The sequence below is a fragment of the Coregonus lavaretus genome, assembly GCF_964263955.1.
Source record: "Coregonus lavaretus genome assembly, chromosome: 29".
Taxonomy (NCBI): Eukaryota; Metazoa; Chordata; class Actinopteri; order Salmoniformes; family Salmonidae; genus Coregonus; species Coregonus lavaretus.
The window spans coordinates 10,072,404-10,143,955 of NC_140016.1; the positions used below are offsets into that span (position 1 = coordinate 10,072,404).

Consider the following 71,552-nt stretch of genomic DNA (forward strand, 5'->3'; position numbering starts at 1 on the left):
GACGGAAGCCACTCCTCAGTAAAAGGCACATAACAGCCCGCTTGGAGTTTGCCAAAAGGCACCTAAAGAACTCTGACCATGAGAAACAAGATTCTCTGGTCTGATGAAACCAAGATTGAACTCTTTGGCCTGAATGCCAAGCATCACATCTGGAGGAAACCTGGCGCCATCCCTACGGTGAAGCATGGTGGTGGCAGAATCATGCTGTGGAGATGTTGTTCAGCGGCAGGGACTGGGAGACTAGTCAGGATCGAGGGAAAGATGAACGGAGCAAAGTACAGAGAGATCCTTGATGTAAACCTGCTCCAGAGCACTCAGGACCTCAGACTGGGGCGAGGATTCACCTTCCAACAGGACAACAACCCTAAGCACACAGCCAAGACAACGCAGGAGTGGCTTCAGGACAAGTCTCTGAATGTCCTTGAGTGGCCCAGCCAGAGCCCGGACTTGAACCTGATCTAACATCTCTGGAGAGACCTGAAAATAGCTGTGCAGCGACTCTCCCCATCTAACCTGACAGAGCTTGAGAGGATCTGTAGAGAAGAATGGGAGAAACTCCCCAAATACAGGTGTGCCAAGCTTGTAGCGTCATACCCAAGAAGAATCGAGGCTGTAATCACTGCCAAAGGTGCTTCAACAAAGTATTGAGTAAAGAGTCTGAATACTTATGTAAATGTCATATTTAAGTTTTTTATTTTTAATACATTTGCAAAAATGTCTAAAATCAAGATAGCAGCTGTACAGACTTCTCAAACATGGCAGAAAGCTAACACAACATGATGCCCGTCTCCTTATTAATTCAGCCACTTACTGAGATAATGCAACCCTTAACTTTAACTTGCTAGTTAATGCAGAATGCTGCGTTTTTCACACAGAAACAATATAAAACGCATAAGAAATATCTTTCTGCATTTTGTAAACGCAGATCTAAAATGCTTCTTATTGTAATTTCTGCTCGGTATCAGACTAATGTTGTGCTTCAGTTGCACTTCTCCACTCGGATGACAGAGCTCTGACTGATGTGTAGCTACTTTTCTCTGGTACTTTTCCGTTTAGACTGCTTTTCTCCGGTATAATACAAGATTAAGTTTAAGCAAAACATTAGGAAATGTAGCTGGCTATATTCTTTCTATGATAAACATTAGAAATATGATGGCCATGCATCGTTTTTCCAAAAAAGACCTTGCTTTTTCAGTGTAAGCTCATTTACTTGTGCGGCTGCCAGACAAATAGCGTTACACTTCTGTTGTCATCTGATAAAAATTAAGCTATTTTCTGCCGAATGTGTTGCACTAATGTATACTGAACTAAAATATAAATGCAACTTGCAACAATTTCAACTACTTTACTGAGTTACAGTTCATATAAGAAAATCAGTCAATTGAAATACATTCATTAGGCCCTAATCTATGGATTTCACATGACTGGGCAGGGGCGTAGCCATGGGTGGGCCTGGGAGGGCATAGGGCCACCCACTTGGGAGCCAGGCTCAGCTAATCAGTATGAGTTTTTCCCCACAAAAAGGCTTTATTACAGACAGAAATACTCCTCCGTTTTATAAGCTGTCCGGGTGGCTGGTCTCAGATGATCCCACAGGTGTAGAAGCTGGATGTGGAGGTCATGGGCTGGCGTGGTTACACGTGGTCTGCGGTTGTGAGGCCGGTTGGACGTACTGCCAAATTCTCTAAAACGACGTTGGACACAACTTATGCTAGATAAATTAACATTAAATTCTCTGGCAACAGCTCTGGTGGACATTCCTGCAGTCAGTATGCCAATTGTGCGCTCCCTCAAAATGTAGACATCTGTGGCATTGTGTTGTGACAAAACTGCACATTTTAGTGGCCTTTTATTGTCCCCAGCACAAGGTGCACCTGTGTAATGATCATGCTGTTTAATCAGCTTCTTGATATGCCAAACCTGTCAGGTGGATGGATTATCTTGGCAAAGGAGAAATGCTCACTAACAGGGATGTAAACAAATATGTGCACAAAATTTGAGAGAAATAAGCTTTTTGTGTGTCTAGAAAATTTCAGGGATCTTTTATTTCATCTCATGAAACATGCTATAGTGCTATAAAGAACACTTTCCTAAGGTTCTATAAAGAACGTGAGTCATAAATAACCGTCACTGGCCATAGTCATATTTAACATGTAATGGCATAACACAACTGATAGACTGGAATGACACTCTCAATCACGGTTGAAACGGAGCTGTGAGCAAACCAAGCTCCAAAATATTCGAATGAGCCGACGCCCCTACATTTTAATTGTCACTAAAAGAGGAAAGAACCCTTTTCTGAACTGCAAAGAACTACTGAATGGCTCAAACAATTCTTTGAGTCATTATGGTCCCACATAGAACCATCACGCTTCCCAAAGAACACTCATTTCTTAGTGTGTAGCAACTGCATTGTAACTACATTGTATGTGTGTATTACATGTGTGTGTAATTGTGTTGTGATCTGTCTCCCCAGCGATCCGAGGCTTCTCTCCTCAACATAAGATCAATAGCTTTGCGGAGGCCAAGGGTCTGGACCGGATCAACGAGCGCATGCCCCCCCGCCGTGACGCCGTCAACAGTGTGGGTCTGTCCATGGGCCGTATGAACATGGGGGAACCCAACGGCACTGACAACAACAGCAATATACAGGGATGAGGCACACACACACACATTTAAACACTAATTCATACACACTCTGAAACACACACATAGATATGAAGTACATACACAAACATACACACATTTACATTTACATTTTAGTCATTTAGCAGATGCTCTTATCCAGAGCGACTTACAGTTAGTGAGTGCATACATTTTTTTCTTCATACATTTGACTTACACATACTCACAAATACACACTTACGCTTAAATACACTTGATTTAAACATAAAGTACACACACATACAGTTGAAGTCGGAAGTTTACATACACTTAGGTTGGAGTCATTAAAACTTGTTTTTCAACCACTCCACACATTTCTTGTTAACAAACTATAGTTTTGGCAAGTCGGTTAGGATATCTACTTTATGCATGACACAAGTAATTTTTCCAACAATTGTTTACAGATAGGTTATTTCACTTATAATTCACTGTATCACAATTCCAGTGGGTCAGAAGTTTATGTACAATACGTTGACTGTGCCTTTAAACAGCTTGGAAAATTCAAGAAAATGATGTCAAGGCTTTAGAAGCTTCTGATTGGCTAATTGACATAATTTGAGTCAATTGGAGGTGTACCTGTGGATGTATTTCAAGGCCTACCTCAAACTCAGTGCCTCTTTGCTTGACATTATGGGAAAATCAAAAGAAATCAGCCAAGACCTCAGAAAAAGAATGGTAGACCTCCACAAGTCTTGTTCATCCTTGGGAGCAATTTCCAAACGCCTGAAGGTACCACGTTCATCTGTACAAACAATAGTACGCAAGTATAAACACCATGGGACCACGCAGCCGTCATACCGCTCAGGAAGGAGACGCAGTCTGTCTCCTAGAGATGAACGTACTTTGGTGCGAAAAGTGCAAATCAATCCCAGAACAACAGCAAAGGACCTTGTGAAGATGCTGGAGGAAACAGGTACAAAAGTATCTATATCCACAGTAAAACGAGTCCTATATCGACATAACCTGAAAGGCCGCTCAGCAAGGAAGAAGCCACTGCTCCAAAACCGCCATAAAAAAGCCAGACTACGGTTTGCGACTGCACATGGGGACAAAGATCGTACTTTTTGGAGAAATGTCCTCTGGTCTGATGAAACAAAAATAGAACTGTTTGGCCATAATGACCATTGTTATGTTTGGAGGAAAAAGGGGGTGGCTTGCAAGCCGAAGAACACCATCCCAACCGTGAAGCACGGGGGTGGCAGCATCATGCTGTGGGGGTGCTTTGCTGCAGGAGGGACTGGTGCACTTCACAAAATAGATGGCATCATGAGGAAGGAAAATTATGTGGATATATTGAAGCAACATCTCAAGACATCAGTCAGGAAGTTAAAGCTTGATCGCAAATGGGTCTTCCAAATGGACAATGACCCCAAGCATACTTCCAAAGTTGTGGCAAAATGGCTTAAGGACAACAAAGTCAAGGTATTGGAGTGGCCATCACAAAGCCCTGACCTCAATCCTATAGAAAATGTGTGGGAAGAACTGAAAAAGTGTGTGCGAGCAAGGAGGCCTACAAACCTGACTCAGTTACATCAGCTCTGTCAGGAGGAATGGGCCAAAATTCACCCAACTTATTGTGGGAAGCTTGTGGTAGGCTACCCGAAACGTTTCACCCAAGTTAAACAATTTAAAGGCAATGCTACCAAATACTAATTGAGTGTATGTAAACTTCTGACCCACTGGGAATGTGATGAAAGAAATAAAAGCTGACATTTCACATTCTTAAAATAAAGTGGTGATCCTAACTGACCTAAAACAGGGAATTTTTACTAGGATTAAATGTCAGGAATTGTGAAAAACTGAGTTTAAATGTATTTGGCTATGGTGTATCTAAACTTCCGACTTCAACTGTACTTATACATACACTTAAACACAAAACATACAGGACACACAAGTCAACATATACCCTTATACAGTGATGGTACACACATCATCCTCCTCCTCCCCCTACCCCGTCCTGTTGCTGCCCAGCCCATCTCTCCACCAGTGTGGCAAGACTGTGCCATGGATGGTTGATGCGTCCTACTGGACAAACTGTACTGCAGGTTCCATCACTACCTGACCTGGTCACACACACTACTGCAGGCCCCTGACCTGACCACCTGACCGCACCACACTACTGCAGGCCCCTGACCTGACCACCTGACCGCACCACACTACTGCAGGCCCCTGACCTGACCACCTGACCGCACCACACTACTGCAGGCCCCTGACCTGACCACCTGACCGCACCACACTACTGCAGGCCCCTGACCTGACCACCTGACCGCACCACACTACTGCAGGCCCCTGACCTGACCACCTGACCGCACCACACTACGGAACACTCTACTGGAAGTTCTGGAACACTCCAATGCAAAACAAAGAGCTACTGTTCTGTTCTCATTGTGTAGTGGGGGTGACTGGGTGACAGATGTTACCTTTCTGTTGTGTTGGGGGCAGAGGGAGGGGGGTGGGGGGGATTGGGGAGGGGAGGCATGGGGTGAGAGGTCAACGGGGGCTGAGGTGGCATGCGGGAGAGGGACTTTTTCAGTTTCCTCTTCTCATTTTAAAACAGGAAGTTGTGTTGTCAGCCCGGTTGGTGGTTTACTTCATTAACTTTATTTTATAAGATAGCTAGATAGATAGAGAGATGGACTGGATGGTTGTCATGACGTCCATGGGAGTTTATTTGTGTGTGCTTGTGTCTGCGTTTGCGATTGTGTGAGTGAATGTGTTGTCTGTACGGGTGAAATTTTAATGGCATTTTCATATGCAAACATACAAGGTTGTGCTATCAAACATATTTTGCTACTAGTACTATATGACAATAACAGGACATTGAAATGAAGCATATTATTTATTAACTTCAAGGAAAAGACAATGTTGTCAGAAGGTTAAAATTGCAGTCTTATTACTTGAGTGTTTTCTCTCGATCTTATTTTATAAGCCAATATGCTCCACTGGTCAGTTAGTCAGAACTGAGGTGTGTGACCCACCGTTAATTCACACAGAGTTCACAGTACACTCAATACACCCCAGGCAAACGCTGCCTCTAAAGTCAGATAAGTAAAACTGACCTTACATCAGTTTTAGGGGCGACGTCTGTCTATTCCAATCTTATGTTCTATTGCTGCCAAAACTGATCTTATTTCACATTTAAGGGCAACTTTTTACCACTTTTACCTATTCCACTTGCTGGGACTAGCTACACTTTTTATGTTATATTGCTGCCAAGTCAATAATAGAAATAGAAAGCATAGAATGGACACCTGTAACAGAGATTGACATTTTGAAATAATTTTGAAATGTTTTGCTGGCATGCAATCAGAATCAGCAATGAGTGAAGTCCATTCTATGCGTTCCATTTCTATGGTGTCCTCTTAATTTGCTGTCCAGTAGCCTATAACCTGAGCTGGCTGCACTGGAGGAAGTCCCTATACTGTATATGATGTTGTGTTCTACCTTGAAATGAAGTGTTTTTGGCTGAGTGTGAGCAGTGGCTAACAGAAGTCAACAGAAGGTTATTTATTTGTAAAGCATTTATAAACGCATCAGTGCATGCAGTTAAGTTATTTGATAATAATAATAATAATAATGTGAAATTTGATTTGTGCCGTGTTTCAGTATGGTAAATTCATTTTTTCTTGCTTCGAATTAACTAAAGGATAATATTTATTTAGTAAAACGTTTATTTTGTAATTTTTGTTATTTTTTGTGTGATTTTGTTATTGTTATTATTATGTTTTTCATGACTGTATTATGAGTTCATTTATTGTTTTATTTTGATGCTGTACAGAATGGAAGCTTGTATGAGGTGAAATGCATTGTGACTCTATCTCTCCTCTCTTCTCTGTTGATGTACAGGAGTTGCTTTTAAACCTACAATAGCGTGAATGAATGACCATGCTATAAAGAGACAGACTTCCATTCAGGCAGCCAAAGCATGATTGCATGCTAAACTCATCTGTAAAAGCAGACACAGTTACAGAATTTTTGTCTCTCACATTTCAAAGGAAAAATGTACTCTCTAAATTATATTCTTGTTATTTAATATTATTATTATTCTATTTATAATTAACATTATTCTTAAGCTCTCTGCTGGTTGCTCTCACGTTTTGCTGATCCTTGTTTGGTCTCATTGTGCTTTATTTTGAGAGGTGAACTTACTGGAGACCTCGTGCCATGTAGTTTGTGCCATGGCTCTCTCTCTCTCTCGGACTCCCTTATCACACACACTGTAAGCATGCCCCATGGGACAAACCACTTTTTTTACTCTTGAATAAAATATGCATGAACCTTTGGCTTTGACTACCTTTATTTCCTCCGTCGGTCACAGACACACACGCACACACACCACATATACACTGAGTATACCAAACATTAGGAACACCTTCCTAACATTGAGTTGACTCCAATGCTTCCCACAGTTGTGTCAAGTTGGCTGGATGTCCTTTGGGTGGTGGACCATTCTTGATACACACAGGAAACTGTTGAGCCTGAAAAACTCAGCAGCGTTGCAGTTCTTGACACAAACATTTTACATTTTTACATTTTAGTCATTTAGCAGACGCTCTTATCCAGAGCGACTTACAGTTAGTGAGTGCATACATTATATATTTTTATTTTTTCATACTGGCCCCCCGTGGGAATCGAACCCACAACCCTGGCGTTGCAAACGCCATGCTCTACCAACTGAGCTACAAACCGGTGCGCCTGGCACCTACTACTATACCCAGTTCAAAGGCACTTAAATATTTTGTCTTGCCCATTCACCCTCTGAATGGCACACACATCCACGTCTCAATTGTCTCTAGGCTTAAAAATCCTTCTTTAACCTGTCTCCTCCCCTTCATTTACGCTAATTGAAGTGGATTTAACAAGGGATATCAATAAGGGATCATAGCTTTCACCTGGTCAGTCTATGTCATGGAAAGAGCAGGTGTTCTTAATGTTTTGTACACTCAGTGTATGTTCTCTAATTGCCGTCTGATGGAGAACGCTCCCTCAGTAGATCACACACAATAACTGCAACTGTTATCTATTACAGTACATGCCTCTTCCACCACTCCCTGTTCCACTACTGTTATATATTACAGTACATGCCTCTTCCACCACTCCCTGTTCCACTACTGTTATATATTACAGTACGTGCCTCTTCCACCACTCCCTGTTCCACTACTGTTATATATTACAGTACATGCCTCTTCCACCACTCCCTGTTCCATTACTGTTATCTATTACAGTACATGCCTCTTCCACCACTCCCTGTTCCATTACTGTTATATATTACAGTACATGCCTCTTCCACCACTCCCTGTTCCATTACTGTTATCTATTACAGTACATGCCTCTTCCACCACTCCCTGTTCCACTACTGTTATATATTACAGTACATGCCTCTTCCACCACTCCCTGTTCCACTACTGTTATCTATTACAGTACATGCCTCTTCCACCCCTCCCTGTTCCACTACTGTTACCTATTACAGTACATGCCTCTTCCACCACTCCCTGTTCCACTACTGTTACCTATTACAGTACATGCCTCTTCCACCACTCCCTGTTCCACTACTGTTATCTATTACAGTACTGGACTAAGCAACTGGACTAAGGAGACTGTAGCTCTATTGAAAATCACTCTTCCTGGCTCTTCCACAAATGTTTCCAGGCATGATGTGGATGGGGTCCACTCCATCCAGGGAATACATTTTAATTTGATTCATGAATTGAAAAGTGCCTGTTATTTTCTGTAATATCTTTAGGCTACCTAGGCCAGGATTCCACACCTGGATAGGGACCGTGACTTGCAGTGCTGTGCAGTGATGTGCTGTGCTGTGTAATAACACTGTAATAAGGTTTGAGTGGACTTGAGAGAGGTGGGTTAACTGAAACTCGTTACATCACCTCCCCAACAGGTTATCACAAGAACACATACTGTATGGTTCATCAGACATGTGGCAGTTGTACAGTGTTTTTAAACAGGGAAAAGTCTGGTTATAAAAACTTCCTCCTACGCTTACACCCATGCCTCTTCCACCACTCCCTGTTCCACTATTGTTATCTATTACAGTACATGCCTCTTCCACCACTCCTTGTTCCACTACTGTTACCTATTACAGTACATGCCTCTTCCACCACTCCCTGTTCCACTACTGTTATATATTACAGTACATGCCTCTTCCACCACTCCCTGTTCCATTACTGTTATCAATTACAGTACATGCCTCTTCCACCACTCCCTGTTCCACTACTGTTACCTATTACAGTACATGCCTCTTCCACCCCTCCTTGTTCCACTACTGTTACCTATTACAGTACATGCCTCTTCCACCACTCCCTGTTCCACTACTGTTATCTATTACAGTACATGCCTCTTCCACCACTCCCTGTTCCATTACTGTTATCTATTACAGTACATGCCTCTTCCACCACTCCCTGTTCCATTACTGTTATATATTACAGTACATGCCTCTTCCACCACTCCCTGTTCCACTACTGTTACCTATTACAGTACATGCCTCTTCCACCACTCCCTGTTCCACTACTGTTATATATTACAGTACATGCCTCTTCCACCACTCCCTGTTCCACTACTGTTACCTATTACAGTACATGCCTCTTCCACCACTCCCTGTTCCACTACTGTTACATATTACAGTACATGCCTCTTCCACCACTCCCTGTTCCACTACTGTTATATATTACAGTATGTGCATCTTCCACCCCTCCCTGTTCCACTACTGTTACATATTACAGTACATGCCTCTTCCACCACTCCCTGTTCCATTACTGTTATCTATTACAGTACATGCCTCTTCCACCACTCCCTGTTCCACTACTGTTATCTATTACAGTATGTGCATCTTCCACCCCTCCCTGTTCCACTACTGTTACATATTACAGTACATGCCTCTTCCACCACTCCTTGTTCCACTACTGTTACCTATTATAGTTCAGCAACGCCTCTGTGTGGAATGTATTATGTTTGTTTGCACATGCTTTAAATCTCCCTTCCTATTGTGGTGTCTCAAAATATGTTGCTAATTATGCTGTGATGATAAGAAGTCCGCTTACACTGTACTTTGATTATAAAGGTTTATTGTATCAAAGATCACAGTATCAATTTACAGACATCTGCAGATATCTGGAGAACAACGGCCCAATCTGTTAATATGTTGTTTTTCTCCTTCTTTGTTTAAGACATGGTATTTATATCCTATGTGACATAGTATGGCGTGATTTTAATAAACCAATCCCCGGCTTTCACATATCTCCAAATGTGCTCTATTCCAAGAAACCTATGTAGCAATGCTTTTCCAAATGCTTCAGCAAAGCAGAGTAAAGTTCATCTATTACACCATTTGCAAACATCAGCAAAATCAATAGACCTTCAGACACTACATATTTCCCCCCTTCGAGACTAATTAAGTCTCGAAAACAAAAAGAATAGGATTATGACAAATAACTATTTTTGTTCTTGAGTAACTTCAGCAATAAACCATAATTTATGGAGAGTAAACACATGTTTATATAGACACATTTTTGTATGGGGTGTAAATAAATTGTTATGGAGTGTAAGAGCGAAAAACCTGTCTGGCAGCTTTCATTCCAAATATCCATCAGTCAATCAAGACAGGAAAATTCTCTCACGGCCCCTCTGCCCTAGGCGACCACCTAAGTACTCCAGATCAATTCATAAATCTTTATCAATGCATTTTAAGCTATGATGCAATTGAATACACATGAAAACCTCAGCAAACAAAATACAATCAAAAATGTCCACATTCAGGCTGGTCGACCCATCGGACCCTCCTGTGGATTCTCTCTGTCCCTGCCTAGACCCAATATCCCTAAGCTTCAACGAAATAAACAAAAACATCTGAGGTCCCCACATGTACCCAACAACAGAAAACATAATTATTAAAAAATTAATACAGAAAGAATATAACACTGGAATGTAGTCCACTACACTGCAGCTCCTCCACAGTGTCGACTTTCAATGCGACGTCGATGATGGAATCTGAACATTTCCACACCTTCCTTGTTCCACTTCCTCCAGTCCATTCATATTGTCCATGTTTGAGTATTTGAATCCCTCTACATATTCCCCCATAAGCTTCTGGAAGAAAAGAAAAGACCAAACAGTATCTTTTGCAAAACAACACATTCAAATTAAAACATCAATATCAGCAATAATATAAGAATGATATATAAGATTATATATAAAATGAATCACATTCCATTTCCCCCCTTTGATTCATAAGAAAATACTAAATATCACAATAATATAATTATCCCACAATCAGATATTCCAAATTTCCTAGAGTTATTTCAACCCTAGTTTTCATAACATTTTAATCTGACTTTTTTCCAAATTTTTATTTTATTTTTATTTTTTCAAAAACCATTTCACTGATTTATTCACAAAACTCTTTCCCATTTTCTGAGGACATTAAATCGGGAAATTCCCACCTGCTTATGACTTCTTTACACAAGAACTTTGCAACCGACTGAGCATCTTTTAGCTTAGTTGGACATCTTATGCACCTCTTGGTATATGAATGTAACCAAGAATATCAGTCACACATTTTTCAGACAGATTGTGCACCTACCTATGACATAGTCAACCTATTCAAGAAAATATGGTTCCCAAAATCATACTCCTTTGAGATTATTCTAATCTCCCCTCTTGCAACATTAGCTAACCCATAACTTCCTAAATCATCATGGTTTCTCCAAAACAATAATTGATTGCTACTCTAAGGATTTTTTTTTTCATTGTCTTCAAAACCCTTCCTTTCGAAAGTCCTTCAATTTATGGTTCAATCCCTTGGATTGCTTCATCTTTCAATGGATACTGATTCTTCCAAGGAGGTCTGGCTCCTCGTCGAAGTTCAACTTTCACCTCAATTGAGCTGATTTCACAAATCCAATATCAGTACTACTTTGATATCACAAACATTCTTGAACTTTTTGCAACATCTTCTCTTTCATAGGGTCTGAATCCATCTTCACACTGCAAATAGATTAATCTGTCATCCATACAGCTTGTGGCTCTCCTTGTCCTTGAGCCGAAATCATGATTTTGAAAAATCGATGATCTTCACTCCTCCAAATCCCTGTCCTAATTAGTTGATTTCACATAGTGAGATGTGTAACCTCTTCAGGCTGAACACAGATAAAAGCAGTTCCGCTATCCATCATCACTTCCCATAGTCCATTGTTTATTTTCACTTCAATTGTTGGGTCTTTTTCCCTAACTGGTGCTACAAGCTGAAACCCCACTTTCGGATCTTCTAGGCACCCCTAGAATCCTTGCTCATATAAGGGTTCACCTGTCCTCCAGATGATCTTCACTTGCTCCTGTATCTTCCTCTGAAATTCTTTCTTTCCAGAAACTATCTATGGATATGAAACAACTTGTACCACTAGTTGTGGCTGGTACAATTGCAGTTGACCTGGTTCGGTTGAAGCTGTGGCAGTGATTGTTGATTTGGTTTACACTGATTCTGCATAACCAGAGCTTGTTTCTTCTCCTTCTTATTCTCCACCAGTTGTATTTGATTGAGTTTTCTGAGAGTTTCTTGGTCCTGTTCTTTCTGGTTGTGTTCCTTTTTCTGGTACAGATCCACTTGATGGGCTATATGATCTGTATAGACACCTTTTGTCATGCTCCCAAGTCCAACCACCTCTGCCAGTTTGCTCCTTACTGGTGAGGGCAGTCCCATCTGTAGTTTAGCTCTCAATATTGACTGCTCAATTTGACTCACATCTGGATCATTTCCGGTAATATTTCTCCACACTTGATGAACTCTTGACACATAGGCTCTCTGATTTTCTTGTTGTCCTAGTGGGTCAATCAGAATGTTGTCAGGATGCACATTTATTGGAAACGTATCTTTCAGTGCTCTCCACAGCCGATTTCTACTTGCAGCCAACAATTCAGGGTCGTTCACTGCAGTCCCCACATATCTATGAAGTCCAGCTCTCTGAAAAATGTATTCCATGCCTGGAATCCCAAGGAGATTAGCCAAAAGTCTCTTAATGTCTCCTATGGCAGACTGTGTTCCCACCGTAATTTCTTCCAACTTTGAAATCCAAGGATATGCTCCATCTTGAAGAGTAGGCAGCTTCTCAAGTATATCTGACATATCGGTATTCTGCAAAGGCTTATATTCTAGGTTTTGTCCTCGAATGATCACTGGCATCATCTTCTTACTTGTGCTCCCTTGTCTTGGCCTCAATGTATACTTCTTCTCCAATTCTTGGGATCCTTTTCAGCATTTTTTTCTTCTGTATCTTCAGCTTCTTGAGTTGTTCTTCCAGCTCTCTTACTTCTTCTAAATTATTGGCCAGGTATGATACGCATCGGTCTATATCTCTTTCTATTTCTTCTGTGCTAATCATTGTAGGATAAAATCCTCTTGAATATGAAGCACCTTTAATCTCCAAATCTTTATCGCTTTCTCCATCTTCACTTTCATCAGAGATCGAATCTCTAGTATCCTTCTTCTTCCTTCAACTTCCATCACCCCTTCTTTCCTCTCTTGCCAACTTCCTTCTGATCACAGAGTCATATCCACCCTTGATCTCTTCTCAGTCACTCTGATCATCATCATCATCATCTTCTTCAAGTTCCATCCTCCTGAACCTCACTCCACCCTTAGTTTCCAGACATCTCGTTTTCTTCCTACTTTTGGAGTTTGGATTCATCTTTATGGTCGTTTCTGCTTGTCCTCTCTCTTTTATTCGTTCATCTTCATCTCTGATGCAATAATCACCCTCCTGAATGATCACTGGAAGCTGAGGATAGACGTCCTTAAACTTGACTTCTTTCTCATAAGGTGGGGGTGTTTTTGCTGAATCCATATGTGAGAAAGGTGTATTGACTTCTGCCATTAGTTTTTCTGTCACCTTCACCTCTTTTGCCATTTTCTCTGTACCTCTGTCTCTCTTATCTTTTGTATCTTTTATCAGTTTTTGTTCTTCATTTTCAAACAGCTTAAGAACACCCAGCTCTCTTTGTCTCTTTTCTTTACGTTGTTGTCCTTTTTTTTCCTTCTTTTGATCTGCCTTATATGTGGATACAAGCACTTGCATTATCTTGATGACGTCTGGGTTAAGAGTCCCTTCCACTGGCCATGGTTGTTCAATGTCAGGCCAACGTTTATTCAATTTTTCAGATAATCTTGCAATACCATTAACTAGAGGATTACTATTCTGTACTACATCAAGAGGAGTAATTGCTTTTGTAGTTTTGATGTCCTTTTTCCCCATTGTAACGACTCTGTTATATGTTTCCCCTTTATTTTTATTTTTTTTAAAGTAAAAATAGTTAATTAATCAATTAATCAATTAATTAATCAATATATCAATTTATTTTATGAATTTATTTTACCAAATTATTGATTAGTGGCAATCTTACCACATCTGATCAGGAAAAGTAAAGGAAAGTAGTCAACTTCAGAGCAATCCAAAAAGAAAAGACCTGTAATCCAGCAACACTACAGCACTCATAACCCAATTGCTTAATAAGCACCCAATTACCTTAATTTTACAGAATAATGTCAATGCTGGATTTCCAACACAACTCTAATCAAAACAAGTCATTCACAAAAACTCTAATGTGCAATTATCAATTACATCAATTCATCAGTCTGTTGCCAAGTTCCTGCAAAATGGTCACAACATGAAATATCCTATGTATACACAATGTATGTATTATATCCTGTAAGGGAAAGTAGGTTTTGTGGATAAGAACAGTACTGGCCTTGATTGGACTGGATTGTTGTCGCTTGATGTACTGGTCAGCACCTCCTCTCTCTCTCTCTATCTCCTCCTTCTCATCGTCTCTCACATGACAGAAGAACAAAGAAACAGACAATAATTTAGTATTTTATGCATACTTATGTTCACATTCACGCTAAGAAATAAGCAAACAGCTTAACTCAGGAATATTATAATAGCGCAATAACGTTTTATTTTATTAATTTATTTTATTATTATTATTTTTTAATCCATCAACATATCTCTCATTTATCAATTCAATCAAATAGTTTCATAGTTAAACACCAGCCACTTATCAAACAGAATACCTTAAGTCTCTCTCTCCCTCTCTACTCTGTCTACATGTCACAGCAGCTCAGTGAAGCAGGGGAGTGGCATATTTGCTCTACGTAACTCTAAACACATAAAATCCCACGCGTGCGTAGTTCATTCACCAGTGCGATTTCAGAGTGAACAGAACTCTCCTAAAAAGCTCTCTCCCAGCTAAGCAACAGAGTAGACAGACCAGCTATCGCTCCGTTCTCTCCCCCTTTGACAAACAATAACACTTAACAGAGCTCACAAACGAACACGAAAACATAGAACATAGAACACAAATCCTACTTCCAAGTTTGTTATCTGCACTTATCCTAATCTGCAGATTTAAAGTTATGTTGTTATCAATTACAAAACATCTCTATACACTCTTAAAAAAGTCCTCCCTATAGGCTCATGATTAGTTAGTAAACGTTCTCTTTTTATAGAGACTCATAAGATTTTTAAACTTAATGTCCTTCCAGGGGGCTCATATATAGTTAACAATTATTAACGTTCTCACAAACGGAGACTCATAAGATTTTTTAACCTTAACTTCCTTCTAGGGGGCTTATATTTCCTTATGAAAACAAAAATCCCTGTTCTCAACCAAAACATATATATATATCTCTAACATAGATCTTATCCTAACATGAGTCGACACACAGCTGGCACACATCAGATGTACAGACATGCAGCGGCTCTCTCTCTGTCTCACACACACACGCAGGCTCCGTTCCTCTCATACACACACGCATACACAGTTTAAACAAGAATGCATCCGTTCATACAATAAAATAAGCATGCTACCGCCGTTCCTATTTTCCTTTATATTCCTTCCTAAATTTCTGCTACCTCAGGTTGTAGACATTCAATGAGAGGATTACTTCAGACAAATACTTTGTCAAATAGATTCTGAGAGGTAACATACAATTGAATATATCTTCTACAATCTGCAGTTCCCAGAACTGACTTGAGAGTTAATCTAATAACTATCAAGATTCATGGCCCATCATATTGATCGCCTTGTTTCAAGGGCTTCCTGTCATGATTTAACTGGATTAGAACCCAAATGCAGACAAGTACACCAAGCCAGAGAAGGTTTAACAGGTTTATTTACAATGTTCCAAAAGTCCAGGTTTCCAATAATAGGGGAAGAGCAAGTCCAGGTTACAGGGAGGGTAACAGATCCAGGTCAGGGCAGGTGTGGTACCGTAATGTCCTAGTGTCCGTGGTGAGTCCAAAAGGAAGGTCCGGTAGTGGGGAGCAGAATGGTGGTGGCAGGAGTGAAGCGGAGGCAGAAGTCAGGTTCCCATAATCTGTGGCACAGGAGAAAAGTAAATAGAACAGGCCAAAAACACAAAGAGCGAAAACAAACAGGTTGAGTCGGCAGCGAGACTAACATGGTCGTCTTGACTATGATCTGACGATGAGTGGAAAGTTTGACCGGGTCTTAAAGGCTGAGGTGATTATGGTGAATGAGCTGCAGCTGGAACCCTGACTCCCGCACACCAGACTTCACACCTGCAATCAAGGACAGAAAGAGGGGAGGGGGAGAGCAGAGAGAGAGCTACCTAGCAGCAGTAGGCCTAACAGTACCCCCCCCTCTACGGACGCCACCTGGCGACCGACAGGGTTTATCAGGATGCAACCTATGAAACTCACGGACCAGAGCAGGATCCACAATGAAGCTCCTGGGCACCCAGGAACGTTCCTCAGGACCATAACCCTCCCAATCCACCAGGTATTGGAAACCACGACCCCGGCGGCGAACATCCAGAAGTCGCCGGACAGTGTAGACCAGACCCCCACCCACGATCCTGGGCGGAGGAGGGGGACGAGAGGGCGGGCACAGAGGGCTAACCGACACAGGCTTAATCTGGGAAACATGAAAGGTTGAATGAACCCGTAGGGAGGCAGGAAGCTGTAGCTTAACCGCGCAGGGGTTAACAATAGACAGTATCTTGAACGGTCCTATAAAACGAGGCGCCATCTTCTTAGACTCCACTTTCAACGGAAGGTCACGTGACTTAAGCCATACCTCTTGACCAGGAGAGTAACCGGGAGCCTGGGACCGGTGACGGTTGGCTTGCCTCTGCATGTACGCCGAAGCTCGGGACAGAGCTACCCTGGCCTTCCTCCAGACCTTGAAGCAGCGGCGCATGTGGGACTGCACCGAGGGTACCGCCAGTTCCCTCTCTTGAGAAGGGAACAGGGGAGGTTGATAACCCAGAGCACACAGAAAGGGAGACAAACCAGAGGAAGCGTTAGTCAAGGTGTTATGAGCATATTCCACCCAGGGGAGCATGGAGCTCCACGACCCAGGGTTAGATCCTGTGACACAGCGGAGAGCGGTCTCCATCTCCTGGTTCGCTCTCTCGGCTTGCCCGTTGGTCTGGGGGTGATATCCAGAGGACAGGCTGGATGTAATGCCCAAAGCTTTACAGAAAGCCTTCCAAACCTGGGAGACAAACTGGGGACCCCTGTCAGAGACAATATCCGTGGGTAGACCATGAGAGCGGAACACATGTTCAACCAAAATATCAGCCGTTTCTCTGGCAGTGGGCAGTTTAGGTAGGGCCAAAAAATTAGCAAACTTAGAAAAACGATCAATAACAGTAAGAATGACAGTCTTTCCAGACGAGGGGGGAAGTCCAGTGACAAAATCCAAGGCAATGTGGGACCAGGGCCGGCTGGGTGTTGACAGAGGTCTTAGATGACCAGCGCTGGCCTGGGTGGAGTTCTTACTACGTGCACATACCGTACAAGCAGCAATGAAGGCTCGAGTGTCCGCCTCCATCCTGGGCCACCAGAACTTCCGTCGCACAAAGTCAAGGGTCCGAGTAACTCCAGGGTGACAGGTAAGGGGAGACGAGTGAGCCCACTGAAGTACCTGGGAGCGAACAGACTCAGGGACAAACAACCGGTTAGGGGGGCCGCTCCCAGGGTCAGCTTGATGATGTTGAGCCTGTCTAACAATCCCTTCTATGTCACATGTAATGGCCGCAATACTGCAGGTAGGAGGCAAGATGGGTTCAGGGTTACTACCAGTATCAACAGCAGAAAAAACACGAGACAGGGCGCCAGGTTTGACGTTGCGTGACCCAGGACGGTAAGACAGAGAAAAATTGAATCTACCAAAAAATAGTGCCCACCTGGCTTGACGGGGGTTGAGCTGCTTCGCTGACTGGATGTATGCCAGATTCTTATGACCCGTCCAAACGATGAAGGGTTGTTCCGCCCCCTCCAGCCAATGCCGCCACTCTTCGAGAGCCAGCTTCACGGCGAGCAGTTCACGATTGCCAACATCATAATTCCTCTCTGCCTGAGAAAGTTTCCGTGAAAGGAAAGCACAGGGATGCAGTTTGTTATCTTCCGGTGAACGTTGTGACAACACCGCACCTACCCCAGTGTCGGATGCATCCACCTCCACGACAAACTGGCGGTCGGGGTCCGGCTGCATCAGAATGGGAGCCGAGGCGAAGCGATGCTTCAGTTCTTCAAACGCTGCTTCGGCCCCTTCATTCCAAGCGAACGGTCGTGCGATGGAGGTGAGAGCGGTGAGTGGTGCCGCAATGCGGCTGTAGTCCTTGATGAACCTCCTGTAGAAGTTTGCAAACCCCAGGAATCGTTGAAGTTGTTTGCGGGTGGAGGGGGCTGGCCAGTCCGTGACAGCAGAGATCTTAGCTGGGTCCATCCGCAACTCCCCCTGAGCTATTATGTAACCCAAAAAAGAGGTCTCAGACACATGAAATTCACATTTCTCCATCTTCACAAACAGTTTGTTCTCCAACAACCTTTGCAACACCTGGCGCACATGCAGTTCGTGTTCCTGGGAGGACTCTGAAAAAAATCAGGATATCATCCAGATAGACAAAAACAAACCGATTCAACATGTCCCGAAGGACATCATTGACTAGTGCCTGAAAAACGGCAGGGGCATTGGACAACCCAAAAGGCATAACCAGGTACTCAAAATGTCCCAAAGGTGTGTTGAAGGCAGTCTTCCATTCATCACCTTTATGAATGCGCACCAGGTGATACGCATTTCGTAGATCCAGTTTAGTGAAGATAGTTGCACCATGAAGGAGGGGAAAAGCAGAGTTAATTAAAGGCAGAGAATATTTGTTCTTAATGGTGATGTTGTTAAGTCCACGGAAATCAATACAGGGTCTGAGGGTCTTATCCTTCTTAGCAACAAAAAAGAATCCCGCTCCTACAGGTGACGAGGAAGGACGAATAATACCTGACGCCAAGGAGTCCCGAATGTAGTTCTCCATAGCCTCCGTCTCCGGGCGGGAGAGATTGTACAGGCGACTGCTGGGGAGAGGGGCTCCTGGCTGGAGGTCAATGGCGCAGTCGTAAGGCCGGTGAGGAGGAAGAGAAGTAGCTCTGTGTTTGCAGAAAACGGATGCCAGGTCATGATACACGTCAGGGACAGCAGAAAGATCCATGGACTCCAGTGGAGGTTGAGGCACAGTGCTGGCAGGGGTCTGAGCAGAACACAAACAATTCACATGACAAAATGTGCTCCATGAAACAATTCTACCGGTCACCCAATCAATGTGTGGATTGTGTCTTATGAGCCAGGGGATACCAAGGACCAGGGGGGTCTGTGGGCAGTCAATTATATGGAATTGAATGTTCTCCTGATGATTACCCGACACTCTGAGACAAACAGGAACAGTCTGATGAGTAATACGGGTCAACAATTGTCCATTTAGCCTCTTAGCCTGCAGCGGACAGTCCATAGGAACAGTCTCTAACTCCATTTGTTGAGCCAACTCTCGATCCAAAAAGCTTTCATCGGCACCAGAGTCAACCAGCGCACTAACCGAGAAATTCTGGGACTGCCACTGGAGGGATGCCTGGAGCAGAATGCGGGGAGAAGAGGAAGAATCTGCTGCTCGGCTCACCAAAACTTCTCCCAATAATGATGAGCCGGCCCTTTTCCCGGACGAACTGGGCAGGAAGGAACGAAATGACCAGCTTCTCCACAATACAGGCAGACCCGAGCCTGAATACGACGTGCACGCTCCTCAGAGGAACACCGTGCACGACCCACCTCCATGGCTTCGGGTTCAGTGCTCCTCGTATCGACTCGGGAAGACTCGGCCTTCTCCGTAGGGAAGATGCGGGAAGGAGTTTGTTGACGACAGACCAGTTGCTTGGAACTAACACTCCTCTCCCGGCGGCGCTCCCGAATCCGATTATCCAACCTGATTGTGAGTGAAATAAGATTATCCAGCGTAGGCGATACATCATATGACACCAACTCATCTTTTAAAGTCTCAGACAAAGCCTTGATGAACACTCCTTGTAATGCCTCGTCATTCCAACCGCTCACTGCCGCTAACGTTCGAAACTCCACTGCCATCTCCGCCACACTGCGAACCCCCTGCCGAAGAGACAACAACCGTTTCGCAGCCTCCTTGCCCCGTACGGGGTGGTCAAAAACCTTCCTCATCTCAGTGGAGAAGGCCACGTAAGCGTTGCAAATGTCCGACTGACTCTCCCAGACCGCGGATCCCCAGGCACGAGCGGAACCGCTAGTAGAGTTGATAAGGTAGGCAATACGGGCTCTTTCTGAGGCGTAGGTGAGGGGCTGTTGTTCAAACACTAACGAGCATTGAGTCAAAAATTCACCACAGGTTCCCATGTTCCCATCATAGCGCTCTGGAGCAGGAACAAAAGGCTCTCTGATCTGGGCTGGAGGGCCAGGAAAAACAGGTGGAGCAGGAGAAGGGGCAGTTTGTATGCCATGCCCGAGGGTTGCATTATTAACTTGGGTAGTAAGGACAGACACCTGATTGGTGAGTAATTGAACCTGATTAAACAGCACCTGACTGTTCTCAGCAATAGTCTTAAACAGGGTATCATGTTGGCCAAGTAAAATGTCCTGATTGGCTATAGCAGTCCGAATTTGAGTGCACTCTGGGGTGGTATCCGAGCTACTGTCTGCTGGGTTCATGTTGGTCAGATCATACTGTCATGATTTAACTGGATTAGAACCCAAATGCAGACAAGTACACCAAGCCAGAGAAGGTTTAACAGGTTTATTTACAATGTTCCAAAAGTCCAGGTTTCCAATAATAGGGGAAGAGCAAGTCCAGGTTACAGGGAGGGTAACAGATCCAGGTCAGGGCAGGTGTGGTACCGTAATGTCCTAGTGTCCGTGGTGAGTCCAAAAGGAAGGTCCGGTAGTGGGGAGCAGAATGGTGGTGGCAGGAGTGAAGCGGAGGCAGAAGTCAGGTTCCCATAATCTGTGGCACAGGAGAAAAGTAAATAGAACAGGCCAAAAACACAAAGAGCGAAAACAAACAGGTTGAGTCGGCAGCGAGACTAACATGGTCGTCTTGACTATGATCTGACGATGAGTGGAAAGTTTGACCGGGTCTTAAAGGCTGAGGTGATTATGGTGAATGAGCTGCAGCTGGAACCCTGACTCCCGCACACCAGACTTCACTCCTGCAATCAAGGACAGACAGAGGGGAGGGGGAGAGCAGAGAGAGAGCTACCTAGCAGCAGTAGGCCTAACACTTCCTTAAATCAACGGCGTCCTAAAAGTATACTTTTTCCTTATTCCTGGCCTTATTCCTTCATGCTTTTCCTGGACACTCTCTCACACTTTTTTCAAGCCAAAATATGTGTGCCCAGTGTCAATAATTTCTATAGACTCTCCCCCCTGTTTGCGTTGTTCCCAACGCAAACAAAGTTAGACATTTAGAACGGACTCTCATCCCACAGCAAATAACAGCAAAGCGCACACACAAGTCCTTTGACGGTACATCTGAACAAACACAGACACAAGCACACGAACCGACCAGCGCCCAAAGAACTGTGAGTAATCTCACCTTATCTGCCGGCGTCTTGAGCGGGAGTCACTTCGTAGCCCATGAATGGAATGCTGAGAAAAGACGTAGCACGTCCCAAATCCTTGTCGCCATTTATGTGGTGTCTCAAAATATGTTGCTAATTATGCTGTGATGATAAGAAGTCCGCTTACACTGTACTTTGATTATAAAGGTTTATTGTATCAAAGATCACAGTATCAATTTACAGACATCTGCAGATATCTGGAGAACAACGGCCCAATCTGTTAATATGTTGTTTTTCTCCTTCTTTGTTTAAGACATGGTATTTGTATCCTATGTGACATAGTATGGCGTGATTTTAATAAACCAATCCCCGGCTTTCACATATCTCTAAATGTCCTCTATTCCAAGAAACCTATGTAGCAATGCTTTTCCAAATGCTTCAGCAAAGCAGAGTAAAGTTAATCTATTACACCATTTGCAAACATCAGCAAAATCAATAGACCTTCAGACACTACACTATCTCTATCTCTTTCTCTTTCTCTATGACTCTCTCTCTCTTTATCTTTCTTGATCACTCTCTCTCTCTCTTTATCTTTCTCTATCACTCTCTCTCTCTCTTTATCTTTCTCTATCACTCTCTATCCCTTTATCTTTCTCTATCACACTCTATCGCTCTCTATTGGTCTTTATCGCTAATTGTGTGGGAAGTATTGCCTCACTTCCGCCTCTGTCAAACTGAAACTGAAACTATTACCCACGTTTGTATAACAGAAAGGGATGGATGGAGAGAGAGAACAGTGAGAAAGAACGTGGAAGAGGAAGAGATCTCTTATTTATCATTTCTATTAATCTCTGTCATTCTTGGATTGTCTCTGTTGTTCTGTTTTCTAGAACTGGGACCACTCCAAACAGAAGAAAGGTAAACCTCAGCAGATTATCAATGTCAGGTGCAAACTTTTGAAAACGTTTGTTTGCATTTGAACTGAACCTTCAAATGAAGATCTGGGTATAGGATAACAATTCCCTCATGGAAAAAAAGTATTTATTGTGTATGAGATTATGTATGTTGTGTGGTATGAGAATGTAGTCATGGAGATGATGGTATGTTTCCATTACTCTGAAGTGCATGGGTAACATCAGGGCACCATTTAATAGCTGATGTATTATACTGGACTAAAATTATTATTTCTAAACTAAATGTGATCCTCTCCCATTCTACCATATATTATATTTGTTTTAAATCAGGCTGAGGGGTTCTCTTAAGGAGATTGGCCATATTATTGTATTCATGATAATCAGATTCCCAATTGTAGGATTATCTCACGTAATTGTTCCCCAGTAATTGAGTTCAGGACTAAAAGATAATCAGGCTTTGCACAATACTGCACAATACTGGACTAGCCAGTTTAGATTTCTGGTAAACCGGCATTATCTTTGAAACAGTGCAAGCAGGTGTGTGTATATAGGAAGTGTAACTACTCCTATATACCACACACACACACACAGACACACACACACACACACATTTGGGTTCTTAGTTGTTCTCAGATGGCTGTTCTTAGTTCGCCGATGTTCCGTACCAGGATGTTTTAATGTGACGTATTCTGAAATCTCATACACAAGATGCCACTGATGAAGAGGATGAAATCTAACCCAAACCCTGGGAATAGTTCCTCATTGAAAGTTATTCCAGAAAAGTTGTGAAAATGACAAAAGGAACAGGAGTTTACTGATGATTACTGTAGTGTTATATCATACTAAGTCATGGTCTCGTTACGTCTGTTCCTCAGATGCAGCAGTTGGGAGGGGAGGAGTGTCTGGTCCCTCAGCCTCGTGGGAGTCTACCCAAAGCCTGTGCGATAGGATTGGCTACCGTGGTGACGGTGGCTATCTTGGTTTTGGAGCCTGAGTGCTTCTTCAGACACGTTGCTGCAGCGATACTCATCCTGACTGTGGGGCCCTCACTGCACGGAGTGTTTCTTCTCTCAGAGGAATGTCTGCATCATGCAAATACCAGGTGAGGGAACTTATTAACTTCCATACTCACAAAACATGGTAGCCGAATAAATTGATTTACATGTTATTTACATGGATATTTACATGTTACCTGCCTCCCTCTCGCTCTACCTCCCTCTCTCTCACTTCCTCTCCCTCTCTCCTCTCTCTCTTTCTCTCTGCCCAGATACCGTGGTGGGAGGCTGGGTCAGATGGTGACAGCCTGTGTGGGTGTGTGTACCCTCCTGGGTGTGGGGTTGGCAGTGCTGCTGTTTGTCTTGACCGAGCCCCAGCCCTGGAGGGACCAGTGGAGCATGGTTATCCTGGCCTGTGTCCTCTACCCTCTACTCAAAACCCTGGGAGTACTGGTGAGATAACAAGCGCCTAATCTGGAACTCTCACACACAGTATGAACCAACACAGGACCCTATGTGTCTCCAGGTTGAGTTTTAATCATTTTATTTTTTGGTCATTTAGCAGACGCTCTTAACCAGAGCGACTTACAGGAGCAATTAGGGTTAAGTGCCTTGCTCAAGGGCACATCGACAGATTTTTCACCTAGTCGGCTCGGGGATTAGAACCAGCGACCTTTCGGTTACTGGCACAACGCTCTTAACCACTAAGCTACCTGCCGCCCCATCATCAGTCTAGTGCTCCAAACTCTTTCCTTTATGCCAATAATAACACTGTTTACCTTCGTAAAGCCAATGAAGGTGAATGATACTGTACGAGACGCATATTTCTGTCCCCTGAAACCCAAAAGAGTAACCCCTATTAGTCAGCTATTAGTCAACCCCTATTAGTCAGCTAATCAGCAGAAGTGGCATGGACTTGTTTTGAAATACACCAAGCAGCTTTCATTTTGTTGTGGTTAATTTCTTCTGAAAATCGTGTTTCCCAAATATTTCTAAGGAAACTAGTATTCTTCCCTAAATCACCACAGAGTAAACATGGAAAGAGCTATGTATCCAGTGAGGTGCAACACACTGTTCATGCAGTCTAGTCCCTGGGACCATTGAGGAACCCTGAGGTTTTCTGACTAGGGCTGTTGTGTTACCATATTACCGCCATGAGTCATGACCGCAGTAAACTTCTACATGACTGTTGAGTCATGGTAATCTCCTCTTATGCAGTCTGGCATTAGTAGTACCCAACTAGCTAACGACCGTCAGGTTGCTAATGGCCTGGTGCTCAGGGCTCTATTGTCCCTCTAACCACTCTGACATCAATTCAAATGCAAACGAAAATCACATCAAATATTTATCATCAAAACAGTTTAGTGCTTTTAAAACTCACCTCAGTGTGATGATCAATTTGAAGAACAACAGGTTGAAACTGAGTGTAAAACATGGTCTTGTGGATGTTGTTTCAAAGCCTAACACAACGAAATGGACAGCGCTTTATAAGGTGATGATTAATTCAAAACATCCATATGCATATTAGATAACAAGGCCGAAAAAAAGAACTTCATTAAAATTATGATTGTGCCGTTATACAATACAAAGCCTATCGCATATTACCCATGGCAGAAAAACATAAAACAAAACTGATTTAAGATGTCTTTGGTACATAATTGTTCTAGCCTATACTCCAAAATTAAACAAATTCGAGTAATGGCCTTTGAGTGTGGACTGTATTATTATGCATACTGGATGGACTGGTTACATTATGCTACACTCCCAAATGTATATACAGTGGGGGAAAAAAGTATTTAGTCAGCCACCAATTGTGCAAGTTCTCCCACTTAAAAAGATGAGAGAGGCCTGTAATTCTCATGATAGGTACACGTCAACTATGACAGACAAATTGAGAAAAGAAAATCCAGAAAATCACATTGTAGGATTTTTAATGAATTTATTTGCAAATTATGGTGGAAAATAAGTATTTGGTCAATAACAAAAGTTGGCTGACTAAATACTTTTTTTCCCCACTGTACATGAGTCTGGGGGTGCTGTTGTTTCATTGATTGTGCAGGGCGACTTACAGGTAGCCTACAATTATAGTGAATTTGTATTTGATTTTGAATAGCTAGTCAAATCAAATCAAATCAAGCTTTATTTATACTGCACATTTCAGACATGGAATGCAACACAATATGCTTCACCGGAAAACAACTAATAAAAACAATGAAAATGTAGTCCCCTGTAGCTCAGTTGGTAGAGCATGGCGCTTGCAACGCCAGGGTTGTTGGTTCGTTTCCCACGGGGGGCCAGTATGAAAATGTATGTACTCACTAACTGTAAGTCGCTCTGGATAAGAGCGTCTGCTAAAATGACAAAAAATATATATATATATATATATATATATATATATATTCACTACATAACAAACATAAGAGGATAAAAAACAAAAGAACAGGGCCTCCCGAGTGGCGCAGCAGTCTAAGGCACTGCATCGCAGTGCTAGAGGTGTCGCTACAGACTCTGGTTTGAACCCAGGCTGTACACAACCAGCTGTGATCGGGAGTCCCATAAGGAGGCGCACAATTGGCCCAGTGTCGTCCGGGTTAGGGGAGGGTTTGGCCAGGGGGGCTTTACTTGGCTCCTTGTGGCAGGCCTGCAGGCTGACCTTGATTGTCAGTTAAACAGTGTTTCCTCTGACACATTGGTGCTTCTGGGTTAAGTGGGCGGGTGTTAAGAAGTGCGGTTTCAGGGGGATGCATGACTTGACCTCTGCCTCCCGAGCCCGTTGGGGAGTTTCAGCGATGACTAAAAACCAAAGCTAAAAAGGTGTGTTTTAAGATCTCTTTAAAAAATGTCCACAGTTTCGGCCCCCCTCAGGTTCTCTGGCAGGCTATTCCAGAGGCTGGGGGCATAGTAACTAAAGGCTTCCTCTCCATGCCTCTTGGTCCTAGGCATTGGGATAGTTAAAAGGTCTATGCCAGAGAACCTGAGGGACTTACTGGGTACATAACTTAAAATCATGTCTGACATGATGGATTGATTTAAAAACCAATAGAAGAATCTTAAAATTAATTCTAAAACTCACAGGCAGCCAGTGCAGAGACCTTAAAACCGGTATAATGTGTGCTCTCCGTCTGGTCTTGGTCAGTACCCATGCTGCAGCATTCTGTAAGTTTTGCAGTTGACCAATGGCTTTCTTGGGTAGACCAGACAGGAGAGCATTACAGTAGTCAAGCCTGCTTGTAATAAAATCATGAATGTTTCTCTCTGAATCAGCCTGAGAGAAAAACAGCTGCACATTGGGAATGTTCCTCAGGTGGTAAAAAGCTATTTTGGTCACATTCCTTATGTGTGATTAGAAATTGAGTTCAGAATCTAAAATAACACCTAGGTTTTGTACCTGGTGTTTTATCTTTAATGCCCTTGAATTAAAATCTGTGGCCAGATTCTCTCTCTATATTTTGGCTCCAACAATAAGTACCTCGGTCTCGTCTTGATTTAGCTGGAGGAAGTTGTGAGACATCCAAGTATTTAAATGACTAATACAGTCTAATCATTTGTCCTTGGAGCTAAAGTCCTCTGGTGACACAGAAATGGAAAGTTGTGTATCATCTGCGTAGCAGTGAAAATCAGTGATGTGCTTTCTGATAACGCTGCCAAGGGGTACCATATATAAACTGAACAGTACCGGACCCAAAATCTAAACTTGTGGAACGCCACATGTGATATGTATTTTCTCTTAGTAAGGTTCACCAAGGGTGACAAAAAACTCTCAACCGGTTAAATAGGTCCTAAACCAATTTAGAACTGGACCAGAGAGGCCAACCCACCACTCCAGTCTGTCCAGAAGGACATCATGGACAACAGTGTCGAATGCAGCACTTAAATCCAAGAGTACAAGGACAGAGAGCTGTCTGGTATCTATGTTGGCTCTAAGATCATTTACCATTTTCACTATGCTGTGGTGGGCCCGAAAATCAGATTGGAATTTTTCAAAAATACAGTTGGCACTTGAAAAATAATTTTGCTGTTTGAAAACCAATTTCTCCAGAATTTTGCTTATGAATGGAAAGTTGGAGATGGCCGAAAATTGCTAAACGCTGAAGAATCTAGATTACTTTTCTTCAGAAGGGGTTTCACCATAGCAGTTTTTAGTGCAGTGGGGAAAGTGCCTGTGAACAGGGAGTGATTAACAATAGCTTGAACTTCTTCAGATATGCAATTAAAAACTGTTTTGAAGAAGGTGGCGGGATAGGATCGAGAAGGCAGGTAGAAGGCTTAAGTTGTGATATCACTTTCCTGAGCATGTCGGTGTCAACCAGGGAAAATAAATCCATAGTGCCTTTGTGTGGTAGGCTAGGGCACATATCATCAAACTTCTCATCAGGTCTTGCTTGATTGATACCCAGCCTAATGTTTGTTATCTTATCTCTGAAATATACCGCAAACTCATCACATTTAGATGTGGAGGAAAGTTCACATAGGTTTGCGGGGTTAGGATTTATCAGGCCATCAATGGTCGTGTAGAGCACTCTCGAATTATTCTGATTATTAGTGATCAAGTTAGAAAAATGAGCCCGTCTGGCATTTTCTAATTGCCTTGTTATATGCCAAGTTGCTCTCTTGGAATATCATAATGGACCTGCAAATTTGTCTTTCTCCACTTCAGCTCTGCCTTTCTGCAATTTGCAAAGCCCAAATTCGCTATTCCAGTGCATACAGATAACATGTATCCCCCCCCCGAAACTAATTTTACATATTCGTAAAGAGTAGATTACATTTAGAATAGTCTGATGGGTGAAAATATGATCACTTGATAAGAGAACAGCTGTGCAGCTTGAGGCAAGGAACAGAGCACAAGCATATTTTGCGATTTTCTCAATCATCAATAGCCTGTAGTTGCATCATGCAGCCCATATGCAGTATGTTTTGATTTCGAAGACATTCTAAGGTTTGTATCATTGCCAAATAACTCTAAATCTAGCATATAGGACCTGTTTCATATGATCACTTTTATGCTCAACATAGCCACTTCATATGTGCACTTGCTCTGGAATGAGGAAATTATATTTTATTCAGCTAAGTTCAATTATATTCTTCTTACTATAAAATCATATAATATAAAATAATGGCACGGGACTTATAAGCATATATTGTCAGCTAAATGAACAAGCCTACAGCCTATGGCATGGAGCATAGCCAGATAACATACAGTAGGCCAACTCATATTCTGTTCTTCTGAAATATCATAATGTTTCTTTAGACCTGACTAAAATACATAATTGATTTATTGTGATTCATTTGATTAATTCATTCATTTGACTTTTTTAAATGTAGATGTTCCAAAGGCGCGCATCAGTGGCTTGTACAGTATGCAGCTCTTATGTGTGGAGGCCTGGAGATGCTAAATGTGTTTATGTTAATTAACGGTCAATTACTGTGAGACCGGCTGACAAAATGCCACAGCCCTATTTCTGACACCCACACACAAACTCCCACACACAAAGCTCAGCTAAAATGTATAACATTAATTCCTACTTCCCATCTTTTTATCCCATTCTCTTGTCCTGTGAGTAATTCTGGTTATTTTCCGGTTGTTGTTTCTCTCTCCCATGTCCAGGGTCCGTCTGAGGTGGAGGTGTCAGAGATCTGTGAGAAGAGGAAGATGAACGTGGCTCATGGCCTGGCTTGGTCTTTCCACCTGGGCTACCTCAACCTGGTTCTGCCTCGTAAGTAGCATTAATTCATGAAGTGCGCTCATTTCATAAATCAAAAAGCTGTCATGTCAACGTTGTGTGTGTGTTCCTGTTCAAATGTACATGTATCCCATTGTGTGTGTGTGCGCGCCCGTGCATGCATGTGTGTGTTTCTCTGGTAGGGTTGGAGGGTTCTATCGCAGAGTTCCGTGCTTCAAATATGGTAGGTCCGTTTGAGACCAAGGGTTCCAGAAAGCTCCTCATCCTCCTCCCTCTCAACGCAAACATCACTCACAAGCTGGAGGATGCGGACACTAACATCAATTTCCATGACAACCTCCCTAACACAGAGATCGACAGGGCAGGTGTCAGGGGGCGTGTCTACAAGCACAGTGTCTACAGCGTATTGGACAAGGACAGACAGGTAGGCGTGATTCATTTACAGGCACATTCTCAAACACTATCTCAAAGTGAAATGCATCACACTGGCACCACCATGTGGTCAAATTGTGAATCAACAGTGAGTGCTTATGGAGCTCTGGAAAATACTAAAACAAACTTGGAAAAGCCCAACACTTGCAACACCGTGGCCAAATGTGTGGACAATCTATAAACCCATTTGCAGATTTTTTGCACTGAAACGCCTAATCACAGTATCTCCTGTGTGTGTGTGTGTGTGTGTGTCTGTAGGTCCATCACTGTGTGGTGGAGTATGCCACCCCTCTGCTGACACTGTATAAGATGTCTCAGGAGAGCAGTGCAGGGTTTGGGGAGAAGGACAGGAGAGAGCAGGTGCTGCTGTTCTACAGGACTCTACAGGACATACTGGACCGTTCACTGGAGTGCAGGAACCGCTACCGACTCATCCTGCTCAACGGTTAGATATCTGTCTGTCCTTCTCTCTCTCTCTCTCTCTCTCTCTCTCTCTCTCTCTCTCTCTCTCTCTCTCTCGCTCTCTCTCTCGCTCTCTCGCTCTCTCGCTCTCTCGCTCTCTCGCTCTCGCTCTCTCGCTCTCTCGCTCTCTCGCTCTCTCGCTCTCTCTCTCTCTCTCTCTCTCTCTCTCTCTCTCTCTCTCTCTCTCTCAACCTCTCTCTCAACCTCTCTCAACCTCTCTCTCAACTCTCAACCTCTCTCTCTCGCTCTCTCTCAGCCTCCCTCTCTCTCTCTTTCTCAGCCTCTCTCTCTCAGCCTCTCTCTCTCTCTCTCTCTCTCTCTCGTAGTATGAACCCTATATAATTTTTACTTCCTGTAGATGAACATGAGGATGACCCTCACTTCCTGTCCAAGGCCATTCTGAAGAACCTGGATCAGCAGGAGAAAGAAGAGTTCTATGTTCCCCCTGTCATCCCTCAGCCTGAGGTGGGCCGCCCATCCCATGCCCTGCCCCTCATAGATTACTGGCACAGAGCTGAGCCAATGAGCAGGGAGCCTACGCTCATGATCAGTCATGACATGCCACGTACGCTCAGGGAACCGGTTGAGAATTCGGAAGACCTTTCTCCGTGAGACAGGTCTAGAGAGATAAACACACACACACACACACAGAATTATACAACATAATTGGCCCTCATAAATTGCACGTATGTACAACAGCAGCAGCACTAAACCAGGCTGCAAGGAAGGAGCCCTCAAAGACATCTCAAAGTAGAGCAAGAAGGCCTTGCTCTCCCCTTCACCCTGCCACTCATTGGTTTACATACCAGGGTCAGATTGCATACAAACAGAGGAATAACAGAACATTGTTAATGGTCTAATACAATCCTGTGTTGGCTGTAACATTTGGCCACTTACTGTAAGTGTTGTGTTTCTGTATGCATACAAACAAACAGAGTTCAGAGTCAATTGACCATAACAACCCTGCTAATTCCTCTCATTGCGTGCATGTTGTGCTACACTCTCCTCAGCTCTGTAATTCATCTGTCCGTACTGTATGTACAACGCTATGATGGATTTACATTGTTTGCACAGCTTGAACCATGGGGTGAAGTAAACACACACAGAGAGAGAGAGAGAGAGAGAGAGAGAGAGAGAGAGAGAGAGAGAGAGAGAGAGAGAGAGAGAGAGAGAGAGAGAGAGAGAGAGAGAGAGAGAGAGAGAGAGAGAGAGAGAGAGAGAGAGACAGAGAAAGAGAGAGACAGAGAGAGAGTGAGAGTGAGAAGGGGAGAGAGAGAAAGAGAGAGAGAGCCTGAGGGACACTGAATAATAAAATCTGCATAGTAAGCAGTAACTTACTTAATATTATTATTGTTATTACTATTATTATTATTTTTATTATTATTATTGTAGGTAGTAGGGGTGATGGTAATGATAGCAGTGTAATGATGGTGGTGGTAGTTGTAGTAGTAGTAATGATGATGGTAGTTAGTACTGATATAATGGTGAGGATGACAGTTAGTTATAAGTTAGTTATAGTTTCATTTTCCGTGTTTAGACTTTTATATTTGTTATATTTCTTTGGCAACTGCTTTGGCAACAATGTATACAACGCAATGTACAACTCAATGTTTTTCATGCCAATAAAGGAGCTTGAATTTGAGAGGAAAGAGAAAGATCCCATATCTGCATGCCTGGCCTGGGGCAAGGGAGTGGGCTGAGCCTGGGCTGATCATACAGAGGAGAACAGAGCCTGAGTCACAAGTTACCAGGAATGTTATCTATCTACAGTGTACACATGCACATGCACACGCACACACACACATGATCCGGATGATTCCTTTTGAAACACGTATTTGGGATTGCAACAGATACCATATCCATTTGATTGAGTGTCACGGAGACCGCCGAGGCTGCTCCTCCTCCTTGCTCGGGCAGGCTTCGGCGTTCGTCGTCCCCGGAGTACTAGCTACTACCGCTTGAGGTTTTCGATGTTTGTTTGGTTATGTCTAGTTGGTGCACCTGTCTCGTATTCTGTCATGATTATGTCTCCTATAAGTTCCCCTTTGTTAGGTTTGCATGTTGTGTGTTATTGTCCGCATGTTTAGGTTCTGTGTCCGTGGCCTTAGTGGGTATTTTACGCACTCGCGTATTTTGTTACACCTCGTGTGTTTTTTTGGGAGGCTGTTATTTTTGTGTGTGCCTTACTAAGTATCTAGTAAAAATCGTCTTGACTATTCTTCTGTGTCCTGCGCTTGACTCCACCACCGCATCCACATCAGAATCGTTGACAGAATAACACACCACCTATGGAGTCAGCAGGAGCAGCAGGAGCAGCAGAAGCGGTGACCGAGTCACTGGAGGAGCGGGTCAGCAGCCAGATCGCCATGATCCAGCAACTCGGCGCCGCCATGCAAGAGGTTATGAACACCCTGCGCCGATTGGAGAGAGGAGGCTTGCCCACACCTCCTCCTACCGTACCACCACCATCGGCCAGCCCTATCATACCAGCTCCGGAGTCCAGTGGGATTCGGCTCTCGCTCCCGAGGGCATATGATGGCACCGCAGCCGGGTGTCAGGGGTTCCTCCTTCAGGTGGAGCTCTACCTGGCAACTATACACCCGGCGCCCTCGGGATACGAGAGTGTTTCCGCCCTCATCTCCTGTCTCTCAGGCAAGGCTTTAGAGTGGGCCAATGCCGAATGGAGGGGAATAGACGCCGCCACCATCAGCTACGCAGAGTTCTCCCGCCGCTTCAGGGCTGTTTTCGATCATCCCCCAGAGGGTAAAGCGGCGGGGGAGCGTCTGTTCCACCTCCGACAGGGGAGGAGGAGCGCACAGGAGTTCGCCCTGGACTTCCGGACTCTAGCGGCAGATGCGGGGTGGAATGAGAGGGCCCTCATCGACCACTATCGGTGCAGCCTGCGAGAGGACGTTCGACGAGAGTTGGCCTGCAGGGACACCAATTTAACCTTCGACCAGCTGGTGGACATGTCAATCCGTCTGGATACCCTGCTGGCCACCCGCGGACGTCCGGAGTTGGGGCCGTCCATTCCATCCCCCAGCACCTCCGAGCCGAGCCCTATGGAGCTCGGGGGTGCTGGCGCTAGAGAGAGGAGGAGAGAGACCTGGAGGGAGGCCGTCCCCTACACCAACTGTGGCCGTAGAGGACACACTGCGGTTCGGTGCTGGGGAGGGTCTCCAGGGGATCGAGGCAACAGGTCACGCACTGGGGAGTCATTTCAGGTGAGTAGGCGCCCAACTCACCCAGAGCTCTCTGTTGGTCACATATGTATACCTGTAGTATTCCCCCAGGTTGCATCTCATTCCCAGCATAAGGCGCTAGTCGATTCAGGTGCAGCTGGGAATTTTATTGATCGTAAATGTTGTGTTCAGTTAGGGATTTCCCTCCGACCAGTAGAGGTGCCTTTCCAGATTCATGCCTTAGATAGCCGTCCGTTGGGATCTGGGTTGATTAGGGAGGTCACAGCGCCACTAAAGATGAAGGCGCAGGGGGGTCATGAGGAGATCATTCAGTTATATCTGATCGACTCTCCTGCGTATCCCGTGATGCTGGGGATTCCTTGGTTAATCGCCCATGACCCCACCATTTCGTGGCAACAGAGGGCTCTTAAGGAATGGTCTGCCCAGTGTGTTGGGCGATGTCTAGGTGTTTCCGTAGGGGCGACCACGGTGGAGAGTCCGAACCAATTGCCCGCACTGCACATTCCTCCTGAGTATGAGGATTTGGCACTAGTGTTCAGCAAGACTAGGGCGACGCGATTGCCACCTCATAGACAGGGGGATTGTGCGATAGACCTCCAGGCAGGTGCTGCACTTCCACGTAGTCATGTGTATCCTCTGTCTCAAGAGGAGAAGGTAGCTATGGAGACATACATAGCCGAGTCTCTGAGACAGGGATACATACGGCCCTCCACTTCCCCTGCGTCCTCGAGTTTCTTTTTTGTGAAGAAGGATGGAGGTTTGCGCCCGTGTATTGATTACCGTAGTCTCAATCAGATCACTGTAAAATACAGTTATCCACTCCCTCTGATTGCGAGTATGAAGGAATCATTACACGGAGCGCGTTTCTTCACAAAACTGGATCTCAGGAGCGCCTACAACTTGGTGCGTATTAGGGAGGGAGATGAATGGAAGACAGCATTTAGTACCACCTCGGGTCACTACGAGTATCTCGTCATGCCATACGGGTTAATGAATGCTCCTTCAGTCTTCCAATCCTTTGTGGACGAGATCTTCCGGGATTTGCATGGGCAGGGTGTAGTAGTGTATATTGACGACATACTAGTTTACTCTTCTACACGAGCCGAGCATGTAGCCCTGGTGCGTCGAGTGTTGGGTAGGCTGTTGGAGCATGACTTGTATGTCAAGGCAGAGAAATGTCTGTTTTTCCAGGAGTCCATCTCCTTCATGGGCCATCAATTGTCCGCGTCAGGGGTGAAGATGGAGATTGACTGCGTTTCAGCCGTGCGTAATTGGCAGACTCCAACCACGGTTAAGGAAGTGCAGTGGTTTTGGGGTTTTGCTAATTACTACCGGAGGTTTATCCGGGGTTTTGGACAGGTGGCAGCTCCCATCACCTCCCTGCTGAAGGGGGTCCCGGTGCGTTTGCAGTGGTCAGCTGAGGCGGACAGGGCCTTTTGTAAACTGAAGGACCTGTTCACCTCTGCTCCTGTGCTGGCGCATCCGGATCCCGCTTTAGCGTTCCAGGTGGAGGTGGACGCGTCAGAGGCCGGTATTGGGGCTGTACTGTCTCAACGCTCAGGCACGCCTCCTAAACTCCGGCCCTGCGCTTTTTACTCTAAGAAGCTCAGCCCGGCCGAACGTAATTATGACGTGGGGGACAGGGAGCTGCTCGCCGTGGTTCAAGCCCTAAAGGTGTGGAGGCATTGGCTTGAGGGGGCTCAACACCCTTTTCTCATTCTGACCGACCATCGTAACCTGGAGTACATCCGGGCAGCTAGGAGACTGAACCCTCGGCATGCTAGGTGGAACATGTTCCTGGCCCGGTTTGTGTTTAAGCTCACGTACATCCCAGGGTCCCAGAACGGTAAGGCAGACGCCCTGTCTCGGCGATATGATGCGGAGGAGAGGTCCATTGAGCCCACGCCCATACTGCCGGAGTCTTGTCTGGTGGCACCGGTGGTGTGGGAGGTCGATGCGGAGATCGAGCGGGCGTTACGCACCGACCCTACTCCTCCAGAGTGTCCGGTGGGGCGGACGTACGTTCCGCTCGAGATTCGTGATCGTCTCATATATTGGGCTCATACGTCACCCTCCTCTGGACATCCTGGTATCGGCCGGACAGTGCGCTGCCTTAGTGACAAGTACTGGTGGCCAACATTGGCTAGGGACGTGAGGGTTTATGTCTCCTCCTGCTCGGTGTGCGCTCAGTGTAAGGCGCCTAGACACCTGCCCAGGGGGAAGTTACAACCCCTACCCGTTCCACAACGGCCGTGGTCTCACCTATCGGTAGACTTTGTCACGCACCTTCCCCCCTCCCAGGGGAATACCACCATTCTGGTCGTTGTGGATCGGTTCTCTAAAGCCTGTCGTCTCATCCCAATGCCGGGTCTCCCTACTGCCCTACAGACTGCTGAGGCTTTGTTTACCCACGTCTTCCGGCACTACGGGGTACCCGAGGATATAGTGTCTGATCGGGGTTCCCAATTCACCTCTAGAGTCTGGAGGGCGTTCATGGAACGCTTGGGGGTCTCGGTTAGCCTTACCTCGGGTTTTCACCCTGAGAGTAATGGGCAGGTGGAGAGAGTGAACCAGGATGTGGGTAGGTTTCTGAGATCATATTGCCAGGACCGGCAGGGGGAGTGGTCGGGATATATTCCCTGGGCAGAGATAGCCCAGAACTCCCTCCGTCATTCATCTACTAACCTGACACCTTTCCAGTGTGTGTTAGGTTACCAGCCGGTTCTGGCACCTTGGCATCAGAGCCAGATCGAGGCCCCTGCGGTGGACGAGTGGTTTCGGTGCTCGGAGGAGACGTGGAATGCTGCGCACGTTCATTTGCAGCGTGCCATCAGGCGGCAAAAGGCGAGCGCCGATCGCCACCGCAGTGAGGCTCCGGTGTATGCACCAGGAGACCGGGTCTGGCTCTCGACTCGAAACCTGCCCCTTCGCCTGCCCTGCCGGAGGCTGGGTCAGCGGTTTGTGGGGCCATTTAAAGTCCTGAGGAGATTGAACGAGGTTTGTTACAGGTTACAATTGCCTAATGATTATCGCATTAACCCCTCGTTCCATGTGTCTCTCCTCAGGCCGGTGGTAGCTGATCCACTCCAGGACAGTGAGATACGGGAGACTCCTCCGCCCCCACTGGACATCGAGGGGGCTCCGGCGTACTCAGTCCGGTCCATCGTAGATTCGAGACGTCGGATGGGGGGTCTGCAGTATCTCGTGGAGTGGGAGGGGTACGGACCGGAGGAACGGTGCTGGGTGCCTAGGAGGGACATTTTAGATCCCTCCCTCCTGACGGAGTTCCACCGGAGTCATCCTACGCGCCCTGCTCCGCGTCCTCCTGGCCGTCCCCGAGGCCGGCGCACGGCTGGAGCCGCGCGTCAAGGGGGGGGGGGGGGGGGTACTGTCACGGAGACCGCCGAGGCTGCTCCTCCTCCTTGCTCAGGCAGGCTTCGGCGTTCGTCGTCCCCGGAGTACTAGCTACTACCGCTTGAGGTTTTCGATGTTTGTTTGGTTATGTCTAGTTGGTGCACCTGTCTTGTATTCTGTCATGATTATGTATCCTATAAGTTCCCCTTTGTTAGGTTTGCATGTTGTGTGTTATTGTCCGCCTGTCTGCATGTTTAGGTTCTGTGTCCGTGGCCTTAGTGGGTATTTTACGCACTCGCGTATTTTGTTACACCTCGTGTGTTTTTTTGGGAGGCTGTTATTTTTGTGTGTGCCTTACTAAGTATCTAGTAAAAATCGTCTTGACTATTCTTCTGTGTCCTGCGCTTGACTCCACCACCGCATCCACATCAGAATCGTTGACATTGAGTGAATGACATAAAGACACTGCTAACTTGGATACTGTTTAGAAAAGTTCAAACTATCCAGCAGGTGTATGGATTCAAGGTTGTAGATTTTTCTAGACAGCAACACATGACCTGGTGATTGACCATGCAGGAGCTAGCAAGCAGGTGACGTGTTCTGGGCTGACAATTTCTCAACTTCACTGAATATGCTTGAAGGATAGAATATTTTGACGAAATAGGGCACATCAGTGATACACTCTTAGAAAAAAGGGTTCCAAAAGGGTTCTTCGGCTGTCCCCCATAGGATAACCCTTTTTGGTTCCAGGTAGAACCCTTTTGGGTTTCATGTAGAACTCTCTACGGAAAGGGTTCTACATAAAACTCAAAGGGGTTCTACCTGGAACCAAAAGGATTCTACCTGGAACCAAAAAGGGTTCTTCAAACGGTTCTCCTATGGGGACAGCTAAAGAATCCTTTTAGGTTCGAGATAGCACATTTTTTCTAAGAGTGTATATGGAACAGTAGTATTTGATTCATTTCATGAATTAGGTAAATCATTTCCTGTTCTCAATCTGATGAGGAAGCTGATACTGTGAGCAAACACACGCAAACACATGGATACACGCACTTACACACAAAAAAAAACATGTGAAATGCAAGCCGAGAGGATGTCTGCATCAGCCAAGCCAGACACAGTGGTAAGCTCCACAGACCAACACATTCGGTAGTTTCCCTTCACTTCCATAGAAAGACAGTAAACGTTCTAATTACTGTTTAGACGTCATAACGATAGCCAGAACCTCACACGATCTGGGCAGGGCTGAAGATGATAGGCTGATGGTGTACAGGTGAAGCCTTAAAAGGGTAAATGTCCCTTTCTGTGACTCATAACTGAACGATTTTACAGTCAGACTCCTTCCTGGGTCTAGTCATAGATTCTCGACAGGTCCAGCAACATGTGAGCCTAAAAATAGCACATAGATGTATAGATAGTGTGAGACTTGTATTTTCATTTCCAATACACATTACAAGGCCTGTGTGTGAAAGAGTGGCGTGCTGAGAAAACATTGACTCTTTCATAAACTCATTCATTTTACCATATCTGAAATTATGTGGTGTGGGTGTTGAAAAAGCAAAGGGAGAGGGGGAGAGAGGGAGAGGGGGAGAGGGGAGGGAGAGGGGGAGAGGGAGAGAGGGGGAGGGAGAGGGGGAGAGAGGGAGAGGGGGAGAGGGGGAGATGGGGGGATGGGGAGAGAGGGAGAGGGGGAGGGGGAGGGTCCAAGGTTCAGAGGAAATCCCCTTCCTGTCTGATCAGTGAGTGTCAGGTCATGTGATGTGATTCACCTGTGACTCAGCCCAGGTAAGGCTCGTGGCTGGCTGGGCTGGCCTTGTCTAGACCGGCTGGCACAGGTAGTGAGCAGAGCAGTGAGTGTATTCAAGTGTATACCAGAATCCTCATGTGACATATTTATGAAGGGATTCACCAAAAGGGAATCAAGCCAACCACCTCCAATATCCAATAAATAATGTTTAGTGGGTTATTGAACCTAAGCCTACCTTTTTAGGACTACATTAGGCATGGGTATCCATCAATTATATTTATGTTTAGAACAATATAAAACAATTTGTTATAAATACACTATATATACAAAAGTATGTGGACACCCCTTCAAATTAGTGGATTCTGTGATTTCAGCCACACCCATTGCTAACAGGGGTATAAAATCGAGCACACAGCCATGCAATCTCCATAGACAAACACTGGCAGTAGAATGACTAAGATCTGTGACTTTCAACGTGGCACCGTCATAGGATGCCACCTTTCCAACAAGTCAGTTCATCAAATTTTTGCCCTGGTGAACTGTAAGTGCTGTTACTGTGTAGTGGAAACATCTAGGAGCAACAACGGTTCAGCCGTGAAGTGGTAGGCCCACTACTGAGTTCCAAACTGCCTCTGGAAGCAACGTCAGCACAAGAACTGTTCGTCGGGAGCTTCATGAAATGGGTTTCCATGGCCGAGCAGCCACACACAAGCCTAAGATCACCATGCGCAATGCCAAGCGTTGCTGGAGTGGTGGTGTAAAGCTCGCCACCATTGGACTCTGGAGCAGTGGAAACGCGTTCTCTGGAGTGATTAATCACGCTTCACCATCTGGCAGTCCGAAGGACTAATCTGCGTTTGGCGGATGCCAGGAGAACGCTACCTGCCGGATGCATAGTGCCAACTGTCAAGTTTGGTGGAGGAGGAATAATGGTCTGGGGCTGTTTTTCATGGTTCGGGCTAGGCCCCTTAGTTTCAGTGAAGGGAAATCTTAACAATACAGCATACAATGACATTCTAGAAGATTCTGTGCTTCCATCTTTGTGGCAACAGTTTGGGGAAGGCCCTTTCCTGTTTCAGCATGACAATGCCCCCGTGCACAAAGCGAGGTCCATATAGAAATGGTTTGTCGAGATCGGTGTAGAAGAACTTGCCTGGCCTGCACAGAGCCCTGACCTCAACCCCATCTAACACCTTTCGGATGAACTGGAACACAGACTGCAAGACAGGCCTAATCGCCCAACATCAGTGCCTGACCTCACTAATGCTCTTGTGGCTGAATGGAAGCAATTCCCCACAGCAATGTTCCAACATCTAGTGGAAAGGCTTCCCAGAAGAGTGGAGGCTGTTATAGCAGCAAAGAGGGGACCAACTCCATATTAATGCCCATGATTTTGGAATGAGATGTTCAACGAGAAGGTGTCCACATACTTTTGGTCATGTAGTGTATGAGTGTTTGTTACTTAAATTTTTTTGATAACCTAACAATAAACCTTTCTAATAACATGAATGGAATAGAATACAGAATACTGGATAAAACGGGTGATATTGTCAGTATTGAGTAGCCAGTAAGAGCAATGTCTAGGCATGTCGCGTGAGGCTGATTCAACCCCTTCCAGCAGTTGCTCACTGTCGCGCTGCTATGGTAACAAAGGAGGCCGTCCCACACGTGAGCAGCTGATGCAACCAAGGATTACTATTTAAACAAGGTGAGAGCCCCAGCGACTTCAATCAACTGACGCCTACATGGAGAGAATAGACCGAAAACCTGTATCACTGAGTGGAGTATTGGAGATAGAGAAAAAATCACAATGGTCTATACCCCGGCTTTGGTCCTCGGACACGGAATGCTCATTATGTCTGTAGAGGATAGCGTAGTCGAGCGAAAGTTTCTCTATCAAATCACATCGAGCAACAAAAAAGATACGCGTCGGGGCAGCCTTGAAAGTTGCGAATTCATCAAGGAAAGGAACTCCTCAAGTAAGGCTCTGTTCTGAAATCTAAGTTTTCATCGGCTATATGTGCTGTTATAAATGATGGCACATTATAACTGTCAGTTAATTCTGGTGACTTTATAGGCCTTTTGTCGAACTTTAGCCTACGACTCATAGGTTTTGACCATTCCAAGCGGCCACAGATAGTAGCCTGCACTGATACAACGTAGCTGATGCAGCCAGATAGTCTACACTCTACAGCAGGGTTCTTCAATTCCGGTCCTGGAGGGCCGAAACACTTCTGTTTTTTATTTCTACCTGGTAGTTAATTGCACTCACCTGGTGTCCCAGGTCTGAATTAGCCCCTGATTAGAAGGAGAGGATGAAAAACAGAGGTGTTTCAGCCCTCCAGGACCGGAATTGAAGAACCCTGCTCTACAGTCTGTAGCCTACTGCTCATGACTGTCAGCTGATGGTCTGTTCTTGAAAGTTCATTAATTAAACCAACCTCTGTCTCTCGTTTTTAAAGTTGCTGATACATTGCCTTATTTTGACGATCAATGTAAAAATGTTGCGCAATATATATATAAGAATAGTCTATTACAATGTTACATTTTAGTCATTTAGCAGACGCTCTTATCCTGAGCGACTTACAGTAACCTAGTGAGTGCAAACATGTTTCGTACTGGTTTAAATGTATTATTGCAATGCTATTGAATATTAGGCTAAATAACTTCAGTAAATAGGCCTAGGTGAAACAGTATAGGCTCTATATAGAATAGGCCTAAATATAGCCCCTGCCTTATCAAATGTCTGTAATACAAAAGCATAGGCTGTACAACTTAAACTCATGGTTCACCAGCAATATATTGATATTAACACACCATTCTTTTCCAGGTCTGGACTCTGAAATTACTCTCGACTGTGAGGAGAGAATACTCCAGCAGGACATGACCAGGCAGATCGAGGGTTGTCTCTCTGAAGCTAAAGAATCGAATCTGCGCTGCCGGGTGCTGCTGCTTCCCCGCCCGCTGACCGCCAAGGTTGCCCGGGACGTGGTGCACTCCTCAGTTGGAGAACCGTGTGGGCTCCGTGGGGCCTTCATACAGGTTTATTTGGAGACACAACAGGGCCTGCAGACGCTGGGTACTATATCACCCGACCCCACCGTCACTCCTACCTTCGAGCTGTCCATAGTGTTCAAACTGGACAAAGATGGTTGGCCTCCTCTCAAACACATGTTCGTTACCGACAAGGTGTTGAAACTACGACCCCAGTACCGGCTGGTCAAGAATAAATTGTATTCCTCCGCGAGCCCTGTCATACACGAGTTTTGCTGAGATAGATAATTTCTGATCAGGGATCAACACGTGGCATATGTTTCTACATTCCTTTTTAGGAGAAAAATCTCAGCACTACTTTGTTGTTTTTCTTGTGTACTTAATGCATGTCAATGTACACCTGTATTGGAGTTTTGCACAGTATATGCACTGGAAAATCACTGGAACAGTCAGCTCAATTGTGAAAAGAAATATACTTATGTGTAGGTGACAAGGAGGGAATGTTACCCTAGAAGTTTTGTATGGCTGAAATTTGAGTTGACCTAGTTAGAAAAAAAGCACAGAATGCATGTTACCTTGCTGGTTCTAGCAGGGGGTGAAATGTGTTACAGTTCTGTACAAATGTAAGATCTTCATTTGAGCCAGTTTGCTACAGCAGGAAAATAATCCTGCAGCAACAGGAAATGTGGATTATAATTAATGGACGATACATCTTTCGTAAGAGAAAATCATGTCTGAAATTTCAAAGTGGAAATTAAACTTCAGAAGCCCTTTTAAATCTCAAATACACAAGTAAACCTTTTCCTGCATTGCAGGGTGATCATATTAAGATCCTACATCTGTACAATGTAACAGCCATAGGTTGTTTTTTTGCAACCGACTTGCACAATTCCTTTGTAAAACCATGGAAACCTCATGTTGGCTGTGAAGGCAGCGGGAAGGCAAGCTGGTATTGCCCCTAACCCTGAGTCCGAATGTTTCTGTCTTGCAGTATTGTTAAACTGAAATAAAATGTTTTTGCACAGTATCCTTTTCAGTGTTGCCATACTCTTTTAATCATAAAAGCTGTCAAACTTCAATGTCTATACTCCATACCCAAGACCAGAAGGTCTCAACTTGGGTCTGTCAAAGTTTAGACTGACATTACCATTGTTTTAAATTCTTACTCTAATAAACAGTTGAACAAAACACACAAATGAAAAAACTAAACTGTACATAAAGTTCAACACTCAGTTACTACTCTTTTGAACTCCCGCTAACATACAGTAAACACATCCCACTGGGGAAATGTGGGTAATTCTTGGTTGACGTTGATCAGAGATTTCAACCTTTATTAACCCACTCAAGACAGCCAGAAGTTTGTTGAATTCCCAATGGGTTATCACTATGCTTTCAACCATCTAAAAGCACAACCAAATTCCAATGGAAAAACTGTCTGATTTTTTGGTTTAGTTGTCATTAAATATTTTATCACTGCACTTTCAATGATTTAAAAGCACAACAAAGTTCAAATGGGAATATAATGTCATTTTGTATTTATACAACTTAATGTGTCATCACTGTGCTTCATCTAATAGCACAACCAAATTACCTGGACTGCAGTTGAGATTACATTAATAGTGCAAGTGATCAATGCTGTTAGATTCTGCAGATATTTTATATTGTGAAGATCTCCACAGACCTGCGACCTTTGCATGCCCTCATGAACATTAAGGCTTTCTATGATTACGTAAGACATTGATAGTTACAGTAACCAATGTGGCCATGGATGTGCTACTCATTTAAAGGTTGAATAAAAACAGTTACATTAGTTTGTAAGTGCCTTAACTTCAGGCTATTTACTGTATTACAAAAGTCATATCGAATTGTGTTAGCTTGACAACTCAACCAAATATCAACATTTAAAGGAGATGTATAGTTTCATCTGTCACTGGTTTAATCCCATTCTTTAACTTTTATTTTTGGTTTATTTAGAGAATCCAACATATGATTTGTTAACTTGTCATCAAGTTAATAGGTGTTTTACTGTATTGCAAAAGTGATATTGAATTGGGTTTGGTTGTCAACGCAACCAAATATCAACATTCGAAGGAGATGTATATTTTTTTAGCCACTGACAGTGCGACTAATTCCAGTTTGTCTACCAATTAATAATTGATATGTTGGATTCACGTCTCCAACTCAACTAAAAAGTTAAAGAATAGGACTAAATCAAATCAAACTTTATTTAAAGTGCATTTAAAGTTTGATTTGATTTAGTCCTATTAACTTTTTGGTTGAAATGGAGACATGATTCCAACATATTAATAGTTCACTTGTAGATTACGTTTGACATCAAGCAGAGCTTGAAACTCTAGGCCTATATGTATTGTCTATTTTTAGTTGAATTGAAACAACAGCTGTTGATGACTTTGCAAATGCTATATAGGCCTAAATGTTATCATTGATGATATTAATTATAGTGTATGGTTATATTTCATTTGCTCTGTTAAACCTACCCTTTGGAATGACTTCGATAGCAACATTGGTAGTCAGTGACAAATATCAAAGCTGGGCTTGGTTAAAACTCTGGATGGGAGACCAAATGGACAGCTGTGTAGAATAACTCTGCAGTAGGAGGTGCTGCCCAGCCAATTGTAAAAAAAAAAAAAAAATGGATAGTGGATATAACGTTGAAGATCAGACATTGTTTCAAAGGTACAAATTCAACAGATTTTATACACGGTTTATCTATGTGCAAAATTGGTTACTATGATTACATAATTCTGTGGTTGAAAATTCACCCTCAAAACAACAGTTTGATGACTTTTTGCAAATCCAATGTATGTTCCATAGAAATACAAATGAATAGAAAGGGCGTCTCCATTCAAGTCAATGATGGCATAATGGGTGGACTGGCAGCCATTTTGAGTGTAATAATATAATATAATATGCCATTTAGCAGACGCTTTTATCCAAAGCGACTTACAGTCATGTGTGCATACATTTTTACGTATGGGTGGTCCCGGGGATCGAACCCACTACCCTGGCGTTACAAGCGCCATGCTCTACCAATTGAGCTACAGAGGACCACATGCCAGGAAGTAAAAACAGGAAGTGTACCTTCAATCTGTGCTGTGATTTGTTGAGTCAACTCAATTGACATGACAAAAAATACATTCCATGAGTCACATCAGTTAGCATCATTTGAATGAACATTCCAAAATACCATGGAAATTATTGCATCACAATACATGGCAGCCATTGCGAGTGTACCCATGAGTTAACCAGTGAATTAATTGCCAGGGTTAGAGGTTTGAAGCCCGTTCTATTCATTCTTATTTCTATGGTATTTTCCAAATATACTTAACAAAAATTATAAACGCAACATGTAAAGTGTTGGTCCCATGTTTCATGAGCTGAAATAAAAGTTCCCAGAAATCTTCCATGCGCACAAAATGCTTATTTCTCTCAAATGTTGTGCACAAATTTGTTTACATCCCTGTTAGTGAGTATTTATCATTTTCCAAGATAATCCATCCACCTGACAGGCGTAGCATATCAAGAAACTGATTAAACAGCACGATCATTACACAGGTGTACCTTGTGCTGGGGACAGTAAAAGGCCTCTCTAAAATGTGCCGTTTTGTCACACAACACAATGCCATAAGTGTTGAGCGAGCACGCAATTAGCATGCTGACTGCAGGAATGTCCACCAGAGCTGTTGCCAGAGAACTGAATGTTCATTTCTCTACCATAAGCCGCCTCCAACGTCGTTTTAGAGAATTTGGCAGTACGTCCAACCGGCCTCACAACCGCAGACCACGTGTAACCACGCCAGCCCAGGACCTCCACATATGGCTTCTTCACCGGACCTGCGGGATCGTCTGGGGAGGGAATTGTTGCATGTTGCGTTTATATTTTTGTTCAGTTACATTGAAACAACGTTGATTCAACCAGTTTGTGCCCAGTGGGATCATGATTCCTTGCAGCATATTTTGCAGTTGGCTACATCCTATACACAAAACAATGGGGCCCCAAGTCAGTCAGTCACTAGTACTTTAGTACTACTGTAGTACTGCAGTAGTAAAACAGATTCAGTCCTCCAGGGCTGCAGTGTCTGCTGGTTACCAGTGGCAACTGTCAATCAGAATCATATGATGTCTGGATATCTAGTGTACTGGCTTTAAATACAATCATAGACTTAAGTTAGTTAATTAAACAGTACACAACTATGGTACACAATGATAAATCAGAAATGGCCTGGAGAGAATACCAGAAGACTGCAGCCCTGCTCGCCCTATCTCTGACACAAACCATCGAACCGAAAACTCTTTGATTAAACTCAAACAACCAACTTCACAGAACAGTAACAACTCCACCAAACATTCTCTGGTTAAAATCGTCCAATCACTACATCAACTCTCTCTTTAAACCTACAGCCCTCTGGCCTGTTGGCACCCTACTGTCCTACTGCCTTTTGACTCTCTGGTTATTTCTTCATCTTCATGTCTGCTTCAATAGCACAGCGGCGCCCTCTTGTGCCCCCGTCCTGCAGGGAAGAGAGGTGGGTGAAGGTCAGTCTGACACCAGGTTGAAAACCCAGCGATGGCTCGTGGTTGGCCCGTTAAAAACACAAGACGATCTCCCACCAGAGGAAAACCAGAGAAGAAAGAAAAGCGATGGATCAGACGAGAAGTTGAAGACAACCACTGGATACACAAAAAAGGCATTTGTTGAGAAATGAACGAACACACGTACACACAACCAGGATGGGTCCATTTAAAAATCAAATACCGAAGGTTAAAAATGTAGTGACGGTGACGGATGTGTTTGTTAATATGAGAGGTGAGTGTTTGACTACAGGTGTAGTCAGTGAGTAGCAAACTGTTTTATGCCTTTCTGAATATGAGATTAGTGTTTTGGGTGTGTGTGACAGAGACGGAGAAACAGAGCGTGCGCTTGACTTGGCCTGGTGAGTTGTGACCTTCGACCTGAATACTTACAAAGAGAGAGAGAAGGAAAGCGGGAGAAGCCATTGGGACACTGTCCTGTAGGAGGACAAACAGTTAGTGAGAAAAGAGAGAACCACACACCCACACACAGTGACATTTACCCCTCGTATACACACACACCTCTCCACACACATGCATACACACACACACCTCTCCACACACACCCAGAGTAAACAACACAAACAAGACAACATTGTACAAATAGAAGAACAGACAGTAAGACAGACACACGTTCAGACAGTCAAGTGAGAAACACAGCAGACAGACAGTAGTAATGGAGAGGGGAGACAGACAGTACTAATGGAGAGGGGACCCAGACAGTAGTGATGGAGAGGGGACCCAGACAGTAGACAGACAGACAGTAGTAATGGAGAGGGGAGACAGACAGTAGTAATGGAGAGGGGACCCAGACAGTAGACAGACAGTAGTAATGGAGAGGGGAGACAGACAGTACTAATGGAGAGGGGACCCAGACAGTACTAATGGAGAGGGGACCCAGACAGTAGACACACAGTAGTGATGGAGAGGGGACCCAGACAGTAGACAGACAGACAGTAGTAATGGAGAGGGGACACAGACAGTAGACAGACAGACAGTAGTAATGGAGAGGGGAGACAGACAGTAGACAGACAGACAGTAGTAATGGAGAGGGGAGACAGACGGTAGACAGACAGTAGTAATGGAGAGGGGAGACAGACAGTACTAATGGAGAGGGGACACAGACAGTAGACAGACAGTAGTAATGGAGAGGGGAGACAGACAGTAGTAATGGAGAGGGGACCCAGACAGTAGACAGACAGTAGTAATGGAGAGGGGAGACAGACAGTACTAATGGAGAGGGGACACAGACAGTAGACACACAGTAGTGATGGAGAGGGGACACAGACAGTAGACAGACAGACAGTAGTAATGGAGAGGGGACACAGACAGTAGACAGACAGACAGTAGTAATGGAGAGGGGAGACAGACAGTGGTAATGGAGAGGGGACCCAGACAGTAGACAGACAGTAGTAATGGAGAGGGGAGACAGACAGTACTAATGGAGAGGGGACCCAGACAGTAGACACACAGTAGTGATGGAGAGGGGAGACAGACAGTACTAATGGAGAGGGGACACAGACAGTAGACAGACAGTAGTAATGGAGAGGGGACCCAGACAGTAGACAGACAGTAGTAATGGAGAGGGGAGACAGACAGTGGTAATGGAGAGGGGACCCAGACAGTAGACAGACAGTAGTAATGGAGAGGGGAGACAGACAGTACTAATGGAGAGGGGACCCAGACAGTAGACACACAGTAGTGATGGAGAGGGGACCCAGACAGTAGACAGACAGACAGTAGTAATGGAGAGGGGACACAGACAGTAGACAGACAGACAGTAGTAATGGAGAGGGGACACAGACAGTAGACAGACAGACAGTAGTAATGGAGAGGGGAGACAGACGGTAGTAATGGAGAGGGGACCCAGACAGTAGACAGACAGTAGTAATGGAGAGGGGAGTGGGTAGACAGACAGACAGTAGTAATGGAGAGGGGAGACAGACAGGCTCCATGCTCCTACAGAAGAACTGTAATGGCAGGGAGGTTAGGAGAGAGGCAAGATAAGATTATTGGGTCATGAGATGGGTACACAGTCAGTCCGGCGTCAATTGTACATGTCTTGGCTCCTTGGTGTCGATGCTGGACTCGGAGGTGTGCGTGTGTGTGGTTGAGTACAGGTAACTGCCAAAATAAAGGAAACACATTGAAGTGGCTGGAACTCTATTGGAGGGATGCGACACCATTCTTCCACAAGAAATTCCACCATTTGGTGTTTTGTTGATGGTGGTGGTGCCGCTCCATAATCTCCCATAAGTGTTCAATTGGGTTGAGATCTGGTGACTGAGATGGCCACAGCATATGGTTTACACCGTGTTCATGCTCATCAAACCATTCAGTGACCACTTGTCATCCTATGGGGGCATAGCCATGGTAGCCAAAATAATGGCCTGCCCAGCATTTTTATACACGGCCCTAAGCATGATGGGATGTTAATTGCTTAATTAACTCAAGAACCACACCTGTGTGGAAGCACCTGCTTTCAATATACTTTGCATCCCTCATTTACTCAAGTGTTTCCATAATTTTGGCAGTTACCTGTATGCGTATGTGTCTAGTCTTACCTTCTCCACTGACTCCCCTGGCTTGCGGCCCCCCTCGCGGCCTCTGAGGCTCTTGGTGGAGATGGAGGACTCTGAGGTCTGCATGATGAGCTGAGTGGCCAGGAACTGCTGCACGTGTTCTAGAACGTCCCTCTGCATCTCCAGGGCCATGTGGAACACGTCGTGGTCAGAGCTGTTGTACATCACCGCGTTCTGGAACATCAGCATGATGTCACGCTGGAACTCTGCTGTCGTACGGATCTGACCCGCCTCGATACTCTTCTTGATGGCCGACAGATCCATGGGTCTGGAGGGGGAGGGAGGGATTGGGTGTGAATGTGTGTGTGTGTGTTTGTGTATGAATTTGTGTGTGTGTGTTTTAGATGGTAAGGTTAGCATGTACTTACATTGTTTTATAAATAAATAGCTTTTATTTTCATACGCACATAACATATAATAGCAAACAAACACCGTTTACTGTTATAGAACTCTCACCTGTGTACAATGCTGTGGTAACCAGGGGCGATGTCTTCAGACACAGACTGAAGGAACACACTGGCGTACCTGTCAAAGGTAACAACAACTGATCCGTCAAACTCTACAGTAGCTCAGACATGTTAAGTGATTGGCTGTTATTGGGAAAATGGCTAAGAGCTGACCTGTGATTGGCTGCTGCTCTCCACACCAGCATGATGGCTTTCTTCCAGATCTTCTGAGCCTGAACGGCCTCCTGATCCTCCCCACATATCGAACTGAGAGAGACGGAGGGAGAGACAGAGACAGAGAGAGACAGACAGACAGAGGAGGGTGAAAGGTGAGTGATAGAAGGGGAGAGAGGTCAGGGGAGAGAGACAGACAGACAGACAAAGAGAGAGACAGACAGAGAGAGAAGGAGAGAGAGAGAGAGACAGACAGAGGAGGGTGAAAGGTGAGTGATAGAAGGGGAGAGAGGTCAGGGGAGAGAGACAGAGAGAGACAGACAGACAGAGGAGGGTGAAAGGTGAGTGATAGAAGGGGAGAGAGGTCAGGGGAGAGAGACAGAGAGAGAGAGAGACAGACAGACAGAGGAGGGTGAAAGGTGAGTGATAGAAGGGGAGAGAGGTCAGGGGAGAGAGACAGAGAGAGAGAGAGACAGACAGACAGAGGAGGGTGAAAGGTGAGTGATAGAAGGGGAGAGAGGTCAGGGGAGAGAGACAGAGAGAGAGAGAGACAGACAGACAGAGGAGGGTGAAAGGTGAGTGATAGAAGGGGAGAGAGGTCAGGGGAGAGAGACAGAGAGACAGACAGACAGAGGAGGGTGAAAGGTGAGTGATAGAAGGGGAGAGAGGTCAGGGGAGAGAGACAGAGAGAGAGAGAGACAGACAGACAGAGGAGGGTGAAAGGTGAGTGATAGAAGGGGAGAGAGGTCAGGGGAGAGAGACAGAGAGAGAGAGAGACAGACAGAGGAGGGTGAAAGGTGAGTGATAGAAGGGGAGAGAGGTCAGGGGAGCGAGACAGAGAGAGACAGACAGAGAGAGAGACAGACAGAGAGACGGAGGGAGAGAGAGACAGGGAGAGAGACAGATAGACAGGATTGTGATGAGAGTGAACAAAAGCCCATCAAGACAGCTTACTACAGAGAAACCACCCCTAATCTTGGGGAGAGGTCAAAAAGCATTCTTTAGGGTCAAGTTGACTTGCTTTATTCAGGCTTATGATGGCATGTTCAGGTTAAGAGTTGCCATGGATACAAGGACCATGGTTGGACACTTACAACTGGGAAGAGGCGGGGCTGCTGGCTAGCGAATCAGCTGTGGTGTAGCGTTGGGAGGAGGGGCCATAGCCGTCCTCGCTCTCACTGGCTGCCGGTTCTACTTCTGATAGGTAGGGCCCCTCCCCCTCTCCACACTCCTTCATCTCCATTCCTTCATCAGGATCCCCGTCGCTGCCTCCATCCTCATCCTTCACTTCCTACACAAAGATGCACAAGGAGAGATGATAATTCAACTGCACCTGGTAGAGGTGTGTGTGTTACTGAAAAGAGGACAATTACCTTGGACTCTTTCCCTGATCCGGAGCTGTCTTCTGAGTCTAGGCAGGGTGTGTTTGGTTCTGGCTGGGTCCACTCCTCATTTTCAGTCTTCACAGCTGTGCTCAGGGCTCCTTCCTCCCCTAGAACGCCCTCCTCTGTGACCTCACTTCCTGCCAGGCCATCATCAGCAACAACAGAAGGGGCAACGTCTGTCTGCACTGTTTCTTGTCCTTCACAGTCCTTCCCGTTCCCCTCCTCGGCTTCCCCCCTTCCACGCTCTGTCTCTGTCTGTGGCTCCAGGCCCCCAGGGTTAGCTCCCGCCCCAGCCTGAAGCCCCTGTGTGGGGTCAGACTGAACCGTAGGACCAGGCTCTGAGGCCTTCAAGTCCTGGGCCTCCCATGGGCCTGAGAGGGAGTGGCCAGCAGAAACAGCCTCCTCACAGAGAGAGAGAGCAGCCTCCACTGCTGCAGCATCTAGAGCCTCCACAGAGTCATCCACCTGAGAGAGAGAGAGAGAGAGAGAGAGAGAGAGAGAGAGAGAGAGAGAGAGAGAGAGAGAGAGAGAGAGAGAGAGAGAGAGAGAGAGAGACGGAGAGAGAGGGAGAGAGAGAGACGGAGAGAGAGAGAGAGAGGGAGAGAGAGAGACGGAGAGAGAGAGAGAGAGGGAGAGAGAGAGACGGAGAGAGACAGAGAGAGACAGACAGAGACGACTGTGATGAGTGCGCACAAACAAGTCCGCTTACTACAGAGATATCTAGGTCAAAAGCTGTATCCCACCCTCTCAAAGTCCCCCCCCCCACACCATGTACCTTCTCCTCTATGATGGCGATGATATCTCTTAGGTCCAGCTCGTCCCCCATGTAGGAACCAGGTACATTGTCCTCCTCCACTAGCCCTGGCTCCATCACTAGCTCCACCTTCACCACCTCTGAGCCTGCCTCTCTGACTGAACACACAGACACAGAGAGAGAAAGACAGACAGAGAATCACGCACGTGTCACCACCAACGGTACACTGGTCTCACTGAGTAGAAATCAGATGAGGGTTCCTCTTTATATACTAGATATTCCTTCCCTTTTCTAGATGGAAGGGAGAGACAGCTGGGTTTAGAGAGAAACACTGACAGACAGACGAGGGACAGTATTAACCTGTGTTGGGTGGGGCAGGGCATGGGGGGGGGGGGCACTGTTTCCATTGGACACAACAAAGTACATCTAATAAAGGACACAGACACACACTTTGCTTCTAACACATTTAAAGCACATACAGCACTAATACTTAGCATCCTAACATGCACATCAAGCCAAACACATAACAGCCAGCCAGCCAGAGCGGTTACATCACGGTTGCCATAGTTACCTGCACTGGCAACCTCAAGGCCTGCTGTGATAGCGGGGGTTGTAGTAGGAACTCCTCCGTTAGCCAGTCCTGCAGCAGCAACATCCCCCTCCACTACCTGACAATATTACATCATCAACACACAATATCCCCGATTCCCTGTACTAAAGATTTCTAAATCAGCTGTTTTTACAGAGCAGCTTAGTAGGATGTACAACAGCATAGTATAGACAGGAATTTCCCTGACACCAGTAGCTTGTGAAGTCAAATTTAACCTGAACCCTCTCCCTTAAAACAGATCCACCCAATACAACCCAATATAATCCAAATACTTTCATCCCTTATTACCACAAATCATCCTGTTTTTTAATCCCTCTTCCAACTTTCTTTTGTAGTGTATTTCTCACCAGTCTGGGGCTAGCAGAGATCAGGCTTCCTTTCTTCAGCAGCTCTGAAAGGAGAGGTGAGGGAGGCGGCGTGGACTTCTGACTGAGGAGCCTCTTCTGTGGGGAGTCATCTACCGGAGACCCCAGGCTTCTCTCCTCAGGCCCCGCCATTGGAGCGTCCGACGACGGTAGGAACACGGCCACCCCCTGGGCATACATGTACAGAGTGGGGGAAAAAACACATTCACTGACCATTCCTCCATGACAACAAGAGACTAGCAACAACCAGCTAGAAGAGACACTCAAAACAGTACAAAAACATCTCTAAAGTTTATAACACAAGTGCTTTATGCATACAGTGTTATGGTGACCAGGACAAAGACCCTTCCCTTACCACATTGGCGCCAGAGGTCTCCTCTGCCTGGGGCATGGCTGTATCTGTTGGGGGTGTCGGGGTGTCTGTCTGTGCCTCCTCCATGCTCGTGGCACTCAGAGGGGAGCGTACAGTGACACTGGGCACCCGCTTGGGCGTGTTCTTAACCGCTTGTCGAGCTGAAACCAGAGAGAAGAAGAATGGGTTATTATTACCGGTAGTTCCTGAGCCTAATCATTGGTCAAATCAGTGGTGCCCAAAAGGTGGATTATTATTATTAGGTCAAAGCTTACCCTGATAGGCTGTCTCTGTGGCCTTCCTCTTAAGATCTGCCTCATCCTCATCCTGCTTCTTTTTCCTGCCAAACAATTTTAATCATGAAACACAATCTTCACTACTAAATCTGGTTCAGAAAGTACACTATGAATAACAACATAGTGTTTACAACAAATAAACAGAAAGACATATTGTTGGACAGACAGGCATGCAGACACAAACCGAGAGACAGACAGACCGGTTTCTTACTGTGTTATGTCTGTCCACAGCTCCTCCAGCCGGGAGTCCAGATGTCCTGTTTGGATCAGATCCACCTCCTTCTTCAGCTTTCTGTCAAAACAGGAAATACAGGGCCAAAGGTCAAGCATGGTAAATAGAGTGTATGGAGCATGTCGGTCATTTATAATGGCTTTGAACAGGGATACATTTTGGCTATGTATTGATAGTGAAGGGTCCACTGTGTGTGTGTGTGACTACATTTGTATGTGTGTGTGAGCGAGTGTGCCTGTGTGTATTGACCTGTATTTGTCCTGTGTGTCTCTCAGTCGTTTTTTCAGCTCCTCTATCCTCTCGGCGGTGAGTCTCCGTACGATCACATCCTCGATGGTCTCCACCACCTCACCCTTCTCCCCACGCTTACGCCTGAAACAGTGCCGTACATCAGACACATGAAGCGCTCTGACGACAGCTGGAGTGCTGCCTCCGCAACAGAATACTTAAATAAAGCAGATAAAATGTGTGTTTGTGTACTCACTTTGGAGCCTCTGTGGTCTCCAGCAGTTCAGAATACTGAGAGGCACAGTGCTGTGGGGTTCAGAGACACAGAGAGCAAGTTAGATATATAGTAGCTGACCTTTCAACTTTGTTCATCATGAAAGAGATTAATTGTTTTGTGTCACAGTGAGTCTGACTATGAAATGGGGACAAGCATGTTGTCTCTGTCATACCTTCTGGGAGAACCAGTCTGGAGGGCGGCCTGGCTCTGAGAAAGGCTTGATGGCTCTGCTGACTGACACCCTGAAAGGCAGACAGTGGCAGGAGGACAATCAAGCACACAAATTACCATGTAGAAGAGTTTACTATATACACTAGAAAGAAGAAAAAAAACATGTAAATGCAATCAGTGACAGACTGAAATAAGTAGTGTTTGTTTACCAGTTTTGGTCTCCGCTCCTCATTACAGAGGAGGCTAGGCATAGTTTCTCCCTCAATGACCACGGCTCCGTCGGGCCAACGGACAGCATCTTGTGTTCTACATAAAGACAGATATAAGGAAATTATGACGCTTGGAATAGGTAGGCTAGCAATAGAGAGAAAGAGAGATTTCACAGGTCGCGGCGCAGGGGGAACCAAAGTTAGGTCAGAGCACAAATCTAGGCTAGATAGTTAGCTAGCTAAACACCGGCTACACAGCAAGCAAGCTACAATATTGTTGTTAATGCAAATAAGGTTTTGAGCTATCTAGAAAAGCATAACATCACCACTTAGCTAGCTAGGTCATCTAACACAATAATTGATTTTGTTGTTTATCATATTCGGCTAGTAAAGTACGTGCTCTGTAGCTAGGAACACCAATTGTTATCAAGCTAGCAAACGTTAGCTTGCCAGGAGCGCGCCACTAGCTAACAAAACCCAGGCAGGGCTAGCTAGACGAAAATAATGTATAAAGCTAGTTACGAAAATATTGTAAATTACAGTTGAAATGTATGTATACGTTGTAGCTACACTTGCAAGCTAACAAATAATACTCACTCCCGACTCCACTCGCCATTTGTTTGTGGACAGGGCCTCGCCACTAAACTTCCGCCGGAATAAGTTCAATGTTGCACAGATGCGGAGAATGACATCAGAACAAATCACATACCGACCCTTGTCACACTGGGGGGATTAGCTCAAATGGTAGAGCGCTCGCTTAGCATGCGAGAGGTAGCGGGATCGATGCCCGCATCCTCCATTTTTTGCTTATTTTTATTGAATGTATTGAATGTGATATAATTAGCTTCTGAAGTAGTCTGATCAATTCCCTTTCCTTCTGTGTTATATTAGAAACGGATGTTGCTGCAGCTGTATTCTCAAATACATTGTATTATTATTATTGTCAGCATAGCTCTATATTAATTCTAGGGGCTAATATCAAAATGATTTCTAGTTACATATTTACATTTACATCATTTAGCAGACGCTCTTATCCAGAGCGACTTACAAATTGGTGCATTCAACTTATGATAGCCAGTGGGACAACCACTATTTTTTTTATGGGGGGGTGGGGGAGGGGGGGTAGAAGGATTACTTTTATACTATTCCAGGTATTCCTTAAAGAGGTAGGGTTTCAAGTGTCTCCGGAAGGTGGCGTCGTGGGGGAGCTTGTTCCACCATTGGGGTGCCAGAACAGCGAATAGCTTTGACTGGGCTGAGCGGGAACTGTGCTTCCGTAGAGGTAGGGGGGCTAGCAGGCCAGAGGTGGATGAACGTAGTGCCCTCGTTTGGGTGTAGGGTCTGATCAGAGCCTGACGGTAAGAAGGTGCCGTTCCCCTCACAGCTCCGTAGGCAAGCACCATGGTCTTGTAGTAGATGCGAGCCTCAACTGGAAGCAAGTGGAGTGTGCGGAGGAGCGGGGTGACATGAGAGAACTTGGCAAGGTTGAACACCAGACGGGCTGCAGCGTTCTGGATAACATGCAGAGATGCGATTCGCCACCTGGTTATCAGAAGGGCAAAAGGAGAAAATTAATTGTGTGTCATCTGCGTAGCAATGATAGGATATGACAGAGCCAAGTGACTTGGTGTATAGAGAGAATAGGAGAGGGCCTAGAACTGAGCACTGGGGGACACCAGTGGTGAGAGCACGTGGTGCGGAGACAGATTCTCACCACGCCACCTGGTAGGAGCGACCTGTCAGGTAGGACGCAATCCAAGAGTGAGCAGCGCCGGAGATGCCCAACTCGGAAAGGGTGGAGAGGAGGATCTGATGGTTCACAGTATCAAAGGCAGCGGATAGGTCTAGAAGGATAAGAGCAGAGGAGAGAGAGTTAGCTTTAGCAGTGCGGAGAGCCTCCGTGACACAGAGAAGAGCAGTCTCAGTTGAATGACCAGTCTTGAAACCTGACTGGTTTGGATCAAGAAGGTCATTCTGAGAGAGATAGCAGGAGAGTTGGCTAGAGACGGCACGCTCAAGAGTTTTGGAGAGAAAAGAAAGAAGGGATACTGGTCTGTAGTTGTTGACATCGGAGGGATCGAATGTAGGTTTTTTGAGGAGGGGTGCAACTCTCGCTCTCTTGAAGACGGAAGGGACATGGCCAGGGGTCAAGGATGAGTTGATGAGCGAGGTGAGGTAAGGTAGAAGGTCTCCGGAAATGGTCTGGAGAAGAGAGGAGGGGATAGGGTCAAGTGGGCAGGTTGTTGGGCGGACGGCCGTCACAAGTCGCAAGATTTCATCAGAGAGAGAGGGGAGAACGAAGTCAAAGCATAGGGTAGGGCAGTGTGAGCAGGACCAGCGGTGTCATTTGACTTAATAAATGAGGATCAGATGTCGTCAACCTTCTATTCAAAATGGTTGACGAAGTCATCCACAGAGAGGGAGGAGGGAGGGGGAGGAGGAGGAGGATTCAGCAGGGAGGATACGGTGGCAAAGAGCTTCCTAGGGTTAGAGGCAGAGGCTTGAAATTTAGAGTGGTAGAAAGTGGCTATAGCAGCGGAAACAGAGGAAGAGAATGTAGAGAGGAGGGAGTGAAAAGATGACAGGTCTGCAGGGAGTCTAGTTTTCCTCCATTTCCATACGGAGCAGGAGGGGAGGACCGAGCCGGCCGGGAGGATAGGGGACATAGAGAGTCAAAAGATGCAGAAAGGGAGGAGAGGAGGGTTAAGGAGGCAGAATCAGGAGATCGGAGGGAGAAGGATTTAGCAGAGGGAAGAGATGATAGGATGGAAGAGGAGAGAGTAGTGGGAGAGAGAGAGCGAAGGTTGCGACGACACATTACCATCTGAGTAGGGGCAGAGTGAGTAGTGTTGGAGGAGAGCGAGAGAGAAAAGGATACAAAGTAGTGGTCGGAGACTTGGAGGGGAGTTGCAGTGAGATTAGTAGAAGAACAGCATCTAGTAAAGATGAGGTCAAGCGTATTGCCTGCCTTGTGAGTAGGGGGGGACGGTGAGAGGGTGAGGTCAAAAGAGGAAAGGAGTGGAAAGAAGGAGGCAGAGAGAAATGAGTCAAAGGCAGACGTAGGGAGGTTAAAGTCATCCAGAACTGTGAGGGGTGAACCATCCTCAGGAAAGGAATTATCAAGGCGTCAAGCTCATTGATGAACTCTCCAAGGGAACCTGGAGGGCGATAAATGACAAGGATGTTAATCTTGAATGGGCTAGTGACTGTGACAGCATGGAATTCAAATGAGGATATAGACAGATGGGTCAGGGGAAAAAGAGAGAATGTCCACTTGGGAGAGATGAGGATTCCTGTGCCACCGCCGCAATGACCAGATGCTCTCGGGGTATGCGAGAACACATGATCAGACGAGGAAAGAGCAGGACTGGAGGGTAGCATAGGCTGAGATGAACTCTGCCTTGTTGGCCGCAGAATGGCAGTTCCAGAGGCTGCCGGAGACCACGTGTGTCGTGCGCGCAGGGACCACCAGATTAGAGTGGCAGCAGCCACGCGGTGTGAAGCGTTTGTATGGCCTGTGCAGAGAGGAGAGAACAGGGATAGACAGACACATAGTTGACAGGCTGCAGAAAAGGCTACAATAATGCAAAGGAGATCAGAATGAAATTAACTAAACATCTGGGAAAGCGAGAGAGCGGGGCCTCCCTCACTTACGTTTCACTGAAACACTCAAATATAACTCTCCCAACTTCCACTTTAGAAATTATAATGTTGTAAACTACAGCGGTTCAATGTTTTCTAGGAATAGACTCTAACTTAGTTTATTCAGCTAGCTAACTTGATACAGTATTCTTCCGTGAAAACCGCCCAGGGCACCATATCCTATGACGCCATAGCTAACTAGCATGCTAGCTTCCAATAACACGGTTTAGCACCAATACTCGGTTACAACAAACTACCAATAGTGTGTTAACACACTAAACTTAGGCTATTAATCAGTGATCATCAAGGGACTCCAAGGGAAAATAGTAATATTGCTTATGAATTAGAGACATACTGTATACACAGTTACACATTCTACTTTTGTGAACATTCACTGAAAGTTCCATTAGTCATTATCTCTGAACATGAATGGAGGATTAGCTCAAATTGTAAGGCATTTGCTTAGCATGAGTGGTAGTGGGATTAATGCCTGCTTCCTTCAAATCTTTACTTTCCATCTATGACTAGGCAGTGCCAGAGATATGGAAGATGTTTTATAATTGTTGTAGTGAACACAGGAGAATTAGCTCAAATGGTAGCGCGCTTGCTTAGCATGTGAGAGATTGTGGGATTGATGCCTGCATCCTCCAAATCTTTATTTATTTTATAGTCTTTTTTTGCTCATCTTTATCAAGGGATCCAATAATTCCGGACCCCACTGTATGTGAAAACGACAGGTTTCTATGATTTGTAGTGAAAGAGATGCACACCAGATTATGTCAAAGGTGTTTCTGGATGATGTGTTTCTGGATGATGTCATCGGAATAACTTGACATCATCTGGTGTGTATCATGTGATTTTAACTATGAGCAGGCAAAGGTTAGTAAATCACATGCTACACACCAGATGATGTTAAAAGTGTTTCCAATGACATCAGAAACATAGAAACCCGCCACTTTCACATGTTGATGTTAGGGTGGTGCTGGAGAAGTTGACAAGTGGTAACCAATCAATCAATCAAAGTGATTTATAAAGCTCTTTTTACATCAGCAGATGTCACAAAGTGCTTATACAGAAACCCAGCCTAAAACCCCAAACAGCAAGCAATGCAGATGTAGAAGCACATCGCTAGGAAAAACTCCCTAGAAAGGCAGGAACCTAGGAAGAAACCTAGAGAAGAACCAGGCTCTGAGGGGTGGCCCGTCCTCTTCTGGCTGTCCTGGGTGGAGATTTTAAGAGTACATGGCCATTACGGCCAAATCGTTCTTCAAGATGTTCAAACATTCATAGATGACCAGCAGGGTCAAATAATAATCACAGTGGTTGTAGAGGGTGCAAAAAGACAGCACCTCAGGAGTAAATGTCAGTTGGCTTTTCATAGCCGAGCATTCAGAGGTCGAGACAGTTGCGGTAGGGAGGGAGAGAGAGAGAGGGAGCGGGAGAGGGTGAGAGAGGGTCGAAAACAGCAGGTCCAGGGCAAGGTAGCACATCTGGTAAAAAGGTCAGGGTTCCATAGCCACAGGCAAAACAGCAGAAACTGGATCAGCAGCACGACCAGGTGGACTGCGGACGGGGAGAGCCAGGAGACATCAGGCCAAGTAGTCCTGAGGCATGGTCCTAGAGCTCAGGTCCTCCGGAAGGGGAGAGAGAAAGAGAGAGAGATGGGAGAATTAGAGGGAGCATACTTAAGTTCACACAGGACACCAGATAAGACAGGAGAAATACACCAGATAGGACAGACTGAATAAACATTTCCCTTTAAGGACAGCTGAAGAAAGCACACGTGTTTTCTTCAGGAAAATTACCCTTACTAGTTCCTTTGTAGTTTCTGCATAGTGTGTCATAAGAACCAGATAAAGTATTAGTGAACAGTTGCTCTGAGTTTTATGGGACAAAAACCCATCAATTGGGGGGCGCCGTGAGATTTATTTGAAGATGTAGGGTTTCAGACGTTTTCGGAAGATGGGCAGGGAATCAATCTCTGTTCTAAAGTTTGGGGGAAGCTCGTTCCACCATTGGGGTGCCAGGACAGAGAAGAGCTTTGACAGGGCTGAGCGGGAGCTGAATCACTGTTCCCCTTGCTGCTCCGTAGGCAAGCACCAGGGTTTTAAAATGGATGCGAGCTTCGACTGGAAGCCAGTGGAGTGTGCGGAGGAGCGGGATTACATAGGAGAACTTGGGAAGGTGGAACACCAGGCAACTGTGGAGTTCTGCATAAATTGCAGGGGTTTGATGGCACAAGCGGGGACCCCAGCCAACAGAGAGTTGCAGTCCAGACAGGAGATTTAAAGTGCCTGGATTAGGACCTGCGCTGCTTCCTGTGTGAGGAAAGGTCGTACTCTACAGATGTTGTAGAGCATGAACCTGCAGTAGCAAGTCACTGCTTTTACGTTTGCAGAGAACGACAGGGTGTTGTCCAGGGTCACGCCAAGGTTATTTGCACTCTGGTAGGGGGACACCGTGGAGTTCAAACCGTGATGGAAGGGTCTTTGAGGTGGCAGGCCTTCCCCTTGGAGGAAGAGATTGTTGAGGTTGAGCTTGAGGTGTTGGGCCGACATCCAAGCTGAGAGGTCTGCCAGGCATGCAGAGATGCATGTAACCACCTGGGTGTCAGAAGGGGGGAAGGAGAAAACTAGTTCAGTGTCATCCGCATAGCAATGATAGGAGAGACCATGTGAGGATATGACGGAGCCAAGTGACTTGGTGTATAGAGAGAAGCGGAAAGGGCATAGAACCGAGCCCTAGGGGACGCCAGTAGTGCAAGTGGTGCAGACACAGATCCTCTCCATGTCACATGGTAAGAGCGACCTGCCAGGTAGGACACAATCGAAGAGTGTGCAAAGCCTGAGACACCCAGCCCTGAGAGGGTGGAGAGGAGGATCTGATGGTTCACGGTGTCGAAGGCCGCTACACCTCCGACATCGGCAAAACATCAGCTAACCTGTTTCAACTCTCCCCCACACACTAAAGCTAATTAATGCTGTAGCTTTGCTGGTTAATTGGCACCCTAAACAATCTTAAGGCACAATGCCCCCTTGATACAAGTTTTCATTTTCAATAGGAAAGCATTTGTGTTAATTCTAACTCCAGACTCTGTTTATCCTTAGTCCACAAACCTTTCTTTCTTTCTTTCTTTCTTTCTTTCTTTCTTTCTCTAATTTCTCTGACCGCCTCTCTCTTCATTACCCCCTGTCTCTCTTGTGGTCTCCCCTTGCCATCTCATGGGACTGACTCCCTGCTAACATAAAGGTGAAATAAAAAAAAGTGAAATGCACATAAAAACCAACAGTGTAATGTTTGAATTGGGTCTTGTGTCAGATTAACTGTTGTCCTCAACTTCATTCTGTTTTATTTTACTTCCTACCATTTTAGTAGGTCTAGATCTAACTGAATGAAGACAAACGACAGACAGACCAAAAAGATAGATCACCATTTAAGTGCTTTATTAAAAGGTAAAACAAAAATAACAGAAGTCAGAGGTGTATGTATATCTATATATTTATACATAGCAAAAATAATTGGCATGTAGCACAGTTCTCTAGCACATACAAGCACAACAAGCTAAATAGAAAGTGAATGAGAAGAATTTTCATACCAAGAATCAAAGCAGTCAATTTCACTTCTGTCCTAGAGTGGAGGAGAGAGGAGCCCTTGTTGACAGAGATATAATGGACAGCCTTCTCTCCACTGGAAATGCTTCTAAACAGACCCAATGTTTTAGCCCGGGTGCAAGTTTGATCACTCCTTGGCTTTGCCTTGCCAAGCAAAAACAGGCAACTAATATCCAAGAAAGCACCCAAAGCAACTAATAGTTGTTTAAATTAAAGGGACAAATTCTGTGGTCACTTGCCATGTATGAGATGCATGTTTTTGCTTTCCCATCAACAAGCACAGATGTACATTATGAGACTGATCTTTGAATCAGTTGTTAAATGTTTGGGAGCCTTGACCCCCAGTCTAAGGTTGTCCTCTCCTCTGTTTACAGTGGAAAGGCCTTGGACCAATCCACTGAGACCCAGTCCCTCCACCACCTCTAGGACAAGTGCCATGGCAACAAAATGATTGGCTTCCAAAGCAATTGAAGAACATTTAATGTACAAGTTCGCATGAACAGAAGTTTTCGTCAGGGATGTTTGTTTCGCAAGTGTGTGTGATTGTAGTAAAAGCAGTTATTTTATCCAGATCGGACTAAAATCCTGTGGAGAATTCAGATTTATTGTTTTTTGGATAATGACAATGAGTAAAGAAAAATCCCTTCTCACAAACCGAATACACATGAATAGTAAATTATTTCCTGTTTTGCGCACTACTGACATCCATTATTTCCGACTATCAGCTGATCTGGATGTCATTCCCCAGACAGACAGCAGGTGGACCACCAAATTCACAGGTTCTTCTGCACAACAGCTTGCATGCAGAACTATGGGACTGATCGTGTAGATAGGCCTAACACAGTTTGATCTTGAAATCAATCTAGTTTTATATAGGGTTGCAAAGGGAGGGTATATTACTGGATCATTTCGAAGTTTACCAGTAAACTACCAGAAATTTTGTAAATTTCAAGGATTTAATGTAAATTATCACAAGACATCTAGTGGCCATTTTGGATACTTCAGATTATCACAGGTGTCTAATGATCTCTGGCCCTCTGTGTGGCCTTATCACATGTCAAATATATAACAATCAAATAAGATGATTTTAATATTTAAAAAATAGAATGACAAAGCTGTAAAACATTATCCTAAATATAAACCATCAATTTAGTGAATACCATTGGTGTTTAATATAAGGGTTTCAGCATGAAATATCCTTTATATATTCTTTACACACTTTTATTTACTTTACTAGGCTATGTCAATATGTCTTTGTTGTAAATGTTTTGGCGCCAAACTGGTGGCAGTTGTGAAAAAAGTCAATAGTTGGAAGTCAATAGTTGGAAGAGTTGCAGAGTTAATTGAAAATAATGCCATTGTTGATTAGATTCTAATTTAATTAATTTTCTCTTGAATCATATGTCTATCTACTAGAAACTCATGCACAATACGGATACAGGTATACAAAATGTTTTTTGTTTTTTTAAGTTATTCAAGTATAAATTACCAAAGTTATTATAGATTGCCATATATTACCTGTTAATTACCAAAAAATACAGAAGATTCCAGTAACTTTGTTAAATTACCGGTAGCTTTGCAACCCTAGTTTTATGTAAGCTACCATTCTGATTTACTGTGTTACTGTGTCATCAAACAGGAGAACACATGAGGGAAATGTAAAGATAATTCATTTGTTGACTATAGGGCATATGCATATACAGTGGGGAAAAAAAGTAATTTTCATCATAGGTACACGTCAACTATGACAGACAAAATGAGATTTTTTTTCCCAGAAAATCACATTGTAGGATTTTTTATGAATTTATTTGCAAATTATGGTGGAAAATAAGTATTTGGTCAATAACAAAAGTTTCTCAATACTTTGTTATATACCCTTTGTTGGTAATGACACAGGTCAAACGTTTTCTGTAAGTCTTCACAAGGTTTTCACACACTGTTGCTGGTATTTTGGCCCATTCCTCCATGCAGATCTCCTCTAGAGCAGTGATGTTTTGGGGCTGTCGCTGGGCAACACAGACTTTCAACTCCCTCCAAAGATGTTCTATGGGGTTGAGATCTGGAGACTGGCTAGGCCACTCCAGGACCTTGAAATGCTTCTTACGAAGCCACTCCTTCGTTGCCCGGGCGGTGTGTTTGGGATCATTGTCATGCTGAAAGACCCAGCCACGTTTCATCTTCAATGCCCTTGCTGATGGAAGGAGGTTTTCACTCAAAATCTCACGATACATGGCCCCATTCATTCTTTCCTTTACACAGATCAGTCGTCCTGGTCCCTTTGCAGAACAACAGCCCCAAAGCATGATGTTTCCACCCCCATGCTTCACAGTAGGTATGGTGTTCTTTGGATGCAACTCAGCATTCTTTGTCCTCCAAACACGACGAGTTGAGTTTTTACCAAAAAGTTATATTTTGGTTTCATCTGACCATATGACATTCTCCCAATCCTCTTCTGGATCATACAAATGCACTCTAGCAAACTTCAGACGGGCCTGGACATGTACTGGCTTAAGCAGGGGGACACGTCTGGCACTGCAGGATTTGAGTCCCTGGCGGCGTAGTGTGTTACTGATGGTAGGCTTTGTTACTTTGGTCCCAGCTCTCTGCAGGTCATTCACTAGGTCCCCCCGTGTGGTTCTGGGATTTTTGCTCACCGTTCTTGTGATCATTTTGACCCCACGGGGTGAGATCTTGCGTGGAGCCCCAGATCGAGGGAGATTATCAGTGGTCTTGTATGTCTTCCATTTCCTAATAATTGCTCCCACTGTTGATTTCTTCAAACCAAGCTGCTTACCTATTGCAGATTCAGTCTTCCCAGCCTGGTGCAGGTCTACAATTTTGTTTCTGGTGTCCTTTGACAGCTCTTTGGTCTTGGCCATAGTGGAGTTTGGAGTGTGACTGTTTGAGGTTGTGGACAGGTGTCTTTTATACTGATAACAAGTTCAAACAGGTGCCATTAATACAGGTAACGAGTGGAGGACAGAGGAGCCTTTTAAAGAAGAAGTTACAGGTCTGTGAGAGACAGAAATCTTGCTTGTTTGTAGGTGACCAAATACTTATTTTCCACCATAATTTGCAAATAAATTCATAAAAAATCCTACAATGTGATTTTCTGGAAAAAAAATGCTCGATTTGTCTGTCATAGTTGACGTGTACCTATGATGAAAATTACAGGCCTCTCTCATCTTTTTAATTGGGAGAACTTGCACAATTGGTCGCTGACTAAATACTTTTTTCCCCCACTGTAGTTGTATTAGTTCCAACTATTTGCTTATAGTTCTATAAGTTCTAACTATATGCATACAGTTGGAACTAATATATATATATATATATATATATATATATATATATATATATATATATATATATAAATAACAAAACTGGTTCAGGATCAGACATAGCTGGACTTCTAAATGCGCTTCTTTAAAGTATGGCAAACCACAAAGCTTCTTTTTGACACATTCTGTTTTCTCTTAACAGCGAGGCACCATCATGTTCTGATAGGAGCAGGGCACATATAAAACAAAACAAAAGACACATCCCTCAAAAACAACTCTCTTTTGTTACACTGTATTAAAATGATAATTGCTTACCTGTATTTCTTAACAATACAGTAAATTATATATTTTTTATCAGTTCTTTTCTCTATATTTATTCAAAATAAATTCAGAATATTTTGACTTACTTATTTACATAAGTGCAAACGAGGTGAATATCACACATTCGTACACCGGTTGAATCACCTAAAGCTCCAGCGAGCGTCGACATCTCCCAGCACAGCTGGGCAGGCCACAGGGGGGAAAGAGACTTCATACTGAGGACCAATCCAAGAGCTCCGTGACATCAGCACTTCCTGTCCAGGTGGACAGAAGGCCTATAGTATAAGCCTATGAGCCTAGGTGAAAATTGTTGGCAATACAATGCATAGAGACGATGCATAGCAAATGATGTACAGTATGTATAGACCAGTTCAACTCCAATGTAATGTGGTGATCAAAAGCAGCAAATCAAATCAGGTAATAAGTCTATAATGACTCAATTTAGCATAATTATTTCAATCTTGTATCCAGTCCCAAAGTCTCTTTACCCTCCTGGTGTTTAAGGTGATCACTTTAAAAGCTGAGATGCGTTCTTACTCTCCAAAAAACAAAACACAGAAATAAAATCTAACCCAAAAGATAAACAAACAAAACACCTGATCTCCCCAGAGGACCTTTGGACATTAAGGATTTTACTTTACTATTTCTTACAAAATATTCAATAATCTTGCAATCCAAGACAATCTAACTAGACATTCCCTTTCTGAATAAGTTAATGTTGTACATTATTTCAATTCATATGTGAAAAAAATCACAATTAAGATTGACAAAGGTAGCCATGTTGTCGTTCTGTTGCCACAGCAACAACAACAACAACAACCTACTATTAATAAGTAACAATGAATCTATCATTGTATAGATACAAATGTATATATTTTTATATAATTTATATTTTTAGTTTTTCTTAAATGGAAACTACACAAACTATTAATTAAGTATCAATGAAGATTATCTTATTTTCATGCTATGAAGCTTTTTTAAATGTTGAATAAACAATTTTTAAAAAATGGGTGAAAATACCACTAACAGTTCTGTCCGTAAATAGTCACATCTTTGATATTGTGATTTAGGAACTAAGACAGAAATGTGACGGAAATTCAATCAAGTACCATTAAGAGAGGGAGTAACTTTGGAACATAATGGTAAAGGCTGAAGAAAGAAAGAAAGAACAATATATTTGTACCAACAACACTACAATTACTCTAGCTAACTATGTTATTGTACAAGGAAAACACACCTCTTAAACATGTACGTTTACTTAAAATGCTAATGCCCCCCCACGAGGCACATTTTTTTTTTCTTAATCAAGTATTTTGTTATTTCCAGCTGGATAGCAGTTGGAGAAGGCATAATGATGTGACATAGAGGGGGGGGGGGGGGGGGAGAGAGAGAGAAGATAGATTTTCATCTTGGCTGGGCAATGCAAGTCCTTCAAAGCGATACAATTTAGACAAAATTAATTTGTCTAGACATTCTAATCATCAATTTCATTAATCAATTGAATTGATTAAGAGAGGACCATTTCTAATCTGCATCAAAATGCTTCAAAGAAAGGGGAAAATGCAGGGACCACACTTGTCCAAGGATATTTCCGAAAGTACTCTTCACACTCACAAACATTTAAACATAAACCTATATAACAACACACACACATACTTAAAACATTTCTTAACACAGTATGTTGTCTTAACGTGGTTTGCATTTTACCTCAATAGAAATAGCCTATATAGTGAATCATTACATTTCAACATGCCGCTCGAGTTTTTGCGTTATTAGATACATTCACCACGTAAATGACATGACTTAAACATGAATAGCTTCCTGTCAATATCCATTTCCCCACAAGATGTGGACAATGTATCAACATTTTCACATATCCAACTCAGTGATTCAGTGTCTAGTCATTAATTAAAACATTTAAACACACCACCCACCCAGTCTGATTACTTTTTTACCTCATCAAAAGATGAGACAGCACAGCTGTTTCAAAGAAGAAACTACAGAGACACGACAGATCTATGGTGCCAGACAGGCAGTGCTAATCAACGTATCATCTGTTTTGAAAAGACTGAAAAGTCGGTTATTACAGTGTATGGACAGTGGTTGGTTTCAGAAGACTTGAAAATGAGTGAGAGGCACATTAAAACTCCTCTAAACATATCAGCTAATGTTTTGTCTTTCTCCATTTTCATAGCAATTCTGCTCCATTTTGTAATAATTCTGGACATCATTTTAGACCAAATACTTGACTCCAGACGTCAAACTGGTCCGTTTCTCTTTCAGTCTCTCACTATCTCCTTCTATTCTCTCTACTTAGGTCGGTACTGTCCCAGCAGGTCACTATATTTGTAGCATTTAGAGTCTGCTGACTGTTGAAAGTAAGGACACAATCAGTGACTATGATCAAATACATTTTTTACAGACGGAACAATTTCAAGCTTACTCAATTGACTTCCTGCAGAACCTTTTTTTTTTTTTTTTTGTCAAATCCATTCCATTAAAATATTCTGAACACAACAGATAGTAAAATGTGTACCACTTACTCAAACATACTATTATGAATGCAGGAGATGTAGACCCCCCCCCCCCCCAAATACCAGTTCACGTCTGACAGAGAAAGGGACTGGCTCATCGAAGGGGAAACATCCACTCAGGTATCAATCTGACAACAGTAAGGGAATTATATTCAGGATACAGTATACACCAATGATTGGCACAGACAAACCTCCATTATAGAATCATTGGCACACAGGTAAGCACGCTAGACCTTTCAGACAAGCAACTCCCCTTATGCAGCCTCTGCAGTGGTTCCAGAAAGTTCAATACATAATTAAGTATTATTTCAGATTTCACCATTCAACTTCATTTTTGGTATCAATAATGTGTCATTCCACGTATAGATTACCTTTTGGGTAGTGTAATTTTGTCAAAAATAACAATTTCACTTAATTTTAACATTGTCATAAAGAGCACATGTTCAACTTCATAACAAACATGTTTTCCCATCTCAAGAGGTTTAAAGCTGAAATCCGCATAAGGGAAAACAGCACCATTGTTCGCCCCTAGCAAATGTGTCATTGTTTTTGTTTTGTTGACGAAACGGTGGAGAGGAGCATCCTGCATCGTGATAAAAATGCAGTACATACTCTGCTGTTCTATCGTTCGTGCATTGATGTGCAATGATGTCAGAGAAGAAAACAAATGCTTTACACTGTGATTTCACTATTAGACAGGGACAAATGTAAATATACATTCACTAATCACATTAAATAAGTAAGACAGAAATGATAGTGAAAACATCTGAAAAACTTGGGGTTAAGTGAGTTAAGATCTTTGTTGAAGTTGGACAAACAAGACATGGGACATGGCAAAATGTGGATTTTCAGTGAACACAAATAACTTATTTGAATGAAAACGCACTGCTTTAGGAATAATCTTTCACATGGTTTAGTTTAGTTAGAGCATAGTCTCTCTAGACAGATAGGTTACCTCCCACAATGCACCAATGTTCGAGCATGCAGGTCTGTACTAAGACAAGGTCAGTTTGACATAGAGTAAAAGGTGGAGTTGGGACATCCTTCTTTCTTATGTCACTGCCTTATTCGCTTGTTGCCCAAAATAGTAGCTAACAAGATGGAGCTCACAGAGGTTATTTTAATGAGTGCATTTCACAAGTGGTTAGTTTGCATCAACTACCTTCACTAAAACCACTGCAAAGGTTTTGCCTGCAAACTTTGGTTTCAAATTGCGAAGTTCTGGCATGTCTGGCTGTACAGGCTATGGTAAGAGTTTTTCACAATTCCTGCCTGCATTCTAAGCCCTGCCTACCCAAACTTGTGATTGGTCTGTCTGAAGAGGACCCTTTCCCTTTTCAAAGTTACCAAGAGACTCAGTGCTGTTGCCCTAGGTCTGGGACTTACGAGACTAGTTAGAGCATCGATGTACATGATTGTTAAATTGAAAGGCACTCTATTCGTGTAACGACCCTAATATCATCTCATGAAGAGAGCTTGTCACAGGACCTAGTCCTCCTGAACAGAGACCTTTCGACAGGCTATAGACACAGGGGGAGGGGCTATATATACAGGGGGAGGGGCTAAATATGCAGGAGGAGGGGCTATATATAGACAGGAGGACCTATAGCCTTTTTGTTAATAGAAACACTTCTCTATACTTTGTCTGACATCAAGGCTATTTGGGTTTCGGGGTTTTAGTCATTGACTTCAGTTTTTTTTTAAATAAGACATAAAATATCCTACATAGCTGGGAACTCAAAAGGCACAGACAAATGAACATGGAGAAAGATCAGACATGAGACCTTGGGTGAGTTTTTAGAATTGGACCATAGGATCTTAGCCTCTCTGAACTAAGGGAATGGCTCACATAATAACACAATGCTTTTAAGCTTCAGCCGTCTTGAAACGTACTGTAAACATTAAATGAGACACAACACATTTCTTGAAAAGTGAAAAAGAAAAGATGAAGAAAACGACATTGCCTTCTAGAATGAAGTACAGGATCCAACCTCTGAAGACTACTTCTAGAACGATCCAACCTCTGGAGACTACTTCTAAAATGATCCAACCTCCGGAGACTACTTCTAGAATGATCCAACCTCTGCAGACTACTTCTAGAATGTTCCAACCTCTGCAGACTACTTCTTTCTTCTTGTCTGACTTTTCACTCATTTTCTTTCCAGACTGTCTGACTTTGGGGGAACAGTCAGCTGTGTAAGATTATACGACCTTACGCCTCATATCCTCAGCTTAGTCTCCAAGAGGATTTGCTGTTTTTATTGTGTGTGTGTGTGTGTGTGTTAAAGGTGTGGGTGTGTATGGCTGTTAGAACTTGGGAGCTCTACCGCCTCTCCTTCAGTCAGCTCCTTCAAGTCAATGTGCATCAGTCTGGGCTGGCTTTACATCAACAGTAATGGGTCCAAGCTTTAGTATTGCCTGTGTTAAATGTCAACAAAACCTTGTCGACCTTTTTATTATGTGAATACCTCCTAAATGAGGATAACACTACCTCTCACTTGGGGTGCACTGTAGGTTAGGCACATGTTTGCTGCATTCAGAGAGTTGACTGTGGTGCTCTTGGGGCAGGGTTGGTTGGGGATGACTAGGGGTTTGATGGTGTTGTCGGGTGCTTTAACTGGGGTTTCACGGGAGGCTTACTGGGTTCAGCGCCACCGGAGCAGCCACCAGGAGCTTGGGGAGAGGGCAGAAGTGGGCTTCCATGGGGACGCACTGAAGTTCCACTGGGTCGGCACTCAAAACCTCTGAAGGGTCTACTGGAGGAGAGGAGAGAGAGAAGAGAGAGAAAGGGAGAGAGAGAGAAGAGAGAGAGAAAGGGAGAGAGAGAAGAGAGAGAGAAAGGGAGAGAGAGAGACAGAGAGAGAGAAAGGGAGAGAGAGAGAAGAGAGAGAGAAGAGAGAGAAAGGGAGAGAGAGAGAGAAGAGAGAGAGAAAGGGAGCGAGAAGAGAGGGGAAGAGGAGAAATGAAACCTAGAAAACAACTGGAGAGAGGGATAAAGTAGTTTCACCAATAGTAGTACAGTATTGTAATGCATCAACTTGTACTGCACTGACTCAGATGACTGATGATTGGCTAAAATAAATGGATAATAAGATGATAGTTGGAGCTGTATTGTTAGATTTCAGTGCAGCCTGGGATGTTATTGATCATAATTTGTTATTGAAAAAAATTGCTTTACATCACCTGCTATCACATGGTTGGAGAGTTACTTATCCAATAGAACCCAGAGATTGTTCTTCAATGGAAGCTTCTCTAACATCAGATATGTACAATGTGGTGTCCCTCAGGACAGTTGCCTTGGGCCGTTACTCTTCTCTATTTTTACAAATGATTTGCCACTTGTCTTACAAGAAGCTAAAATGACTGTGTATGCTGATGATTCCTCACTCTACATGTCAGCACCCAAAGCCAGTGAGCTCATTGAGACTCTTAACAAGGAGTTACAGTCAGTGTCAGAATGGGTGATTAATAATAAACTGGTCTTAAATACATCTAAAACTAAAAGCATTGTATTTGGTTCAAAACATTCTCTAAGACCTAAAGCTCAGCTGGAGTTGTGCATAAAGGGTGTGACCACTGAGCAAGTAGAATAGGCTGTACTCCTAGGAGTAACATGGATGGTCAGTCATCATGGTCAAGTCATATTGACAACGTTGTTGTGAAGATGGGGAGAGGTACAGTATGTCTGTGTTAAAAAGAAAGCTGCAACTGGCTCAAAACAGAGCAGCACACCTTGTCCTTAACTGCACACACAGAACTAACATCAATAACATGCATGATAGTTTTTCCTGGTTGAGGATAAATTGACTACTTCTCTTCTAGTCTTTTTGAGAAGCATTTGTGTGTTGAAAATGCCTAACCACTTGTATAATGCATTCGGAAAGTATTCAGACCCCTTGACCTTTTCCACATTTTGTTACATTACAGCCTTATTCTAAAATGTATTAAACTAAAAATGTTCCTCATCAATCTACACACAATACCCCATAATGACAAAGACAAAACAGGTTTTTAGAATTTATTACAAATAAAAAACAGAAATACCTTATTTACATAAGTATTCAGACCCTTTGCTATGATACTCGAAAAAACAATTTAATACATTTTAGAATAAGGCTGTAACGTAACACATTTTGGAAAATGTCACAGGGTCTGAATACTT

The 71,552-nt window shown here is 44.2% G+C and overlaps 5 protein-coding genes across 6 annotated transcripts in view; 3 read left to right on the forward strand and 2 right to left on the reverse strand.

Moving 5' to 3' along the window:
• Positions 1–3,569, forward strand: part of LOC311105014 (protein phosphatase 3 catalytic subunit alpha-like) — a gene marked incomplete at its 5' end in the record, with an annotated part of 43,341 nt that extends 39,772 nt beyond the window's left edge. The window contains one exon of the mRNA XM_084146995.1: positions 2,477–3,569. Coding sequence (XP_084003121.1) covers positions 2,477–2,658 — 182 coding nt within the window. The 3' untranslated portion in view covers positions 2,659–3,569. The remainder of the gene's footprint in view (positions 1–2,476) is intronic.
• Positions 3,570–21,904: 18,335 nt separating this feature from the next.
• On the forward strand, positions 21,905–31,674 carry LOC311105334 (stimulator of interferon genes protein-like). Its single transcript, XM_084147453.1, has 7 exons — positions 21,905–22,463; positions 23,335–23,561; positions 23,727–23,907; positions 29,063–29,171; positions 29,321–29,562; positions 29,829–30,015; positions 30,391–31,674. Exons 1-7 carry the CDS (start codon positions 22,326–22,328, stop codon positions 30,642–30,644), a joined length of 1,338 nt encoding a protein of 445 aa, XP_084003579.1. The 5' UTR covers positions 21,905–22,325; the 3' UTR covers positions 30,645–31,674.
• An 8,408-nt stretch (positions 31,675–40,082) lies between these two features.
• Positions 40,083–42,371, forward strand: LOC311105338 (DNA damage-inducible transcript 4-like protein). Its single transcript, XM_084147458.1, has 2 exons — positions 40,083–40,315; positions 41,167–42,371. Exons 1-2 carry the CDS (start codon positions 40,147–40,149, stop codon positions 41,607–41,609), a joined length of 612 nt encoding a protein of 203 aa, XP_084003584.1. The 5' UTR covers positions 40,083–40,146; the 3' UTR covers positions 41,610–42,371.
• A 1,657-nt stretch (positions 42,372–44,028) lies between these two features.
• On the reverse strand, positions 44,029–54,656 carry LOC311105328 (bromodomain-containing protein 8-like). Of its 2 annotated transcripts, none has more exons than XM_084147446.1 (17): positions 54,602–54,656; positions 54,005–54,101; positions 53,797–53,866; positions 53,604–53,653; positions 53,369–53,491; positions 53,099–53,179; positions 52,867–52,931; positions 52,595–52,752; positions 52,222–52,407; positions 51,836–51,932; positions 51,286–51,422; positions 50,499–50,975; positions 50,220–50,416; positions 49,126–49,218; positions 48,962–49,030; positions 48,488–48,773; positions 44,029–45,197 (listed from the first exon to the last, which is right to left on the reverse strand). In XM_084147446.1, the coding sequence occupies exons 1-17, from the start codon at positions 54,618–54,620 to the stop codon at positions 45,177–45,179; spliced, it is 2,226 nt and encodes a 741-aa protein (XP_084003572.1). In that variant the 5' UTR covers positions 54,621–54,656; the 3' UTR covers positions 44,029–45,176. The 2 variants fall into 2 exon arrangements, with proteins under 2 accessions (XP_084003572.1, XP_084003571.1); XM_084147445.1 differs by having other exon boundaries at positions 44,029–45,862.
• Positions 54,657–66,096: 11,440 nt separating this feature from the next.
• LOC311105015 (muscleblind-like protein 3) overlaps positions 66,097–71,552 on the reverse strand; it is a 49,739-nt gene continuing 44,283 nt past the window's right edge. The window contains exon 5 of the mRNA XM_084146996.1: positions 66,097–70,146. Within this exon, the coding sequence (XP_084003122.1) occupies positions 70,016–70,146 (131 nt within the window). The 3' untranslated portion in view covers positions 66,097–70,015. The remainder of the gene's footprint in view (positions 70,147–71,552) is intronic.

Coding starts and splice junctions, on each gene's coding strand:
- LOC311105338 (XM_084147458.1), top strand. CDS start 40,147: ATGGTCTATACCCCGGCTTTGGTCCTCGGACACGGAATGCTCATTATG. Junction 40,316..41,166: donor CAAGGAAAGGAACTCCTCAA/GTAAGGCTCTGT, acceptor ATTCTTTTCCAG/GTCTGGACTCTGAAATTACT.
- LOC311105328 (XM_084147445.1), bottom strand. Junction 53,867..54,004: donor AGGAGCGGAGACCAAAACTG/GTAAACAAACAC, acceptor TCTGCCTTTCAG/GGTGTCAGTCAGCAGAGCCA. Junction 53,492..53,603: donor GAGACCACAGAGGCTCCAAA/GTGAGTACACAA, acceptor GCACTGTTTCAG/GCGTAAGCGTGGGGAGAAGG.
- LOC311105334 (XM_084147453.1), top strand. CDS start 22,326: ATGGAGAGAGAGAACAGTGAGAAAGAACGTGGAAGAGGAAGAGATCTC. Junction 23,562..23,726: donor CTGCATCATGCAAATACCAG/GTGAGGGAACTT, acceptor CTCTCTGCCCAG/ATACCGTGGTGGGAGGCTGG. Junction 23,908..29,062: donor TCAAAACCCTGGGAGTACTG/GTGAGATAACAA, acceptor TCCCATGTCCAG/GGTCCGTCTGAGGTGGAGGT.